Source organism: Delphinus delphis, chromosome 2 (assembly GCF_949987515.2).
Source record: "Delphinus delphis chromosome 2, mDelDel1.2, whole genome shotgun sequence".
Classification (NCBI taxonomy): Eukaryota; Metazoa; Chordata; class Mammalia; order Artiodactyla; family Delphinidae; genus Delphinus; species Delphinus delphis.
The window spans coordinates 129,099,111-129,168,134 of NC_082684.1; the positions used below are offsets into that span (position 1 = coordinate 129,099,111).

The 69,024-nt window shown below is 52.7% G+C and overlaps 3 protein-coding genes across 7 annotated transcripts in view; 1 reads left to right on the forward strand and 2 right to left on the reverse strand.

Moving 5' to 3' along the window:
- Positions 1–662: 662 nt before the first annotated feature.
- On the reverse strand, positions 663–18,673 carry CSK (C-terminal Src kinase). 3 transcript variants are annotated; one of them, XM_060005613.1, is made up of 13 exons: positions 17,946–18,673; positions 5,577–5,656; positions 5,119–5,466; positions 4,884–4,996; positions 4,316–4,535; positions 3,408–3,501; positions 3,148–3,213; positions 2,965–3,064; positions 2,785–2,875; positions 2,222–2,295; positions 1,938–2,133; positions 1,743–1,829; positions 663–1,516 (listed from the first exon to the last, which is right to left on the reverse strand). In XM_060005613.1, the coding sequence occupies exons 2-13, from the start codon at positions 5,589–5,591 to the stop codon at positions 1,334–1,336; spliced, it is 1,587 nt and encodes a 528-aa protein (XP_059861596.1). In that variant the 5' UTR covers positions 5,592–5,656; positions 17,946–18,673; the 3' UTR covers positions 663–1,333. The 3 variants fall into 3 exon arrangements, with proteins under 3 accessions (XP_059861596.1, XP_059861597.1, XP_059861598.1); XM_060005614.1 differs by having other exon boundaries at positions 5,119–5,280; positions 17,946–18,667; XM_060005615.1 differs by having other exon boundaries at positions 5,119–5,232; positions 17,946–18,664.
- A 27,594-nt stretch (positions 18,674–46,267) lies between these two features.
- Positions 46,268–53,614, reverse strand: CYP1A2 (cytochrome P450 family 1 subfamily A member 2). Of its 3 annotated transcripts, none has more exons than XM_060005617.1 (7): positions 53,506–53,580; positions 51,381–52,421; positions 50,678–50,798; positions 50,117–50,206; positions 49,717–49,840; positions 48,475–48,561; positions 46,280–47,293 (listed from the first exon to the last, which is right to left on the reverse strand). In XM_060005617.1, the coding sequence occupies exons 2-7, from the start codon at positions 52,209–52,211 to the stop codon at positions 46,996–46,998; spliced, it is 1,551 nt and encodes a 516-aa protein (XP_059861600.1). In that variant the 5' UTR covers positions 52,212–52,421; positions 53,506–53,580; the 3' UTR covers positions 46,280–46,995. The 3 variants fall into 3 exon arrangements, with proteins under 3 accessions (XP_059861601.1, XP_059861600.1, XP_059861599.1); XM_060005616.1 differs by having other exon boundaries at positions 46,281–47,293; positions 51,381–52,220; positions 53,506–53,614; XM_060005618.1 differs by lacking the exon at positions 48,475–48,561 and having other exon boundaries at positions 46,268–47,293; positions 51,381–52,220; positions 53,506–53,614.
- Positions 53,615–67,268: 13,654 nt separating this feature from the next.
- Positions 67,269–69,024, forward strand: part of LOC132420832 (cytochrome P450 1A1) — a 6,881-nt gene continuing 5,125 nt past the window's right edge. The window contains exon 1 of the mRNA XM_060005619.1: positions 67,269–67,375. The gene's annotated coding sequence lies outside the window, so the exon portion shown is untranslated. The remainder of the gene's footprint in view (positions 67,376–69,024) is intronic.

The window sequence follows — 69,024 nt, forward strand, 5'->3', positions numbered from 1 at the left end:
GAGGGGAGAAAATCCCATGGCTGGTCCGCGTTCTCAATCTGTGCCCCACAAGGTGCGGTGGGGAAGACCCCCCCACCTTTGCGTCCTCAGGCACGGGGCTGGGCACACACAGGGCTGGGGACAGGGTGGCAGTGCTACACCTTAGGCGGACTGTGAGAACCACCAGCGTATCAGAGTCTCCCCTTCCCCCTCCCACTCCAGGTCACCATCTCCTCTGAAGCACCAGACGTTTATCCTGCCTCCTACCAAGGGGAGCCCATCTCCAGCTGGTCAGGCCTGGCTTTCTCCCCGGTCCGTGGCTCCAGCCCTCCTCGTGCTGAGGGCCTGAACAACACGGCAGGAGAGGCGGCCGGGATGCCCAGGCATCACCCTGTGGACGGGACCCAAGCCCGGGGCGGCCTCAGGGCCAAACCTGCCTGGCAGCGGGACACTGGGAGAGGCGGGTAGTGAGAGCTCTCCCACGGCAGACACAGGACACTCGCTCGTGCAGCTGACATAAGGCGGCGGCTACATCTGCCCGCGGTGCTCCCCACCCCGCCCCACTCACAGGGCAAGCACAGCCTCACTCACAGAGACAGGGGGATGGACAAGATGGCACGGGGATGGGAGGCCGGGTGGGACAGGCAGGCCCGGCGGAGGAAGCGCCGAGACTGGGCGGCGGGGTCCTCATGGAGTGGTTTATTACGATTCCATCTCACAAGGCAGGTGGGTGGGCGGGCGGCAGCGGCACACGGACTCCAAGCCCCTGACAGACGTCTGCCTCGGGCGCATGCAAACAGTGCAACACGGTCAAGCGCAGACACGGGGCGACCGAGGCAACACGGACAAGGAACACGGGGTGGGGAACGAGGCTGGGGCGATGGGTCCCTAGAGAGGGGCCTGGTCTCCCCAACCCTTGTGGGCAGGACAGGAAAAATAAGATTCGTACTTCTTGTAAAATGCCCATTTGCTGGGTACTTTCTTTCTCCTTATCTTGAAAAATAATAAAAAATAAACACACGGAAAAAAATCTCAAAAAAGGAAAGGGATAAAACTCTAAGAAGGTGAGATATGGGAGGCCAGGGGGAGCCTGACCCCAGTAGGGCTCCTCAGCCTCCTCCCTTCTTGGCCCTTGGGCGGGGTTCCCAAAGCCCCACAGGTGGGTCCATGAGAGAAGGTGCCAGGCCTAGGCGGGGTCTCCGGGGGCCAGAAGGGGCGCAGGCGGCGACAGAGAAAAGAGGCCCACGGTCCTGCTGGGCTCAGTTCGGGTTTGGGCCCAGCGAGTGGGGCACCAGGTCCGCAATCTCTCTGGGTTCAGTCCCCACAGGCCCCCGACCTGGGCGGAGGCCGGCAGTCACAGGTGCAGCTCGTGGGTTTTGATGTGCTCCAGCTGCTCACGGAGCTGCAGGAAGGAGGGCCGCATGGCGGCGTCCAGGTGCCAGCAGTTCTTCATGACCTCGTAGACTGCAGGTGGGCAGCCATCGGGGGCGTCCATCTTGTAGCCCTTCTCCACCCGCGGGACAACGTCCTTCAGGGGCTGCGGGCAGGTGGGTGGTACGCATCGGTGTAAGGCCTGACCCCGAGGGGACCCCCACTCCCCCCTAGTTCCGCCTCAGCCCCGGCCAGGGGAGCGCCTGGAAGGTCCCGAGGGCAGGTCTGCAGCTTCTAGGCCTCAGGCCGGGGAGGTGGGGCTCAGCCGGTCCCCCTCCCTGTCACCCCCTCCCTTGCTCCAAGCCCCACCCAGCCCCAGCGCCCACACTCACAATTCTCGGATAAGGCACTCGCCCGAAAGAGTAGATTTCCCAGAGGAGGATCCCAAAACTCCACACGTCAGACTTGGTGGAGAATTTCTGCCAGTTGGATGGGAGAGGCAGTGTCAGGTCCTGGGAACTGGGGGGTGCGGGTGACCCGGGAACCCCACCCACCACAGCTCAGGCCCTGAGGAGAGGCACGCCCACCTTCTCTCTCAGGGCCTCGGGGGCTGTCCACTTGACTGGCAGCTTGCCCGTGTCCTGGGTGCTGGAAGCTTCCTTGGTGAGGCCGAAGTCGCTGACCTTGGCCACGTTGTCCTCGGACACCAGCACGTTGCGGGCTGCCAGGTCCCGGTGCACGAAGTTGTTGCCCTCCAGGTATTCCATGGCCTCGCAGACATCTCTAGGGGCGAGCCAGCCACATGTCCCCTCAGACAGGGATCCCATAGCAGCCACCCCCCACCCCCGCAATCAGGCATTGCTTCACTCACAGTGAGAACTTGAGGAGACAGTCTCCGCCCAGCACCGACCGACCCCGAGACCGCAGGTAGTCCACCAGACTCCCCTGGGGGCAGGACAGACAGACCAACAGGCCCTATAAGTCAGACTTGCCCTCTAGACCCTGGGAACAGTGGGCCTGGGGCTGGGTAAATGGCGACACTCAAGGGAGGTGTCAGGAGAGGGGAGGGGCAGGGGAGAGGTCAGGACGTCACTACTGAAGGAATATCAGAGTCTGGACACTGGACGCTGTGCTCAGCAATTATCATGCATTATCTCTTAATCTTCATGAATCTCTGAGGGAAACTTCGTTACTACCTCCATTCACAGATGAGGACCTGAGGCTTGGAGGGGTGACACAACTTTTCCAAGGTCGTAGTGAATAAATGATGAGCCAAGACAAAAGCCAAGCCCTGGTGACTTCAAAGACCAGTTGGAGAGAAGGGACTGAGGGAGCAGGGGCCCAAGGGTATGGTGGGGGGCTTGGGGCAGCTGGAAGGCTCGACCCCAGTGTTTAGCTCCAGGCTGGCAACTGGATCGCGGGGCAGGCACACACCTTGGCCATGTACTCGGTGACGATGTAGAGCCCACCTTTCTCCTCTACGATCACGCCCAGAAGCTGTACCAGGTTGCTATGCCGAAGTTGCCTGGGGCAGGACGGGGTGGTCAGAGCCTGCCAAGCCTCCCCATCACCTCTTGGCCCCGGGTGACCTCCCCACCCCCTGCCCCAACTCACGTCATGACCGAGGCTTCAGCCAGGAAGGCCTGGGCAGTGGCGTCGTTCTTAATGCACTTGACGGCGACTTTGTTCCCTCGGTAGTCACCTAGCATCACGTCTGGGGCAAGAGAGTTGGGGGTCGTTTCCTGGACTCCCCCCAGTCATCAGCCTCTCCTAGGGCTCCCACCCTCTCTGGCTCACCTCCAAACTCCCCCTTCCCAATGGTCTGCAGCAGCTTCAGGTCCTTCATGTTCAGCGCCCAGCCGCCTGTGGGGGGAGTGGGTGGTGAGTGAGGGGTGCTGAAGCCAGAGCGGGGGTCACAGCAGAAGCAGACTGGACTGTGACTTATGTGGGGTCCCCTGGACGTCTCCAGAGCCTCCAGGAGGGGGTAGTGCCAGGAAGCCCGGGTGGGAGGAGGCGGGTGGGCAAGTGAGGAGTGGGCGTGGGGGGATGGCACTCACTGCGGAAAAACTCATCCTGGGCCGCCACGGTGCCCTCCATGACCTTTGGCTTGATGAGGCGAGTACAGAGTCCATCTGCGTCTGAGGTGTAGTGCTGTAGAGGGCAGGGCAGGCGATCAGGGCCAGCCCCCTGTGTACCACCCGCGGCTCCCGTGCACTGCCCTGGTCTGACCACCAGATGGCAGCAGAGGCCGGTCCCACCCAGCCCAGAGATGCTTTGGGTCAGGAGGGCTCTCCATTTCTAGCAGGGGTTAGGGAGGCCCCAGACACATGGTCCATCTCCCATGCTACCCCACACCCAGGTGCTGGACGGATACCGGGTTGTTGTGATCACTCTGGGCCTCACCAGCATCCCAAAGCAGAGGACAAGCCCTGGCTCAGTCTAATACCAGCCTCTAGCCAGGTGTGCACAGGACCCTCCCCTGTCCAACCCAGGCCAACCCAGGCCAACAGGGGGAAGGTGCTGAGAGTGAGTACAGGAGGCATCTGGAGGCTGCCTGGGGTAGAGATGGCCTTGGGAGCTGCAGGGACATGTGGGCCGTCAAGGTGAAGCTCATGAGGACATGTTTACGTTCACACAGCTGGGCATACAGCTCTATGAGTGGCTGGAAGGAAGCTAGTTCTGGGATCAGAATACTCAGATTCTAGTCCTGGCGCCTCCAAGTCACAGCTGTGTGACCAGAGGCAGGTCTCTTAACCGCTCTGAACCTCTGTTTCCTGGCCTATGAACTGGGGTACCACCTCCCTGTGCAGGCATTGTGGGGTCAGAGCTCAACGCTGGCACACAGCATGGGCTCTATCGAGGCATGAGGAAACGTGGGCTTGCAGAGGCTGCAGGACGTGCCCAAGGTCATCCAGCTAGAGTGGTGGGACTGCAGCTGGAATCAGGGCCGGCGCGCTCTGCTCACCTCCACCAGCTGCATGAGGTTCTCGAAGTACACCTCCTCGTCGATGCTAAGCTTGCTGGCGTGGTATATGATGCGGTAGTGCTCCACCTTGCCGTCGCAGCTCACGCACAGAGTGTAGTCCCCGGGGTAGTTGGTGCTCTCCCGCACCAGGAACAGGCCTGTCTCTGGTGGGCACAGGAGCCGCTCTGCCTGCTCCCGCGTGATCTTGCCATGGAACCAGCTGCGGGGAGGCCAGGCCTGGGGTCATGGTGGCCCAAGGGCACTGCCAGGCTCCACTTCCCGAAGGCCCTCCCTCTGGCTGGCACCTCTCAACAGTTCAGGGCTCAGACAGGCTCTGGAGGCCCTCATCCTCTGCCTCCTGCCCTTCTTTCTTCAGCCCTCCTAGCTCCGTCCTCCCCTTTGAGGTCCGGCACCCATGCCCTTGCCCTCGTCTCGAGAGGCCCTCACGGACATCCCAGCCCCTCACTCTCACCTCCCTGCTCTCCGGACTCTCTTCTAGGGGTAACAGGGCTCCCCGTCCTCCTTCCTCCCAGACTGGGAATTCCCAACCGTACCCAGAGGTACTCACGGCATGAGGCTGAGCTTGGTGCCTGCCTTCACGCCCTCCCGCTTCTGGACATAGTTGGCTGGGATGATGCCCTCACGGCCCACCTTGTTCTTGGCTTTGTACCAGTTGGGGTCCTGGGGAGAGGGGAGCCCAGACACGCTCTCAGGCTCACCCTCCCATGCAGGGGAGACAAAACCCACCCTCCCGTGCAGGGGAGACAAAACCCAGTGGGTAGGGGTGTGAAGTCCCTGGTTACCTTGGTGACAGCTACAATGGTGAGCACGTCTCCTTTGCAGAAGGGAAGGTCCTGCTCAGCAGTGCCGTGAAAGTTGTACTTGGCAATACATTCTGTACCGGATGGCCAGGCAGCCTGCAGGGCAGGCGACACGTGGGCGGAGAAGCCTGGGGCCCCACCCACCTGCAAGCCCTCAAGGTCACAGCCTCTTGGCTGGCCTCCCTGAGCCTGGGTGAGGTGCCCTTCCCCTGGAGAGCTCTGGGTGTCTTCTAGCTGAGACTTCCCCACGGCCCCCAGACCTGTGCTCCCATCTTGAGGGCCGTGCATCTGACAGTGGGCCCTGGAATTCCATTTTGCTGAAAGCCAGGACTGGGGAAAAGGGGAATGAATCGACCTGAATCCTCATTCTCACTCTTCTGAGCACCCCCGTGGTGGTGGTGGGGATACTCCACTGCCCTAGACCCCTGCCCCTGCAGTACCTGAATTGCCGACATCTTCTCAGAAGATCTGGTATCCCCGTGTCACAGGAAGGCCAACCTGTCACTTGGTACCATGAGAGCTGTGGGGAGAGGGGAAGATTGAGGGAAGGCTGTGAGAGGAGATGGTTCCCTCCATCACTGAGACCCTACTCCTTCCCCATAGCAATACGAACAGATGCCAGAGGCTTCCGGAGCTGGGACCTGGGGCAAGGGCTGTCCTTTCCAGTCTCAGCAGGCTGAGGGCACGGGGCAGGGGAGGAGGCAGGGGATGAGGGCTGAGGACCACCAAGGACAGAGGGCCGTCAACCCTGAGCCCATTGTGGCCTTACAGCCCTTGGAATGACCAACAGAGGCTACAAAGCGTAGTGGGTAAGTAGTGTCTGCCCCACCAGCCCCCCATGGCTGGATATCAGCTAAGTGGTCTGTGGGGGACCACAGGGCAGCTGTGAACCTGGGGAAGGTGCTTGGGACCTTGGGAAAGTCCCTTGTCCTCTGTGGGCCTCTTAGTTCTGTCACCTATAAAAACTCACCCAGGCAGTATCTCTGAAGCCAAACGTATGCCAACCCCATGGCCTGGCAACCCTACTTCCCAGCACACACCCAAGAGAAAACAGGGCAGGCACTGCTGACACAGGCACAGGAGCACACGCAGTAGCACGGTCTGTAACGAACCTCACACTGGGAACTGCCCAGACGCCCGTGAGGAGTGAGATGGATAAACTGTGTACATTCACAGAGTACTGGCCAGCGGTAAACATGAATAAACTACAGCTACGAAACAACACTGATGCATCCAAACATGCTAACCAAGACGCCAGACAGAAAGCACACATGCCTTGTGATTCCATTCGTATAAACTCCACAGTCAGGGGATTTTCCAGTGCAGGATGGCGACTCCCCTTGGAGGAGGCAGCGACTGGAAGGGGGCAAGTTCAACTCTGTAGCGCTTCACTGAGCTGTACCCTTGTGGCTGGTATATATTCTGGTGTATGTGTTTACTTCAGTAAAACTGACTACCCCGAGATAGCTACCTCAGCCAACCCCACACCCCAAGAGCAGCTAGTCAACCCCGTCTTGCACACATACTCTTTGTGGCCCCAGCTCAGCACTCCCTCTATGACCAGCATCTTCCCAAACACAGCCCAGAGCCCCCGAGTACCTGTCCTAGGAAGCAGAGGGATGGGGCTACTGTTCTCTTCTGACAGATGAGGAAACTGAGGCTCAGACAGGGCCAGTGACTACTCCGTGCTCACAGTATGTTAGAAGAAAAACTCCTCCATGTGCCTTGTTCCCAGGCTCATTTGCAGGACACACAAGGCCTGGGGCCTGGTGGACACTCACAAACTTTACCACCTACCCCAGGCCAGGCGGTGGAAGAAGACATTTGAGTGCAAGTGCCTAGGGGTGTGAGGTGAGTGAGGACTGCAGAGCTTAGGTGGGCTTCCTGGAGGAGGGAGCGCTGGAGCTGAGCCCTGAAGGTTAGAGGGCTAAAAAAGGCAGGGGCACCCCAGGCTGGAAGCCCATGGTGAGGAGGGCGGGAAACAGACCCTGATGGTCTGAGCACCCCGTCAGTCTGCGGCAGGGGACCGTGTGTACTGGGTCCGCCTGGCACAAAACTTGCAGGGATGCGGGGGCTTCAAATGCTGACGTGAGGAAACAGGGTTTGCTTCTGAGGGCCATGGGGTCTGTGGGCCTCAGCAGGGGAGTGTGTGGTCTTGGAGACCAGAAGGAGCCGGGGAGAACAGAGGTGGGGAGAAGCACCACTGCGTCCAGGCCCCATTTCCAGGCTTCCCTTCCTCCCGGCATACATAGTGCTTCCTGTCCCAAGGCCAGCCCGTCAACCTCTGCCATCTGGGCAGGGAGCCTGGGGCACAAGAAGGATGAGCCTGGACACCCCTACACACACACATACATTGACACGACTGAGCCACCATGAGTATAGGAAGCACCTCCAGGCCCCCAAGAACCACATGTGGGAGCCGTGAGCTCCTCTTGCCCCCATTTTATAGAAATGGAAACTGAGGCTCATGAGGTTTGAACAACTTGCCCTACGTCGCACAGCTAGTTAGGGGCGATGGTCCGGAACTTGAACGGGGGTCCCTCTGTGGCTGGCTGGGTCCCCAATCTTCAAGACCTTCTGAATAGGGGCTCTGCCAGCTCTCCACATCCCCTTGCCTCCCCCTCCCTCGCAAGATTCACCACCACCAAGGGAGAGAGGGCGAGGAGGCTGAGGCACCATTAGTCACCCTCCCAGCTGTCAGTTTGCAAACACTCCCTCCCCTGCAGGCCTGCAGCTGCTGCTGCCGCCTCCCCACTGACTAGATGATAATAACAAAAATAATAATAGGCCCTGTTTGCTGAGCACTTATTCTGTGCTGCGCCCTGTCCTTGGCACATTATGGCTCATCAAATCCTCTAACAACTGAGAGGGAGAGGCTATTATTATCCCCATTTTACAGATGAGCCAGGCTGAGAGGCAAGTGGCCTTACCTGAGGCTACACCTCCAGTGAGCGTCCTGCCCCACGCAGATGTCATATGCCTGAGCCAGCAGGCCAGTTCGACCCCCACCCCTGGTGCCTCCTGCCTTATGTGCACGCACCATGCGGGGGCGGCCAGGAGGCTGGGACCACACTGGCCTCAAAAAGAGAGTGCAAGGGAAGAGGGAGAATCAAGCGGTGCTCAGAGGAAGGGGCAAGGCCAGGAGGGTCAGGGTGGCCTGCCTTGAGGGTCTGGGTTTTGACAGATATGGAAACGAGAGGGAGGAGCTAGCCTCTCCCCTTTGCTCTACTGGCTATGACTTCAGGACTCAGTTTCCCCATCTGTACAATGGGCTGGTGACAACCCTACAGCTCCCAGGGCTGTTCTGAAGCCTGCTTTCTTCCCACAGAAATCCTGCCAGCAGGAGCTGCAGACCCTCTCTGATGGCTCCTCCCTGGCGAAGTCATGAGGCCAGGAAGGTCCCGTCCTTAGGGCTCTGAGGGTCCAGCCGGGCTATCCCCTTCCAGGTCAGAGGCCAAGAGTCAGAGTGGCTGGGAGGGGCTACTGCGAACCTAGGCCTCTAGTCAGGCCTTGATCAGGCACAGAGGGGCCCTTCCAGGGTTATGTGAACCTTGTTTCAGGCCACTTTGTGGAAGAAGTGCAGGAACTTTGTCCAGGGAGTCAAGGGCTCTGAGTCCTGTTCCTGGCTCTGCCACCAACTTGTTGTGTGACCTTGGGAAAGTCCCTTGACCCTTCTGGGACTCACTGGCTCTCCAGCACCTGAACCAGATCCCTTTCTCACCCGCTGCTCCTAGGACCCTGGTACCCCACCCACCTTCCCACCTTGGCATTCCCTCTCCACTCCTTCCCCCTTCTCTACCCAAGGAACTTCCATTCAACCTTCAGGGGTTGCACGTGTGCCTAAGAAAATGTAGTAGGACAGTCCCTGCAGTACTGTTTGTTGTAGCAAGAGATTGGGAGAAACCTTTATGTCCGTTAATAAAGAACCAAGTAAATATATGACCAGATAGCCTGAAAAGGCAACAACACAACTCCAGCTGTTATGGGGCCAGGATGGATCTCTGGGTGCTGATACAGAAACCTCCCCACGATAGAGTAAGTAGAAATGGCAAAAAGCCAGCTCAAGTCACGAAGGAAACGTTGCTGGGGGAATAGGACAGTGACATGGCATCTCAGTACCACCCTCCAGATTAATCAGAGAGAGGAAAAAGCACCTCCACCACAGGGAGATGTGGCAGATACCTCGTTAACCGAGTGATCAAATTAAGCATCACCAATAATGAGAGGCGCACACTGAGTGCCTCCTGCACTAAGGAGGGCACAGCATCCTCTGTGCGATGGGCCCGCAGAGCTGCTTAACCTGACTCCAATCAGGAAGACGTAGGCAGACAGAGACCAAATAACCGGCCTGGACTCTTAGAGTCAATGTCATAAAAGACAAAACAAACAAAGAAAGGCTGGGGAATGTTCTGGATTAAACAAGACACAAAAGAAACATGAAACAACAACAAAATGGTAATTATGTGAGGTGAATGATGTGTTAAGTAACCTCATTGTGGTAATCGTTTCACAATATGCACATATATCAAATCATCACACTGTATACTTTAAACTTACACAACATTAAATCGCAATTATCTCAACAAAGCTGCAAAAGAAAAAAAGAAAAGAAAAGACACATGATAGCAAGATTCAATGAGTGATTCTGAATAAGATTCTGGATCAGAGGGAAAAAATAGCTATAAAGATCATTTGGGGACAACTGGGAAAATGAAAATGTTAGATAATGTTATGGAATTAATGTTAATTTTCTTAGGTGTGATCATGGTACTGTGATTATGTAAGAGATACACGATAAAGTACTCAGGAGAGAAAGGTACGATGCCTGCAACTAACACTCAAATAAATCAGCAAAAAAAAAATACGTATACACATATGTCCATGTATATAAAAGAAGAGGTAAAGCGAATGTGGCAAAATGTTAAGAACTGGTGAAACTGGGTAAAGTATACATGGGTATTCATTATACCATTATTTCAGCTTTTTGGTGGGTCTGAAATACTCAAAGACCAAAAAAAAAGCAGGGTGCAGGACATCACCCATGGTATATTACAAATTATTGTTTTTTTAAAGGACATACCATTCACCCCTAACCTTAGATATGAAAGATAGATATCTCTGAAAGATAGAAGAAACTGATAACAGAGGTTGTCTCTGGGAATGGGAAGGAGTAGTGAGTATCAAGTTCAAGGGAAACTTACTGTTCGTTGTATATTTGCTATTTTGTTCTTTTAACTTTTGTTTTTTTAACCACATGCATCTATTGCCTTCCCCCTAAAAATAAGATTAGTAAGAAAATCAATAACTTTTTGAAAACCACTTGTGCCAGGAGCCTTCCGGGGCTCCCCAGCTGTGGTGGCTGCTGGGGCCTCCAGAGCCTCTCACGCCCCATGCTCCAGCGAGAAGCTCACTGACCCTGTGGGAGCCCCTGCAGGAGGGGAGCCGGGCCCAGGGCGGCCGCTCAGCACGTGAGTGCTGAATGAATGAATGAACCAACAAACAACAGGGGGAAGCTAGGCTGGCTGCACCACACTGCGGTCCCATAACCGACAGGACTATACTTAACCCCTAAGGGACAGCAGCTGCCACCCCACCCCCACAGGGCTGGGGGACAGGGGGCTTTCACTCCGACTTCCTGCCCCAAACCCTGCTCCCAGGAGTTCTTGTGCTGGGGTCCTGGGAACAGGCTGGGCATTGTGCCCAAGCGCTGAGGTCAGTGACCACAGCCTCAGGCAGGCCTTTCTTGGGAGCCCAGGCTGGCAGGCAGGGGGGAAGCCCAGCAACTGCCCTTTGCCTGCCTTGGGGAAGCTGTAGACCCTCACAGCCTAGCACGTGCTGAGGGCCAGTGTAGGTTAAGGGGCTCCTGCCCTGCCCCCCTTACCAAAACTCCACTGCCTAATGGGGCGTGGGAGCCTTCAGTAACTGTTTACACCCAGCTAAAAATAGCCACTGAAAAGGGAAGTGCACAAGAGACCTGGGGGAACTCTGGGGGCCATGGCCCCCAGAGACTCTGGTCCTGCCACAGGACCCAGCTGGAGCCTCTGCGGGGCAGGGCAGCCCCCAGAGGCAACAAGCAGGTCCACCTTGCCCTCTTATTCTTTGAGCCACTGTTTCAAGAGGCTCCCTGTGAGCCCAGCTCCATGTGTGGCAGCCAGGATGGACAGGAGGGGGGAAGGGCCCCGGAGGTCCTGCCCTTGGGACCCCAAGAATGCTACTCAGCATCTCTGCTCTGTGCGCAGCCCTGCTCCACCCCTCCTGGCTACCAGCTGATCAGTCCCGGCCAGGTGTGCTTGGGGCCTCAGCAGAGACGGACAAAGGCCACTGGGGAAGGCTTCCAGGAAGAGGGGGCGGGGAGGGGAGGATCTCAGGTAGAAGCGACTGTGCTAGCTCCGGCCAGGATTAGGATTTCAAACCGTGGTACAGAGAGAGTTAATGAAGGCGGGAGGAGGCTCAGGGTGAGGCGGGTGAGGGTCAACAGAGGCTCTGAACCCAGGCAGCCTGGCACACAGCTCTGCGTTTCTGATTGGGCACGCCCCTCCGAAAGACACCTGAGGAGGGCGGGGCACCAACAGCAGCTGGGCTGGTTTGGCAGCAGTAAAATCAGCCCCACCTCTGGTTCTAGAAGCACAGGGCACCCAGGCTGACGGCACTGTGATGCCCCTGGTGACACACCAGGCCACGGGCTGGAGGCTGGTTCCCACTGAGCCAGATGGGTGGTCCCAGAGCCCTCAGCTGGGCAGCTGCAGAATTGGGCACAAGACCCTTGGAGAGGCCTGAACCTCCCCGGGGGTCAGAAGAGGGCTGGAAGGATGGACGGTCCCACTTTGTCTCCAGTGTGAGCTGCCCCACCCTCACCCCCAGGGTTCCCTCAGCATCCAGCACCCCTGCCCTAAGGGGAGGGGTGAGCTTAATGGCTGCAAAGTGTTAAAGACCAAATTACAGCAACTCACTGGCTTTTTTCCTGCCCCGCAATGGCTCAGTGGGGGCTGGAGCTAGAGGAGGCTAGTAAGGGGAGCCGCCTTCCCCAGGCGCTGCTGCAGCCTGAGGCTGACACTCCTGGCCCAGAAAGGTTTCTAATTACCGCTCAGGAGCCTAATTACCTACATGTACTGGGCAGTGGGGACTCCAGGCCTCTGTTCCGCCACCCACCTCAGCACAGGCTGTGGTCTTTGCATCTTCATTTGCCTACATTTACATACAGCCTCTCAGCACTGACCTCCAATGAACCCTTAAAAACCACCTCCAACGAACCCTTAAAAACCAGAGCGTCCTTGTCCCTCACCCCAAAGTCCCCTAGGCACGTTACAGGTGGGGAGATTGCGGCCCAGAGGCCGGTGAGCTGGCCACCAGATTCCTGGTCTCCCCATCTCAGAACTGGGACCCCGAGAACACATGGCTCAGAAGGTAAAGCTGAGGGGGCCCAACTCAAAGGACGTACAGTCTTGCTACCCAGTGTAGGGAGAAGGGTTACCAACACCCTCGCCCCACGGGATGGACTGTAAAAATGAAAGCACGAACAGTGAGAGCCTACTGACCCAATCCTGCCTTAGTTATTTAATCCTCCAAAAAACCCCATGAAGTTTTACTGCTGATCTGTTTGACAGAGGAGGAGCCAGGCTGAGGAGGATCACCCAGCTTCCAAGGGGTAGAGCAAGGATTTCAGCTCAGAGTTGTCTGAACCTGGTCGGGAGAAAACCCCTCCACCCTTCCCTTGGGCAGGACAGATGACACCCTGGACAGAGAGGTGCGAGTGGGCAGCTGAGGGGAGGTCCACCCAGAGATCAGCCCTCCTGCTCTGGGAAGGATGGGTTACATCTGTACCATGCCATGCCTCGCACAGCAACTGGAGAAGCCAGCAGCCCTAGAGTGGAGGAGCTCTAAGCAAGGACCTCTGCCCCTACCCTGTCTCTTTCTCAAACGCTTCTTGATTTTCATGGCCCTTCCTCTCCAGGAAGCCCTCCTGGCTGCTCCAGCCTACGCAGATCCCCTGCTTCTGAGCTCCCCGGAGCCCTGCCAGGAAGTTGGAACCACAGGCCTCTCCCTACTGACTGACTCCTCTCTGACTCTGGCCTCTTCTATTGGTTGGCAGGGGGGCCTCAGGGTTCCTTCTCTCCTCTCCTCTCCAGTCTCCCTGACAGCATGGGCCACAGACGTCCGGCCGGTTGGGGAGCAGCGGCTGGGCTGGGCAGGGCTGAGAAGCAGCAGCCTGGGTGTGCAGGCGTCAGATGACACCCAGGTTTTCACCCACCCACAAGGCTTCCAACTGTGCAGAGAGGAGGACCCGCGGGGAGGAGGAGGGCACCAGGCAGCCTCTCCTGCTTCTAGGGGCCTAGACCACGGAAGGGGAGGGGAGGCGGAGGGAAGCTGCGGTTGGAGGCCCAGTCCCACTGAGGCGTACAGAGCTGGTGTGTGATGAGAAGCTACCCTCATCACAGTACCTCAAAACCAGGAAGAGAAACTGAGCTGGCAGAAGGGCGAGCTGGGCTGCGTGGGGCCCTCAGGTCCCTGGGGGCCTGCCAAGGGGAGCTCTTTGGACAGTCGCTGGACAAACCACTTGTCCCTCCCAGGCCTCAGTTTCCCCACGGGAAAAATGGGATTCTCTCCCTGGTCCTGCCAGTCTGACCCTGATTGGTATGGGCTGCAACATGCCTGACACAAGAGACGCCCCCCAGTTAGTGGAGTACTCCTGGTCCCCCAACAGGCTCTGGCCTCTCCCGGGTAGCAGGGCTTGGCCCCCCGAAGTGAGCCTCGCCCTGCCTGCTTCTCCCCTCAGCCACGCAGGGAGCACACTAGCTCTTCCTCACCAGCTCTTTATTTTTAGGTCTGAATTTGACTTTAATCATTACTTAGCGGATTCTATTTCCAGCCCTTGGATGAAGGGACCCAGAGGAGAGGAGGAGGGGAGGCAGTGCTCCCTGCCTGGTGTGGAGGGTGGCCTGCCTCCTCCACCCATCCTGTCCCCAACCAAGGAGGGGGGGCACTGAGAAACTCCCAAAGTGCTCACCCCAGCCAGGCCAGCATCTTGGAGAGGACCGCACCCTGTGACCTCATCCCAGCCCGAGCTGTGGGACAGGAGGGCAGTTGTAATGCCCGCCTCCCCTGCGCCAAGACCAGGGACGAGGGGGACACTCCAAAGGCAAAAGTCTGGTGGCCGGAGTCCGAGGTCATGTGCCTGGGAGCCCTCTGCAATGAATGGGCCACCTTGGGGAGGACCCTCTACCTAGGTTAGTCCTGAGCCATACCAGGGTCAGCTGGGGCTATGGTCTCCTAGGCCCTGGGAGTGCCAAGCTGAGACTGCTTTCCTCCTACTGTCCATGGGCTGACCCTAGCAGGGCACTCCCAGTTCTCTGATCTCCACAGACGTGGAACAAGAGGAAGTAAGCGATGTCACAGCAGTACACGCTCAGATTACACCTGGGGAGCACCTGCTGAAGAGAAGGACACTAACACACAAGACTTCCCTAGTGATTTGTGGACCATCTATGTTCCCCTTCAACTCCCAGCTGGGAGGCTCTCGAATCTCTGCCTCTGACCCCAACTTTCTTCCCTTCCCCAGCCACTGGGCGGGAGGATGAGGCTGGCATGGCTGTCCCTGGCTTGGGGCTCCGGATGCCGGGGTTCCTTGCTAAGACTCAGTTTTCCCAGGGAAAGTAGGCCTCTATCTCCACTGGGGAAATGTGGGGCTGGCCTAGGAAGTAGCTGAAGCTGGGGGACAGGAGGCAGCCAGGCTCTCAGAGAAAAAGCCTTGTCCATTCAGCTCTGATGCTGAAAGAACAGAGGGAGAATGGGTAGGGCCAGGCCCCAGAAACCAACCAGTAGCCCACCTTCCACATGGTGATGGGGACGGGGGAAGGCAGAGAGGGGGGACAGGATACTGGCCAGAGCAGTCTCTGAACACAGGGTTTCTGAAGGGCTCCCTGGGCAGAGACCACCCTTGGCTGGGTGAGCCATCAGCCAGCCCTGGCCCGGGTGTCTTCTGCACACGCTGAAGCAGCCTGAAGTGGGCATTCCTTCAGCAAAGCCTACCCCTTCTCACAGAGTGCCTAGTGGATGCCAGGGGGTGTGCCAGGCACCTTCTAGTACCTTGGTTAGTTAGTTCCGTGTCCGCACACTCCCCTCTGACGTAGGTATCACCGTCCCTGTTGTGTATATAAAGGAACTCTGGCTCAAAGGATGACCTGTCCAAGGTCCCTCCTCCCTGGCCTAAATGGCACAGCTGGGCCTGGAATCACGTTGGTTGGGTGCCAAGCTGCCCACTCTCTCCAATACTCTCAGCTGCTTTGGGGGCCTGCAGTAACAACAATTACAACAGCAACAGACGGGAAACAACGATGCACAAGCTTGGTAAGAGGGTTGGGGTAAGGCTGCTGCGGCAGAGCTTTCGGGAATATTTTGTAGCTTTTTAGGAGCAAAGTTGCACAGATTGTGTAGCAACATGAGAAAATGCCCAGATATGGTATTAAATGAAAAAAGGTGTGATGGCACGCATACCCAAATGAAAACAGCGACAAAGGCAAAAAAGATCAGGAAAAGACTGGCTGGGAGCTCGAAGATACTAACAGTCACTGTGCCGGTGAAGAAACAGTGGGTGAATTTTCTGTGTTCTAAATTTTCTGTAGTGCTGTTTTGTTACTTTCTAAATTAAGAACCCTAATACTATTTACCTACATACGTAGTTTTCTGAGCTCAGATTTGCTTCCTGGGGACCCACCTGCCACCCAGCTCTGGTCCTGGTGTCTGGGACATCAAGGGATGGCCTTTCTGATTTGGGACAGCCCCTCAGACACATGAGGGTGCTTCCCTACCTTCTCGTTCCCAGACCAAACACCTTTGGGGACAATGAGGTTCAAAACCTCCCAAAGAACAAGCTCAGAACTGGACCCAAGCCGTCCTGCCAGATCAGGCTTGTTGGGGCGGCCACGTCACACTGTGAGCCCTGGGCCTCTGTCTCTGCCTGTACTCTGGTCTGCTCTGTGATGGCTCAACCCCTTGGGGCCTGGTGCCCTCTGCAGCAGTGCTGGGGACCCTCTTCTGGTCCTTCTCTGTCCCAGACCCAAGGCAGAGAGAAGAGCAGGGAGGAAGACACCAAGCTCGCCACATAAAAAGTGAAGCCCTGCACACGTGCTTGCCTGAAGCCAGACCCCTTTCTACAAGGGTCTTGGGACCCCGGCCTGCACCCAACAGTTCACAGGCGTCCAACCATGTCAGGCTTCAGCCCCAGGCCCTCAGGCTGGCAAGGAAGTTAGGGCTGGGTGAGGGGAGCCTCACAGGCCCAACACATCTGTATCCCCTCCACTGTGCATGTCAGGGCAACCGGAAACAACTCTAAATCAAGGGCAGAGGTCTGAGCGGGACGAAACTGCCAGCAGCCCCAAGGGGCCCCAGACACGGCTAAGTATCCCCCAGGGAGCCTCCCACACTTCCAGCAGCAAAAGGATCCTGCCACAGTCCCAGTCTCCTTCCTGCTGCCTTCACCCTGTTCCTGCTGGGGCCCCACCAAGAAAGACACTGGGAACACCAGGGTGTAGGGAGCTTGGAAGAGACACCCTGGGTGTCCCCACTCTGACAATGTTCCCATGCCAAGGCTGAAGGGTGCTCCTTGTGGAAACAGGGCTCTCGCCTTCCCCATCCAGATCCCATTCACCAGCTGGGCCAAAGGTGTATAGGAGGGAGAGGTCAGGAATGACCACCAGGCTGCTTCAGTTCAGCACCAGGGCTGCACCCCGTGGGTGCCCCACACACTCACCGCATCCCTCAGTGGGACCCAGCCTCAGGCACCAGGGGGAAATCCCACGGGCAGTGCCAATGCTGCCCGAGCCCAGACCCAGGCAGAGCCGGGGCCGGAAGCCCTCTCCCTTCTCTTTAGCCCTCTGTAGGGGAGCACGTGCTCACCCCACAAGGACCCATGGGCCAAGCTGGGGGCTTATGTCCCTGGTGGGTAAAGGCACCTGGCTGGTTTCTCTCTGCCCACAGCAGTCCAGCTCTGCAGACCCGGGGGGATGAAAGGACAGACAGCCTAACTCTGCCAGAGGCCTGGGATAGCAACTCCCCCTTTAAGCCTCAGTCCCCTGGTCTACAAAACAGGAGGGAAGATAAACCCCTAGTTAAGCTCCAAGAATCTAGTGGCTGGACACGCCCCTTCCTGACACCTGGCTGGGCCCTGAGGAGCCTGGGAAAAGGGGCTGACAAGGCTGCCAGGAGGTGGGGCATGGTCCTAATGCCCAGTGTCACCTCCACCAGGACAGAGGCCCAGCCCAGTTTCCCCACCCTAGGGTCAGAGGTCCCTTGGCTTAGGCCTGGTCTTCTGGGAGGCCGAGGGTGACAGGCTCAACCTCTGGCAGGCTCAAGGGAGGTGGCTGGGCCCTGGGCTTCCTGGAGACGGCAGGGCCTCCGCAGGGGAATGCGGGAGGGGTCAGAACCAGGCAGGCCAAGGAACCCGCAGGGAGGCCCTGGGCCGGGAATGGCAAACCGCCCATCCTCCTGGGCCCTGGCCCATGCCGACCCCCTCCCTCCAGGCTCCAGCCAGCCCCCACAAGAGGGGGAGGACAGACTCGGGGTGGCCAGAGACAAGTCTGTGGGGCTCGAAAGGTAGTACCTCCCTCGTGCGCTCCCCTCCCAGTCGGGCTGGGCTGACAGTGACTCCCGGGAGATTTCGAACCCGGGAAGGAGGGTGTAAGGGAGGTGGGGGATGGGTGTGGACGCCACGGCAGCTGCAACAGAAGCAACAGAAGCGGGACGAGCGACCTCCACCCACCTCCCGCCGGGAAGCACTCGGACGCCCACCTCCTCCAGGTCTGTCAGGCACTCACCTCTCTCGGGGCACTGCGGTCCGGGCCACCTCGCTGCGGGCAGCATCAGCGGCCTGCGGGGCAGTCCATGCGGCCAGGGGGGAGGGGAGGGGCGCAGGGGTCCCCGGGTGGTGCGGTACAAAGAGGTCTGGGTGCGAAAGGAGGGGGAGGAGGGACGGCCAGACAGAGGCAGGGGGACGGCCTCGCGGCCCGGGTCGGGGAGGGAAGAAAGGCGGGGGAAGGGGGGCGGGAGGGAGTCGGGGGGAGGAAACAATGTAGCCGGCGCGGCCCCGGTAGAGTTCCGCTTCCGAAAGCCGCTACAGAGGTTCGATTTTGGGACGTCGCGCCGGCTGCCCCGGACCCTGGATCGGGGCCGCAGGGGGTCCCCGCGTTCCACGTCCCGGAGGCTCCGGCGGCCACAGGCTGGCTGGGGCGGGAGGGACCGCTGTCCGGGGGATGGCCCCGACGGCGGCGCGGCCGGGCGATCGCCCCGCTCGGACCCCACCCCGGCAAGACCTCCGGGCAGGGTGCGGGGTGGGGCGAGAGCTAGAGGGCGACGGTGGTCTCAGTGGCGGCGGCCAAGCTCGGCTCGCCCTGGGCTCCGCTGGGAGGAAGCTCGCAGGCCTGGCGAGAGGAAGCGCGGCCCGGATCCTCCGCCCGCGGCAGCGCGCCTGCGCGAGGGAGCCGGCCCGGCGCGCCGCGGGGCGTGGGCCGGCGGGGCGGCGCCCCCTGCCGGGCTCCGGGGGCACTGCGGGGGGGTGTGTCCGCGCCCACGCCCTGCCCCCACCTGCCCACTGGCGCTGAAGGATCCTGAAGGCCCCTCACCGAGGGCCGACCAGCCCGCCTTGGAGCAACCTCCAAGCCTTCCTCGGGCGCAGCTCCCCCGATGTAGAAGCGATTGAGGCCAGGCCTGGTCCCCTCTCCTCGGATCTGTTTGTGGAGAGTGGGCCTCACTCACAGCAGCATTTATAGATTCACAAGCATTTCCTGGCGCTGAGAATGTGACAATTCAGGAGTCTACTAGTAGGACCACTTCGTTACCGTCAAGGAGTTCCCAGTACTGACAGGCCAACAGACAAGCGCCAAGAGATAACTGATAAAAGTGAAGAAGTGGTGTACAAGGTCCACAGGAAGCAGAAAAGAGGGAAGGCCTAATGAGACTTCACAGAGCTGGGACCTTAGGCAGAAGGAACAGCATGGACAAAGGTAGGGAGAGGTGAGAGCACTTGATGGCTCTGGGAACTGTAAATAGCTCAGTACGGCTGCAGTTTGCAGTGTGGGTCCAGGAAAGTAGTGGGAGATGGGCTCCCTGCAAGCCCCAGAGACAAGAGAGATCCAAAGGGCCTTATGGAACTTTCCTGGACTTTGTTTTCAGCTTGGCAGCAGTGAGGAAGTTGTCAGTAGCTATGTGATTTTGGGAAAGTTACTTAACCTCTCTGTGCTCTAGTTTACCAAATGGGGGAAGTTATAACACCAACTTCTTAAGGTTTTGTGGGGAGGAAATGAGTTAATACGCTTAAAGTGCTTAGCGTGCAGTGGGCGGCACGTGGTCAGCCCTTAGCTAAGTATCGCCTGTTATTATATATTACTGTTAACGAGGAGCAGGGCGTGATCTGCTCTGAGCTCAGGAGCAGACTGTGTGTGTGTGTGTGTGTGTGTGTGTGTGTGTGTGTGTGTGTGAGTGTGAGGGGGGAGCAGAGAGTTGGGGGCAGGGGCAATGATGGAGGAGAGACCGGAGACTCCAGTGTGGGTACAAGGAGGCAGACTACTCCCTAGGGACTGGGCCCTGAAGGAAGGGTCAGGATTGGTGGGGCAGAGGGGAGGGGCATTCTGTGGTGGGGAAAATGAGGTGTACAGGCAAAGTCTTGAAATTCAAAATAAGTGAGGGACTAGGGTCCTGGAGGAGAGTGAGTTGAGAAGGCAGTGTGGCTGTACATTGCAAAGAGCAGAAGTTGGGTGTGCCTCCCCAGACAAACTGCAGGATGGCCCTCTGACCCAATGCACCCCTTGGCCAGTTTCCAGAAAGGAGCCAGCCCTTCAAGGAGGGAAGTGGTAGTCACACCACAGCCCTTTGAGGAGACATCCAGTCTCAGAGATAGCTATGGTGTGACAGGAAAAAGCATGGATTTGGGGTTCAAAGTGTAAAGTTAAATTTCAGCTGGGCCACTTCCTAGTTGTGTGATCTTGGGCTAGTTACTTAACGTCCCTGAGCTCAGTTTCCTCTTCTGTAAGATCAAGCTTAAAATGCAACTGTCTCACAAGAGATGGTGCAGATGCAGCAAGATAATGGCCTAGGGGTGGGGGAGGTGGGGAGGGTGTTCAGCTTGGCTGGTTTCCCTTTCTTTCCTCTGAGGTCAAGATGGAATGATAAAGTGGGACCGGATGGGGCCACCTCTCAGCCTGAAGGAAAGCACTTCAGCAGCTCTGCGAAGGCTTCTCGAAGGGCCAAGTTGATATCTCCCCTCTCCTGACTGATCAGCTGGCAAAATGGGAAAGGGCTGTGGGGATATGTGGAAAATGCTCTAATCCTTGTCCCAGTTTTTCACCAATGCATTTTCCTTTACCCCCCAAACATGTTTGACATTATTCCCTGGGTTTGCTGTGGCCTAAGTGTGAACTTTGGAGTCAAATAGACTTGTATTTGCATCCTGGTTCCACCTCTTCACAGTAGAATGCAATAAATTTGTTAACTTCCCCAGGCACAGGGGACAAATCAATAAAGGGTCCTGCCCCACAGAGCTATCCTCCAGTGGAAGAGCCAATGAACTTCCAACCTCACCACCATTCATTCATTCATTCATTCCCTCACTCAAATACTTACTGAGCACCTACTAAGTGCCTGGCACTATCCTGGATGCAGGAGTTGAAAGGGCGAGAAAGACCATTGTGGATAACCATGTGGTTATCCCCTCATGGGATAAATAAATAAGCAGGGCAATCAGACACTGTGGCATGAGGGCAATGAATGCTTGATGGAGGAGAGCACGGGGAGGGGAAACAGACACAGAGGGCCCAGCAGCTTAAGGGACAGCCAGAAGGCCAAGGTGACAAGACCAGCAAGCGAGGGGGAGTAGTATGAGAGGAAGGGGCTGGATCTGGTGGGGTGTTATGGGGCGGGGGGTTTATTACGTGAGTTTGGATTTTATTACATGAGCGCTGGGGAGCCGCTGAAGGATTTTTAAGCAGGGGAGTGACACGATTGAGCAGAAGTCAAGAGACCAGTGAGGAGACTTTGCATATTATGGCCAGTGATGATGGGCATGGACCCCAGTGGACAAAAGGGAGCCACGTGGCAGCTCTGGGTGATGGGCTGTTCGGGGAGTGAGGCCCCAGGAGAAAGGGGGCCTGATCCTTAGGTACAGCTGGAACATGGGGAAATGCTGGTGCTTTTTGCTGAGGTAGGGAGGACCTGGGAGAGGCGCAGGCTGGGGGTAGTGCTCAGGAGCTGTACTTTGGACAAGCTAAGGTTAAGACACCTGTGAGACAGGGAGATGTCAAGATGGCGTTTGGAGCCACGTTTTACGGACAAGGCCACTGAGGCTTGAAGCACTCAGAACTTTCCCAGAGTCCCACTCCCAGAATTGGGGTTCCAATCTGAGGACCTCCAAAGCCTGGGGCACCAAACAGCCTCCCCTCTCAGCAGACCCTAGGAAAGGAACTCATCAGAGAAGGGTCTTCTGGTTCTAGGATAGGGGAGGAAATTTAAGAGGAGCCCCTCCCTGCCAGGTAGGCTCAAGTGCTAGCTTTCCCAGGCTGAGTTGTTGTCCCCACCTTGGGGGAATGGAGAAAAGAGGGGAGGCTTGAGACCCCTGGATGTGGGAACAGGGCTTAGGACTTCTGGCTGCCTTTGATGACACAATGCCACCGCAGTAGCTCGATGCAAAGTTGGGTTGGTAGCCAGAAATCCAGAGCTTAAGCACCTTTATGGGTGGACTGAGCTCTGATCCCAGGGTCCCCTGGGAAGGAAAGGACTTCCCGCCACGCTGCCTCCTCCTCTCCCCCAGCCTCTTTGCTCTGAAATGACAGTTTAGAGAAACTGGTGTGAAATAGTTTGAAACTCAGACGTCTGGGCAGTCCCTCGGGGCAGAAAACAGGAAGCCAAGATTAAAGGCAGATTTCCAGCAAAGTCCCCTTCTACTTCCTGCAGAGCAGGTGCTCAGGCTGAGCTGACTGTGGGCAGCTTCCCTCGCTGACAGCACCTCTGGGTGACTCTGCACAGGCCGGCTCTCCTGCCTTAGGAGCTGTTCTTCAACCTCGTCATCACCATCCGCACAGGAAGCTCCTGCCAGGCCCTTGGGGGAATGAGCCTCCTGCAGAAAGAGGCTGTGGAAGGTGGAAGGAGGCACCAACAGGAAACAGCACCTGGGGACACCTAGGAGGCAGTGAGGCCAGGCGGAGAGGGCATGGGCTTTGGGATCGTTCAGCCCTGGTGTGAATGCCACTTCTTGCTGTAGGGTCTCACTGACCTGTGGGAGTGGGTCGAGGGGTAGGAGCAATGCAAAGGGGGGCTTCAGGGAAGGTAGCCGGGGAGACTGGACCAGTGCTGGGGCCTGGGAGGCCTAGGGGAGGGCAGAAGCAGGAGAAAGCAAGTGGCCACAGTGGCCATCTCAACATCAGGGACCACTCGGCGGGGTGGCCAAGCTGATATCCACAGCTGCTAAAGTCTCAGGGAACCAGGGGCCAGCATGGGCCTCCCCCGTGACCGCTTTCCCTTCCTGACCCGCAGGAGAGCTGGCTTCCGTGGGCTCCGTCAAGGCAAGAAGCTACGCCTGCCTCATGCAGAGGCAAAGCCGTGACCTTCCAGATAAGCCCTGTGTTCTCCTCAAGGGGCCTGAGACCCCACCCACCCAAAGCTGTCCTTGGGAGGACACCTGCATCAGAGGCATCACGCGTTGGAAACCTCCCTTCTTGGATGGCTGAGTTTATCACGAGGACAAGGCATTGCCCTGGGAGACCCAGGTTCTAGGGACAGACTGGCCTCTGATTTGGGGCAAGTCCTCCCCATCCAGGCCTCAGTTTCCCCTCCTGTGTACCGAAGGGTTGCATCTGGTGATCTCCTGCAGCTCTGACTTCGTGTGCACAGGTGGAGGCCCTGGGCATGGGGAGGGTGGGCAGCTGCCAACGGACTCCAACTTCTGTCCCCCTGGGACCAGGGAGCTTCCATTTACTGAGCACCTACTATGTGCCCGATACTTTATCATTGTTATTGGTGATGATACTGATATTTACTGGACACTTACTATGCACAAACATTTTTAATGTCAGATTAAAGTCTCTTCTCTTTACTGCAACAGTTTGCTCTAAGGGGATTTCTAAGGAAGCTTGTTTGTTTGTTTCCACCATGATGGTGGCAGAAGTCTTGGTGCTGATGGTTTGGTGGCTTTTTGGCTTTTGTGGTTTTAGCGGTGGTGGTGACCCAACCGAGAGGCCATTGAGAGCTGGAGGACCTCACTCTTGTGGCTTGAGGCAGCCGGTACATAGGGCTTCCTCGACCACACCACAGGGGTTAATTGGCTGGTCTCCTGACCTTGAAGGTCATGGGTCTGGGCTTCGCAATTCAGAATCTCTCTGGAGCAGGCAGATGCAAAACCAAGTTCATGACATGAATTGGTCAAGAAACCTGGGATCCCTGCAAACTATCTGGTGCCTTCCTCCAGGAAGGCATATTTCCTCCAGAAATGTGGCACATATTTCTTTCCTCCTTGGTCCTTGGTCTTGCAATGTTCTGTCTGGTGGGGCACAGATGTTAAACAGCGTGATGAGAGTTACTAGGAGGGATGTGCAGGTGTGATGCAGGTGCACAGCAGAGGAGCCCTCCTCACCTGAGTGCTCAGACCCTGCAGGAGGAGAGATGCCTGGGATAGTAGGAGCAGAGGCCCTGGAGCTGGAAGGGGTTGAGCTTTGGGAGAAGCAGAAAGAGGCTAGGATGGGCTGAGGGGCAGGGCATGCGGGGCAGTCTTGGGAGCAGAGGTCAGTGACCAGAGCCTGCAGGGCCTCCTGTGTCCACCTCAGGGTAGAGGGACCCTGCTCTTTGAGGGTTTCACCAACGCCTCAGCTGTGTGTTTGCATTTTTAAAAAAATATTTATTTTTTGGCTGCGTTGGGTCTTCACTGCTGCACGCAGGGCTTCTCTAGTTGCGGCGAGCAGGGGCTACTCTTCATTGCGGTGTGCGGGCTTTGCGTTGCAGTGGCTTCTCTTGTTGTGGAGCACAGGATCAAGGTGCACAGGCATCAGTAGTTGTGGCGCACAGGCTCAGTAGTTGCGGCTTGCGGGCTCTAGAGCACAGGCTCAGTAGTTGTGGCGCACGGGTTTAGTTGCTCTGTGCATGTGGGATCTTCCCGGACCAGGGATCAAACCTGTGTCCCCTGCGTTGGCAGGCAGATTCTTAACCACCGTAACACCAGGGAAGTCCCTGTGTTTGCTTTTCTTTTTTTTTGTGGTACGCGGGCCTCTCACTGTTGTGGCCTCTCCTGTTGCGCTCCGGACGCGCAGGCCCAGCGGCCATGGCTCATGGGCCTAGCCGTCCCGCCGCGGCATGTGGGATCTTCCTGGACCAGGGCACGAACCCGTGTCCCCTGCATCGGCAGGCGGACTCTCAACCACTGTGCCACCAGGGAAGCCCTGTGTTTGCATTTTTAAAAGATCACTTCTTCCTGTTGATGGAGAATTGACTGGCTTTTTGTCCTCCAGGAAGCTGCAATGGCCTTTCCCAAATCCCCAGGCTAGATCACTGCCCTCTGCAGTGCCCCTCAGTGGGCCCTCTTCTCAGCTTTGTAGCATTGACTACCTGCTTTGTGCAAGTTTCCTGGTCTGCCACTGGAGGCCGAACCATGGTGTTCAGATGTTGGTTGAATGACTGAGTGATGTGAATTTTAATAAATAATAATAATAATAATAGTTAACACCGATATAGGCTTTACCATATGCCAGACACTGTCCTAAGCACTTTACATGTCTTAAGTGTCATTTAATCCTTGTAATATATTTCCAAGGTATGTATCATTATTCTCTCCATTTTGCAGAAAAGGAACTGAAGGGGATTCCATGAGGGAACTCAGCCACCAGACCCTGCGTAGGAGAGGAAGGATTCAGGATGCCATTGTATCATTCTCACCCAATTTATTTTAACAGCTTCTGGGTTAGAGTCCTGGCCTCACTCCTGCCCAACTGTGTGACCTTAAGTAAAGGTCATATAACTTTCTGAGCCTCAGTTTCCTGATCTCTAAAATGAGAGGCTCACCTCACTTGTGATGCTAAACAGAGAAGAAGAAAAGCTAATCACTTAGCACAGCGCTTTGGCCCCAGGCACACTTGCACTCACTGGCAGTGAGATGAATATTTTTTTCTCTGACTCCTGAAACAGGCTGTGTAGTACTGGCTCTCCCCTGCTGTCCTCTAAGTCCAGCTTCCTGAGGCTTTTGTCTGTTCCTGAGCCTACAGTTTCACAATGGCTTGTGAACAGTAACCCTCCTCCATCCATTCCCCAAATATTGAGGGCATGTGTACTACTTCCCAGGCACCAGAGCCCCTGGGGTTAGGCAGAGCCAGAGCTTCCTTGGTTCTTGGTACCCGGAGTCCTGGGCTCGGAAAGCTTCTGAAAGTTTGATGCTTCCCTCTCAAGGCTGCCTGGAGACCTTCTCCTGCCGCGTGTCATCTTTGAGCTGGACCAGCCTCCACCCAGAAGTCCCCGGGCTCAACTGCACAGATTGGAAACCCAGTTGGTGTTGTTCTGCCTTTCTCATGGGAACTGTTTGGGGGAAAGCCGAAAAGGGGTTCTGGGTTCTTCACGGTACAAAAGTTGGAAACTTGGCCTAGGATGGGGGTGGGCAAGGAGAAGCAGCAGGAGGTTTGCCTGGCTTGGGCTGCAAAGGGAGAACAGCTGGGTGCTGCTACTGCCTCAGGCCAAGCTTTTGCAAATCACATGCAAATCCTCTTGCCCAGGTGTTGTACCTGTGAATAAACTTGTGTGTCTGTGTCTGAGATCAGGGCAGCTTTTGGAAGAGTGGGGTGAAACTGCGCAGGGAGGAGATCCTCCGTGAGCTGAGGAGCTTTTAGAAGCTGCCTGAGACAGGGATGGGCACCTGGAGGGACATGTCCCTTCCCTTTGATTTTTAAGGCCCTCAGAGTTTAGTTCTGAAGAGCGGGTGCCTGGGTGGAGAGGAGAGGGATTGTCTCTCCATGGGGCAAACAGTAAATGTGTATTGAGTGAATAAGTGAGCAACCGAATTCTCCTTGGGGTCTCTGGCTGCCATTCTTGCCATAGGTCTCAGGGCTCCCGTCCCAAGGAAAAGGGCCTTGCCTGCCTCCCTGTTGTCCTTCCCCCCAGCCCATCTTCTTAGACCCCTGCTCTTAACCACTGGGTCTCCAGGAGCGCTCTCCTGACATAGAGGTCCAGGTCACATCTCTCTCCAGCCAAAGCCAGTTCTGGTTGTAGAGGTGGCCCTCTTATCTCCAAAGACCCGCCCCCCCCCCATCCCTGGGGCCAAGCAACTCCAGTTTCAGGTACACCTAGTGCAGCCAGCCTTCCCCCCTCCCACTGGCCCTCAACCGTGTGGCCAGTCAGCAGTGAGGGTGGCAGCCTCAGAGGAAAGGCGGGCCTGCCTGAGTCTGGGAGACTGGGTCCTAGGTGCCTGCTGTTGATATGAGTGAAGGATGAAGGTTGGGGTGATAGGACCAAAACTTGGGAGGAGCTGGTTGCTTCCCCGAGCTCGTGGTGCAAGGGAACATGAAGCTTCAAGTCAGCGAGGGTGAGGGTGTGTCACGGAGGAAAGCAGTGCCACGAACTCTAGGGACCCTTGATTATTTTCAGTTGCAGCTGGGAGCAGCATCCTGTTCAAACCGCACTGGAGGCCTGATGTTGGCTGTCTTCTTTGAGTGCCTATCTTTTCTGTTGTTTTGGTGAACAGCACATTTATTTTTTGCTTGTTAGCCAGAGGTCGGTTTCTGTTGTTTGTGACTCAGAACCCCACCCCGTGTCCCCGACCCCACCCCCACTGTGGCGGCTGGAGGATGAGGTACGGTCCTGCGTGGGAAGTGCCAGACTCATAGCAGCGATCAGACAAAGGCCATTGTCTTCCCCTTGCAGTCTCCGCTGTGACTTGCCTTTTGCTGTCTCTTAGAATTTGGTCTCATTTAACGATGAGGCTTGTGGTCTCATCGGGTCTGAGGGGGAACAGCGCCTCCTGGTGGCCAGAGTGCAGATCCCAAGGGGAAGGGAACGTGATGGGGCTGGAGGCAAGGCAGTCTCAAGGTCCTGGCCAGCAGTCCCAGGGCCTCACCTGTAGAGCCGGTGTCTGCTCTGAAAAAGTTGGCTTCTAGAAGCCTGGGCAGGACCCTGTCCAGGGCTCAACGAGGGCCAGAGCCAGAGCTGACCCTCACCAACTGAGAGTGCCACAGGGCGGGTTCTGAGCAGGGCTGGCCAGGGTAGATGAGGACAGAGAACCCAGGGCAGCTAGAAGGGGAGAAGATAAGACCACTTCTGGAAAGTATGGGTGGATTGGTCATCCCTTTACAGAGGGGCAGAATCCAGCTGTTCCAGAAACCACTCCCAGTGGCTGTTGTCTGCCTCTGGAAGGGCTTTTCCACATGGGATGCTGGTGGGGGACAGCCAGATCTGCCCTGGCTGCCAGAATTCCCCAGGGTCCCCCATCTTGGACTGTTCTCTGATTCCAAGGCCATTACCACACTGGTCCCAGGTGCCTGACTGGCCTGAGCATTGCTGATTCTCCTGGTATTCTTCCGAATAACAAGGCAAGGTCGAGAAGGAAGGCATGCTTTGTTGAGCACCTATTGTGTGCTGGGTGTTTGTACATTGGATTTCATTTGATCACTGTCCATCAAGGAAAACAGTAGCATCTAGATCTTATCTGTATGGCCAGGGAGGCCCACAGAAGGTGATTTGCAGAACCATCTCGAAGCCTGGGCTCTCTCTCCTGCCCCATCAGGTTGGTCTCAGACGGCAGTTCCAGAGTCCCCAGGCCATAGGTTTGCTTGGCAGTGAAAGGGCAGTGAGCTGTGGGGAGGATGTTTACATCCCGCCTGCCAGTCCTCCCTCGAGGTATAGAGGAGCTGCTGGTGCAGGGCAGGAGGGTCTGGTTGGAATGGCCCTGGGCCTCAAGGTGGGGGCACTGGTGGAGGCAGAGCTGGAAGGGAGGGGCATGAGGGGGCAGGCTGGGATCAAACTTCTGGCTTCAGAGTCCACCCTGAACCTTCTCAGCAGGTCTGACTTGGGCCCAGACGTCATGCGTTGGGGCGGGGTAGTCTGCACGAGATGCAGGAGCCACCAGCAAGGCTGAGGTCAAGTCCAACTCTGCAAATGACTAGCCATGACATCCTGGTTGGGTGACCTCCCGCTCTGCACCCCATCCCCATCTGCCCAGCAGACACGAGTGCACTGCCCTTACAGTGCTGGGAGGACTAAGTGGGGCAAAGTGCCGGGAGGGACCTGGCAGAGAGCAAGTGCTCAGGGGACTCTGGCTGATTCTCAAGCAGAATTAAGGGGGCAGTCAGCCTCCAGATATCTTCAAGATTCCAGGGCTAAATTCCTGACTCCAAGACCCCTGAGAAGGGCTTCCCTGGTGGCGCAGTGGTTGAGAGTCCGCCTGCCAATGCAGGGGACACGGGTTCGAGCCCTGGTCCGGGAGGATTCCACATGGCAGGGAGCGGCTAGGCCCCCGTGCGCCACAACTACTGAGCCTGCGCGCCACGACTGCTGAAGCCTGCGCGCCTGGAGCCCGTGCTCCGCTGCAAGAGAAGCCACTGCAATGAGAAGCCCGAGCACCACAACGAAGAGTAGCCCCAGCTCGCTGCAACTAGAGAAAGCCCGCATGCAGCAACGCAGACCCAACGCAGCCAAAAAAACCACAAAAAGACCCCTGAGAAGAGGTAGGTGAATGTGTAGGTCCTTGTAGCACTGGCCACGCCCATCTCTGTGCTGATCAGTGCACCCGAGGCCCTTGTTTGCTTACCTGAGCAGTGTGAGTCCTAGGAGATCAGGGGTGGGTCTACATTGTCAGTGTTCTTGGTGCCCCAGAACAGAAAAGATAATGGGACACACTTGGGCGAGTTCCCTGTCTCTGGAAGTAAGAGAATGGAAGTGAACGCCTATCAGGAAGCTGGACAGGGAATTTCTACTTTAGGTGTGTCTCTGAAGACCAGGCCAGGGAATGATGGGGAAGGGTTGGGAGGAGAGTCCTCTGGCCATTCTTAGTGGCTTCTCCGCAATTTCTGGGAAGGAAGGACTTGAGAGTTGTCTTGAAGCTGCATTTGCGAAATAAACTCACTTTTCCTTAGATTGTCTATTTATTTGGCATGGGGTTCCCGGGCTGCAGGTGATGGGTCAGTGGCTTCGGGAAGCATGTGCTTCTCTGAGTGGTCACGAGGGGGCAGCCCAGACTGCATTAGAGCTGCTCCAGCTCCAAGAAGGAGGAAGGAGGATGGGGGCAGATCCTGATCTGAGGTCTGGGGGCAGGAAGAGGGGCACAGAATTGAACAGCTGCAGGGGCAGGGCACTCTAGGGACAGATTCCCCCTCCTCTGGGGCAAGGAGAATGTAAGCATATGGCTGCTGGGAGGAGGGAGGAGGGGGCCTAGAGCACAGGAGGAGAGGAGCCCCGAGGGCAGTGCTGACCCCAGGTGGGAGGCATGGCCGGTGGCGAGCTGTGGGCTGTAGCCCTTCCTGGAGTACCTCTCATCATCCCCTGGGAGGGCAGACTGTGGTGCAGGCTTTCCAGTATCCTGGGCTTGCACATCCCTCTAGTGAAACAGACCTTGCAGGGAAAGGAGGCTAAAGGGGGGCTCTGGTGTGGGAGGGAGCAGGCCTGTGTGTAATGAGTACGCTCATTTCAGAGCTCCTGGCCTCCTCCCAGGTCAGCTGCTCCCCTGGGCTCTGCACGGGCTTAGCACAGGCACAGCTGTGGGTAAGCAAAGGACTTCCACCTGCCCTCAGAGTGGGGCCTGGGGCCCTCTCTGGGTGAGAAGATAGGGTGAGGGAGTAGCCTAGGGAGAAGGCAGCCCCTTGTCACACTCACTCATCATCCGGTGCATCCCTGGGGGTGCAGGGCAGAGAAGGCCAGGACTCCCTCGGGCTGCAAGTTGGGGGTACAGGGCAGGGGCCAGAGAGTTCAGCTACATCCCAGGATGACAAAGAGGATATCCTGCCCGTTCCCATCTACTGCCTGCCTGCCCAGCTGTGTGGGAGCCCGGCAGGAGGAGGACAGGATCTTGCAGTCCTGAGGAGGGCAGCTTCTGGGAGGGGGCCCGCCTGGGAAGAATGAAGGCTAGGGTTTTAGCCTTGCCTACATCAGCTTGCTAGGTTCCTATCTAGATCTCAGTTTCCCCATCTATGCCATGAGGCTCACTTATTCATTTATTCATTGCATGTTTATCTAGTGTTGAGCTAAGGGCAGGGGCTTTGCCATCCCACACTCCTGGGTCTGAGTCTTTGCCACTTACTTGCTGGACAACTTATGTGATGATCTGGGCCTCAGTTTCCTCATCTGTAAAAAGGGGTGAATAATAGTGTATGCCCCATAGGATTTTTGATTAAATTATTATTACACAACGAGGAAAATGGGAACTGGATGCTGTTCTTGGGAAACGCTCAGTGTAAACACTGAGAATACTCACACATAAGCTTGCAGATACACAAGGACACACATACTTGCGTACCCTGAGGTTTGTACACAAAAGAAGCAGCATTCTAAAAGAGGCACCTTTCGAGACTTCCCTGGTGGTCCAGTGGCTAAGACTCCATGCTCCCAATGCAGGGGGCCCGGGTTTGATCTCTGGTCAGGGAACTAGATCCCACATGCTGCAACTAAGAGTTTGCATGCTGCAGCTAAAGATCCTGCATGCCGCAACTAAAAAAGATCCCATGTGCTGCAACTAAGACCCAGCGTAGCCAAATAAACAAATAAATATTTTAAAAAAACTTTTTAAAAAGAGTCACATTTCAAAGTCTCAGGCAAAGTAGAGGGCGTATCTGACTTGAGGCCTGAGATGACCATGGTAGGTTAGGAGCTCAGCTGTCCGGGGTGTGGTTGGTGCTCAATGGTGTGTGTGTGTACACACTTGCACATGCACGAAGCCTCTGATTTCCCCCTCCCTCAGGCCCTGAGATGGTGGAAAGAGCCAGGGGAATGGCCAACTTTTCCCCTCTTTACCTCCTGCTCCTGGTCTCTGTGATCCTGCAAAAAAGTCCCCAAATGAACTGAGAATAGCTCTGAGTTCATGGACTCAAAAGATACAGGTGTTGGTCCTGCCTCGTCAACTTTCCTGGGGAAGCCGTCTTCCCTGTCTGAGGCTCTGTCTCTCCTTCTCTTAAATGGAGTTATTTCACTTGTGAGGCTGTGCTTCCCTGAGAAGGGTGATGATTTGCCCTGGGCACACAGTAAGCCCCTTCCTGCCTCAGGACCTTTGCACATATTGCTCCCTCTGCCCAGAACTCTTTTTTCCTCTTCCCTTCCTATTTAATTCTTCCTCCTGGGAGAAGCCTGCCTTGATCCAACCATCTAAAGCCATCATCCTTGTCTCTTTATTACACTTTTGCTTCTTCTTCAGAAATCTCATTACAATTTGTAATTGGGTATTTACTTGTATGTTTACCTTTTTTAGTCTGTTTCTTCACTAGGCTTTAAGCTCTATGGGAGCAGAAATAACCATATGCTGATCTTGTTCACAGCTATGTCTCCACCAGCCAGCACAGAACCTAGTACGTAGTAGATATTCAATCAATATGATGTAAATTCCTTTTTTTTTTTCTGGCGATACGCGGGCCTCTCACTGTTGTGGCCTCTCCCGTTGCGGAGCACAGGCTCCAGATGCGCAGGCTCAGCGGCCATGGCTCACGGGCCCAGCCGCTCCACGGCATGTAGGATCTTCCCAGACCGGGGCACGAACCCGTGTCCCCTGCATCGGCAGGTGGACTCTCAACCACTGCGCCACCAGGGAAGCCCGTAAATTCCTTTTTTGGCATAGGAAATCTATACACATGATACAAAATTCAAAAGTTACAAAAGGATGAAATCTCTCTCAAACATGTGTCCTCTGGACATCCGTTACTTTCTTTAGAGAAGAGACTTACTTTTTCTTATACATCCTTGCAGGATCTTCTCTGCATGTATTAGTATAGTGTGTTTAAAAACATAAATGGTAACAAAACTAGATAATTTGTTCTGGAGAATCTTCCATATCATACATATTATTTTGTATGGATCTATCATAATTTACTTAGTCATTTCCAGATTATTGGAAATGATGGAATGCTGCAGCAAAGATCCTTGAACATATTATTGTCATTTGTGTAAGCTTAACTGAAGGATCAATTTCTAGAAGTGGAATTGCTGGGTCAAAGAGTATGTACTTTGAAAATTTTGATGAATACTGTCAGATTCATTTTTTAGAGGTTTACTTTTTTTTTTTTTTTGCGGTACGTGGGCCTCTCACTGTTGTGGCCTCTCCCGTTGCAGAGCACAGGCTCTGGACGCGCAGGCTCAGCGGCCATGGCTCATGGGCCTAGCTGCTCTGCGGCATGTGGGATCTTCCCGGACCGGGGCACGAACCCGTGTCCCCTGCATCGGCAGGCGGACTCTCAACCACTGCGCCACCAGGGAAGCCCTAGAAGTTTACTTTTTAACTTAAATGCACCTTCACCAAAATGAATATGAGTGCCTGTTTTCAACACCCTTCCCAGCACAGTGTGTTAGCAGACATTTCATCTTTGCCGATCTGATTGGTGAAAAATTGTATATCGTTTATATTTCTTTTATTGTAAGCGAGGTCAAGCATCTCTCTCTTTTGTTTTGTTTTTTATTAAGGTATAGTTGATGTACAATATTGTATAAGTATCTCTTTATAGTTTAAAATTTATTTGTATTTTCCTCTTCTGTTAATCATGTTTTTTGTCCGTTTTTTATTGGATTGCTGTTTTTTGGTTGGACCTCTTTGCATATTAAGGACATTATTCTTTTATCTGTGTATCACACAGCGTTCCAGCAGGAAACAGATGGAATTCTCAATTCAGGTTAATTTGGGGAAGGGTTAATAAGGGTTTATTATAAGGCTATATAGGCAGGGAGTAGTGGGGGCTCTTGGGGTAGTTCAGTTGCCTGAAGGATGCCACTAGAGGGAGCCGTTACTAGACCCCACCCAGGGAAAGAGCTGCACGCGGAGGGATGCCTGAGAGGTCACCTTTCCCATCTCCCATTAGAGATTCGGTTCCAGGAAACCAACTAGAAACCAGGGGGCAAGGGTGCCTGTGGCTGAGGCCCCTGCAGGCCAGCTTCACAAGACAGAGAGCAGGGTAGACAAAGGTAGAGAGGGGATCTGGAGGGGCAAAATGGAAGAGATCAGCACACATTTGTTGTATGTCTTTTGACTTTACGATTCTTTTAAATGTAGAAATGATTTACTTTTATGTAGTAGGATCGATCTTTTCAATTATTTTCAACATGATTTATTCAGTAACATATCTTTGCCCCATTGATTTGAAATGTTACCTTTTAGTAAAAGCTTATATGAATGAATGAATGAATCGGTAGCATTTCTGGGCACAAAAACTCACTGCTGTATCATTTGTTACACAGCACTAGACCCCATTGTTACCCGTGGGCCCTGCCTGGGGTTCATGTCCAAAGCCCTGCCATACCCCTAGTATCCTCTGAACTGCCAAAGTGGACATGGTGTGGGTCCATAAGAAGATGGAGGGCTTCCCTGGTGGAGCAGTGGTTAAGAATCCGCCTGCTAATGCAGGGGACACGTGTTCGAGCTCCGGTCTGGGAAGATCCCACACGCCGCGGAGCAGCAGAGCCCGTGAGCCACAACTACTGAGCCTGCGCTCTAGAGCCCGTGAGCCACAACTACTGAAGCCCGCGCGCCTAGAGCCTGTGCGCCGCAACAAGAGAAGCCACTGTGACGAGAAGCCCGCGCACGACATCGAAGAGTAGCTCCCACTCGCCGCAACTAGAGAAAGCCTGCGTGCAGCAATGAAGACCCAAAGCAGCCATAAAAAAAAAAAAAAAAAGATAAATAAAAGTTAAAAAAAAAGGAAGGTGGCGTTCCTGGGGTGGCCCAGCCAAGCGTACCAGTGGGCTGGTGGGGAGTGGGGTGGGGGTGGGCATTCATGTCAAGGCTAGTCCTGGGGAGTGGATAAGCCCGCAGATGTGGGGCACCCTCTCTCTGTGCGTGCGTGCACATGGGCAAGCATGAGCCTGGCGTGGTCAGGTGTATACCTGTGCGTGAGCCTGCCAGGTGTGCGTTCAGGTGGGTCAGCATGCCAGCCAGGTATGTGCGTGCTTGCAGCCAGGCGTGTGTTTGCAGGTGTGCCTGCTGTCTCCTGTGCCCTCAGGGCCACGGGAGCTGCTTGCTCGCGTGCCTGAGAGTCCTTCTTGCCGTGGGAATTGAGGAATCTCTCAGGCCCCAGGTTAGCACGTCCTCCAAGGTGGGGGTGGAGTTGGGGAGGCGGCCGGTGGGGTAACCAGTCAGGTTTGCGGAGCGTGTTTCTGCTCCTCCCTCTCGCTAACGATGGTCACGCCTGAGAGCCTGGAGACCTGGACCTGGTGACGCCATCTGCCTGGACAGGGTGAGCTGAGACCCTGCCCAGAGCTTTGGGGGGTTGTGGTGTTGAAAAGGAGTAGCGGAGAGAGATGCAGATCAGACAGAGCTGTGCGCTGGGCAGCCAGGCCAGGAGGGCCGAGCTACGGGGATGGTCCCACCCAGTCCACTCCCCACACAGGCTGCCATGTGGGGAAACTGAGGCCCAGACAGGGTGCATCTTGTCCAGAGCCTCTGCTCAGCAGCCCACCAGGGGTGAACCCTCCGAGACATCCTGCTGGGTGTGGACAGGCACAGTGGAAGACCCCCTCCCCCCACATCAGAGGGTTCCCCGTCTGAGGGTGGAGGCGCTGGACCCACCTGGAGTGAGGGTGATTGTGCATGAGAGAGGAAGTTGGGGGTGTAGGTGAAGATGCTGCTATATAAGTGAAACCCTGAGTGCCGGAAGGACTTCTGGGGGGAGGACATCCTTGGTCCCGCAGCAGTGTGCCCTGTGCCCTCTGGGGGCATTTCTGGGGCTCTGACCTCATCCCTATCTGCAATGTAGGAGTTTTGGCTGAGCCCTGAGATGGATTCTTCCCTTTCTCTCATCTTTCCTGGCTCAGCCCCTGGGCCCTGACCATCCCTGGGCTGGCTTCTTGCACTGTTATTTACTCAGTTGGTCAACACTCATCAATTGGGACTGCTCTAGCCCGGCCACTCTGGGGCCACAGAGATGAATGAGAACAGGGCCCTGGACTCTTGCAGGAGGACCCAGCCCAGCCCCTGGGGAGGGGGTCAGGGATGCCTCTGAAAGGAGGTGGGGGAGGCCAGTCTAGGTTCAAGGACAGAATGTACCAAGAATGAGAGTCCTAGAGTGCACAGGCCCTCCCCTTGAGCAGCATGGGGGGTCTCCAGTCTTCCCTGGGGCAGTCATCAGGGGGGTGGTGGCCTGTCCCACAGGGAGGTGAGTTTCCTTCCGGCAGCTCCTTCTCACGCAATGGGCCGGAAGGGGTTGGGGGCCCATTGTTCCCTGTCACGCCAGCACCCCCAGCCCTCCCCAGCTGCTGGGTGGGGGGAGCAGTGGAAGGAAGTAGGCTGAGCCCAGGCCCTGGCAAGACCCCAGTGAGAGGGTGTGGGGTCCTGGGAATGCTGGCTCACACACGGACCTGGTATATGCACAGCTGCACATGCCATGCCCATGTCGCGGGTTCAGTCCTGCCCCCAGACCACCTTTCCCAGCATTCCTGGTGTGCGTGCATGTGTGTGTGTGTGTGTGTGTAGCATTGATTTAATACCTGACGCTTTACACACTCCATCTCATTAGGCCCTCCCCAACCCTGTGGGGTAGGATTATCATCCCCAGTTGCAAGCTGAGAAAATCTAGACTCAGGAAGGTTATGCAACTGGCCCAGCATTAGTGGGCGAGCTGGGATTTAGCCCTCTCTTTGTGAGCCAGCCTCCTACCTTATCCCCTTTCCCTTTCCCAGGCCCTGCTGGGGATTAGACTCTTATCATTAATTACTGGCCCAGGATAGCATAGAGGGTGCACAGGTGAGGGGGTGGTTTGGGGAAGCATATCAAGTATCACCATGTCGTCCTTCTAATACTAGAAACATCTGCTGGCACGCAGGGCTGGCAGGGAGAGCGCAGGTGGCCTCAGTGGAGACCAGAGGCTGCCTCCCTCATCAGTGCAGGTTGAGGGCTGTTGGGTAGGCTCCCTATCCAAAAATGCCCCCTCCCCTGCACAACCTGAGAGCCGCTGCTACAGTTGCACAACTTTGAATTACGGCCCCAATTCCAGGGGCATCCTGCGAACCTGATGTTATGTCGTGGTACAGGCATAACCAGAGTGTGGGATCTTGGGGGGCAAATTTTGAGAAGAGGGGATCATTAAGGGATGGGGAACTTGGCTCAGGGTGTGATGACCTCTGGTGGCAGCCCCCTCTCAGGGACAGGAGCCAATGACAGGGATAAGGTGGAGGGCTGACTCATGGATTGCATCTTTGAACCATATAAACTTTGGACTAAGAAAATCCAGCCTCTGGTTTCCCCCACCCAGATGGTGCACTCACCACCCTTCTTTCAGAAGTCTGCTCCCTCCTCAGAGTCCTTTGTCACTTGGAAAATCCTTCCTTGGGGAGCAAGTTGCCTTTGGACTAAGACTTATCTGGGCAGATCTGGGGGGTGTCCCCAGTGACTGGGTTCATTTGCATAGGGACCAAGGGGATCCTGGGAGGAGGTCACCTTCACCCTGAGGAAAAAAGGAGCCAGGCAGGACCACCTACCCCAGTGTCACAGTCCCTATCGGAAAAAGGATGAGCTGGGCCAAAATAAGAATAGTGATTTTTTTTTGGTAATTTGTCAAGAAACCTAAACTTTTGGAGTCTCAGGGAGGACTGAGAATGAGGGCAAGATTGCTTTGTACTGAAGGTATGGGGAGGGGTGGGCAGGGCAGGAGAAAATAACAAATGGAGTTTTTTGTGCGGCTCTGTAAGCTTTCTCCTGTGCCACTGTCTTTCCTGGGCCTGGTGTGCAGGGTCCACCTGCCAAGGTGGCATGTGTGCTGTGACTACTTGGACCAGACACAGATGTTGCTCCAAGGGGACTCAACACTGACTGACACATGGCCTGGTTCAATCAAACTCCTTTCTCAAGAACCTGAACTGAGTTAAGTAAAGCAAAGAGCTGGTTAGTGGTGGATGCTTGAGATAAAAGGAGTTGAGAGACTGAACTGAACAAGCTGGGAGACTTAGGGAAATCAATTAATTTTCCGTGTGAGGCTGACATGGGATTCTCAGCCCAGGGCTTTTCCCACCATTTCATGGGATTCCCAACCCAGGGCTTTTCCCATCATTTCATCTTAACCAAATTACCCCTTCCCAGTGCACTGCGCCCCACAGTTTGCCAGATTCTCACGGGATTTCGCCCACAGCCTTAAGTGAGGCTGGTAGACCAGGGGTCATTGCCAGTGGCCTGATCTTCAGGTTTATGGTGCTGGAGAAGACCTCAGAGGTGGCTGAAGATGGGGGATCTGAGGCCCAGAGAGAGGGAGGGACTTGCCCAAGGTCACCCACAGGTAAAACCTGAGCTTAGGATTCCTAATCCTCCAGCCCAGTGTTCTTTCCAACTCTGCACACGGTTCAATGGTCGTGTTGCCTTTCTGAGCTGCCCTGTTCTATCCGAACAGTCCTGGCTATGTGGGTGAGGCAGGAGAAGAGACCCTGCACAGGGTATAAGAGACACAGCCCTGAGTCCCTCCCCAACCACTTCCCAGCTCAGGCTTCTAGTCTTGTGTTCCTTATCTCAAAAGGGGCTATAGTGGTGTCTGCCTCCTGAGGTTGTCGTGAGAACAGCCTGGGATGGTGTGTGTCCAGGACCTGTCCAGGGAGGGGCAGGACAGAACCGTTGCAGTCTACCTCCAGCCTGCTGTGGGGGGCAAAGTCTCCATGTCCAGTTTCCCCTCCTTTGGCTCTGACCAGAGGGGAGCCCTAAGCCAGCCCAGTGAGTTAAAGATTGGCCAGGTGTGCGTGAGAAGGCTCAGGCCAGTTCCTGACCACAGGGAGCCAGACAGGGCAGTGACCCTGAGTGACCCCTGGGCCTGAAATTCCCCAGGGAGCTGGGCCTCAGTTGAGTCTTGGACTGACGAAGTATGGCAATGTCTGTTTGTTGCTTGTTGGGGTCTTTACGTGTGCCACTAGGGTGCTTCGATGGAATTTTCCACTAGTTAGGGGCTCTGAAGGATAGGACCGTGTCCCCGACAGACTGGAGCTCCCAGGACAAGGGTTTGTCTCCTTCCTCAGACAGGGCCGTGTTTCCTGAGATTCTGGGGGATGAGCTGCATCCCTCTCATCAGACTGGGACTTTTAGAGCAGGTTCGTTTCCCCCTCAGACTGGAGCCCCCAGGTAGGCCTGTGTCTCCCCGCTCCGCTTGTGACGTGCAGGACAGGGCCACGTCGGGCTCACCCTCAGGTTCCCAGGAGAGGACTATCTTCCCCCTCAGACTGGAGTTCCCTAGGGCAGAGCTGAGCCTCCTTTGTCTGACAGGTGAGCTGAGTTTCCTCAAGGGGTTCCTTGAGGAGTTTGCTTTGGGTTTGAGGACGGACAAGTGGAGCTCAGGTGAGGTGCTTCCTCCCTCCAGGACTTTAGCACAGAATCCGGCTGATTTCATTCTTAAATTTATTATTTTCTTCAAAGTCACAAACAGCCGTGATTATTTCCAGAATGTTGAGGCAATTCTGCCACTGGATGAACATTTTGAAAATGAGGTCTGGCTCATTTTCATCTCATTTCAGAAAATCATGATTTGTAGGACAGATAAGGCCGAGTCTTGATTAGTAATAGAGAAGGCAAAAACAAACTGACAGGGCTTCCCTGGTGGCACAGTGGTTAAGAATCTGCCTGCTAATACAGGGGACACGGGTTCTAGCCCTTGTCCCAGAAGATCCCACATGCCACAGGGCAACTAAGCCCGTGCATCGCATCTACTGAGCCTGCGCTCTAGAGCCCACGAGCCACAACTACTGAGCCCACATGCCACAACTACTGAAGCCCGCGTGCCTAGAGCCCATGCTCTGCAACAAGAGAAGTCACCACAATGAGAAATCCACACACAACAACAAAGAGTAGCCCTGGCTCGCCGCAACTAAAAAAAGCCTGCGTGCAGCAATGAAGACCCAACGCAGCCAAAAATAAAAAAAGAAACAAATAATAAAGTTCCCTTAAAAAAAACAAAAACGGGGCTTCCCTGGTGACGCAGTGGTTGAGAGACCGCCTGCCGATGCAGGGGACACGGGTTCGTGCCCAGGTCCGGGAGGATCCCACATGCCGTGGAGTGGCTGGGCCCGTGAGCCGTGGCCGCTGAGCCTGCGTGTCTGGAGCCTGTGCTCCACAACGGGAGAGGCCACAACAGTGAGAGGCCCGCGTATCGAAAAAAAAAAAAAAAGGCAATAGGAAAATAGGATTCACTTTGCAGAGATCCGCTCTACTGCCCATGTGGCTGGATGAGGCGATTCCAGAAAACAGGGCATCAGGATAGATGTTCAGGCACCGCCATTCTTTCTGTGTCATTCTCTTCTATCTCCTTCTAGAACCCTCCCTGAGAATTCCTCCATCATTTTCCTTCCTTTATCCCCAACCCCCAGGGTGGGTACTTTGGAGTCACACTATACCCAGTTGATCCCTCCAGGCATAAAGGTATGTCCTTGGAAAGAGCCTTGGGCTGGAGGGACAATAAGGAAGCAGTGGTCAGTTCAGGTGTGTGTGGGAAGGGACAAAGCCCACATCTCAGCGTCCTCAAGCTCTGTTTTTCTGTATCCATTTTTTTTCAGTGGTGAAGGGCCTTGCTCATGCATATAAAACATAATGAACAGGTCTTCCATTTTGTGAAGACCAAAGCAAACTTATTATGCACTTAGAATCGAGGGCTCTTATGAGATAAACTAATTCAACTCTTTGCCTCCATTTTTCAGGGGGAAACACTGGAGGTGAAATTAGGGAGCTTCGGAGCAGAAAAGGGGCCTCTGGCACTATGGAAGTGAGCACAGTGACTGCTCCAACCCCCAGGGCTATGGGAAGAGAGGGTAAGGCCTGGGCCTTTTTTCCCTAATGTTTTGCCAATATTTTATTGGATTACTTGCCTTTTGTGTTTTTAATTGATAGACTTTAGTTCTGGAGCAGTTGTAGGTTATACAAAAATGAGCAGAAGGTACCGAGAGCGCGCATGTACCTGCTCTCCCTGCTCCCAGTTTTCCCTGTTATTAACATCTTGCATTAGTAGGTAATTATTTTACAATTGATGAACCAGTATTGATAAACTTTTATTAACTAGAGTCCATAGTTTACATTAGGGTTCACGCTTCGTGTTGTACATTCTTTTTTTTTTTTTTTGCGGTACACGGGCCTCTCACTGTTGTGGCCTCTCCCGTTGCAGAGCACAGGCTCCGGACGCGCAGGCTCAGTGGCCATGGCTCGCGGGCCTAGCCGCTCCGCGGCATGTGGGATCTTCCCGGACCGGTGCATGAACCCACGTCCCCTGCATCGGCAGGCGGACTCTCAACCACCGCGCCACCAGGGAAGCCCACGTTGTACATTCTTTGGGTTTTGACAAATGTATAATGCTGTGTACCCACCATTACAGTATCATACAGAATTGTTTCACTGCCCTAAAAACCCTCTGTGCTCCACGTGTTCATCTCCCCCTTCTCCCACCCACCCCCTCACCCCTGAAATCCTGGCAACCACTGATGGTCTCCATAGTTTTGCCTTTTCCAGGATGTCATATAACTGGATTCATAAAATAGGTAACCTTTTCAGATTGGCTTCTTTCACTTAGCAATATGCATTTAAAGTTCCTCCATGTCTTTTCGTGGTTTTGATGCTTGTTTTTTATTGTACACAATGTTTTATTGCGTTACTTGCCTTTAAAAATTGTGGTAAGGTTGCAAGGACTTAGAGTCTGTCATACAGAGTGAAGTAAGTCAGAAAGAGAAAGACATATACCGTATGCTAACACATGTATATGGTATCTAAGAAAAAAAAAATGTCATGAAGAACCTAGGGGTAAGACAGGAATAAAGACACAGACCTCCTAGAGAATGGACTTAAGGATATGGGGAGGGGGAAGGGTAAGCTGTGACAAAGTGAGAGAGTGGCATGGACATATATACACTACCAAACGTAAAATAGATAGCTAGTGGGAAGCAGCCGCATAGCCCAGGGAGATCAGCTCGGTGTTTTGTGACCACCTAGAGGGGTGGGATAGGGAGGGTGGGAGGGAGGGAGACGCAAGAGGGAATAGATATGGGAACATATGTATATGTATAACTGATTCACTTTGTTTTAAAGCAGAAACTAACACGCCATTGTAGAGCAATTATACTCCAATAAAGATGTACCAAAAAAAGAAAATTGTAGTAAGGGACTTCCCTGGCAGTCCAGTGGTTAAGACTCCATGCTGCCAATGAAGGGGGCGCAGGTTCGATTCCTGGTCAGGGAACTAAGATCCCATATGCTGTGTGGTGGGGCCAAAAGATAAAAAAAAAATTTGTGGTAAAATATACATAAAATTTACCATTTTAACCACTTTTAAGTGTGTAATTCAGTGGCATTAAGTATATTCACAATACTGTGCCACTATCACTACTATTCATTTCTAGAACTTTTTCATTGTCCCAAACAGAAACCCTGCACTCATTAAACAATAACTCTCTATTCTTCCCTCCCCACCTCACCTGCCTCAGTCCTGGTAACCTCTATAATACTTTCTTTCTCTGTAAATTTGCCTAATCTAGATACCTCATGTAAGTGGAATCATACGGTATTTGTCCTTTTGTACCTGGCTTATTTCACTTGGTATAATGTTTTCAAAGTTTACCCGTGTTGTAGAATGCATCAGAATGCCATTCCTTTTTATGGCTGAATAATATTCCATTGTATGTCTAGGCTACATTTTATGTATCCATATATCTGTTGTTGGACACTGGTTGTTTCCACCTTTTGATTATTGAGAATAATGCTGCTATGAACATTCCTGTGCCAGTTTTTGTTTGAACACCTGTTTTCAATTCTTTTGGGTAGACACCTAGGAGTGAACTTGTTGAGTTATATGTAATTATATGCTACACTTTTTTTTTTTTTTTTTTTGTGGTACGCCGGCCTCTCACTGTTGTAGCCTCTCCCATTGCGGAGCACAGCCTCCGGACGCGCAGGCTCAGCGGCCATGGCTCACGGGCCCAGCCGCTCCACGGCATGTGGGATCTTCCCGGACCGGGGCACGAACCCGTGCCCCTGCATCGGCAGGCGAACTCTCAACCACTGCGCCACCAGGCAAGCCCCTATATGCTTAACTTTTTGAGGAACTACCAAAGCATTTTCCACAGGGACTGTACCATTTTATATTCCCACTTGTAATGCACAAGGGTCACAACTTTTCCATGTCCTCACCAACACATTAATGTCCATTTTTTAAATTGAGATATAATTAACGTATAACATTATATTAGTGTCAGGTGTAAAACATAATAATTCAATACTTGTATATATTGCAAAATGATCACCACAATAAATCTAGTTAACATCAGCCACCACGCAGTTACAATTTTTTTCTTGTGATGAGAATTTTTAAGATTTACTCTCTTAACAAGTTTCAAATATTCAGTATAATATTGTTAACACTAGTCACCATGCTGTATATTACATTCCCATTACTTATTTATTTTATATCTGGAAGTTTGTACTTTTTAACACCCTTGACCCATTTTGCACCCCCTGCCCTCACCCAGAACCTCTGGCAACCACCAATTTGTTCTCTATACCCATGAGCTTGGTCTTTTTGTTTGTTCGGGGGTGTTGGGGGTTTTTGTTTGTTTGTTTTTGGATTTCACATATAAGTGAGTTGATATGGTATTTGGCTTTCTCCGCCTGACTTATTTCACTTAGCAGAATGCCCTCAAGATTCATTCATGTTGTAAATTGCAAGACTTCCTTTTTTATGGCTGAATTATAAATATATATAATCATAATATATATATCCCGTATTTTCTTTATTCATTCATCCGTTGATGGACCGTTGGATGGATGGATAATAGCCGTTCTGACAGATGTGAGGTGATATCTCATTGTGGCTTTGATTTGTATTTCCCTGATGATTGGTGGTATTGAGCACCTTTCATTTATCTGTTGGCTATCTGTATGTCTTCTTTGGAAAAATGTCTATTCAGTTTTTCTGCCCATTTTTAAATTGGACTATTTGGGGGTTTTGCTACTGCATTGTGTGAGTTTTTATATATTTTGGATATTAACCAAAATATCAGATATATGATTTGCAAATATTTCCTCCTATTCTGTCAGTTGCCTTTTTATTTTGTTGATGGTTTCCTTTACTATGCAAAAGGTTTTTAGTTTGATGTAGTCCTGTTTGTTTATCTTTGCTTTTGCTGCCTTTGCCTTTGGTATCAAACCCAAAAAATCATCACCAAGATCGATGTCAAGAAGCTTACCACTTGTGTTTCCTTTTAGGAGTTTTATGGTTTCAGGCCTTATGGACAAATCTTTGATCCATTTTGAATTAATTTTTGTGTATTGTGTGAGATAGTGGTCCAGTTTCATTCGTTTGCATGTGGCTGTCCAGCATTCCCAACACCAGTTGTTGAAGAGGCTATCCTTTCCCCATTGGATATTTGTGGCTCCTTTGTAATAAATTGATTGACCATATATGCATGGATTTATTTCTGGGCTCTCTATTCTGTTCCATTGATCCATGTGTCTGTTTTTATGCCAATACCATACTCTTTTGATTACTATATCTTTGTAATACAGTTTGAAATCAGGGATCATGATGCCTCCAGCTGTATTCTTCCTTCTCAAGATTGCTTTGGTCATTCAGGATGTTTTTTATGCTTCCATGCAAATTTTAGGATTGTTTGTTCTATAGCTGTGAAAAATGCCATTGGAATTTTGATAGGGATTGTCTTGAATCTGTAGATTGCTTTTGACAGTATGGACATTTTACAATATTAATTCTTCCAATCCATGAGCACAGAATATCTTTCCATTTATTTGTCTTCTTCAATTTCTTTCACCAGTGTCATATAGTTTTCAGTGTATGGGTCTTTTACCTCCTTAGTTAAATTTATTTGTAGATATTTTATTCTTTTTGAAGCAATGAGATTGTTTTCTTAATTTCTCTTTCCAATAGTTTGTTATCAATGTATAGAAATACAACAGATATTTATATATTGATTTTGTATCCTGAAATTTTACTGAATTTGTTTATAATTTCTAACAATTTTTTTTTTTTTTTTTTGCAGTACGCGGGCCTCTCACTGTTGTGGCCTCTCCCGTTGCGGAGCACAGGCTCCGGACGCGCAGGCCCAGCGGCCATGGCTCACGGGCCCAGCTGCTCCACGGCATGTGGGATCTTCCTGGACCGGGGCACGAACCCGTGTCCCCTGCATTGGCAGGTGGACTCTCAACCACTGCGTCACCAGGGAAGCCCTCTAACAAATTTTTTAGTGGAGTCTAGGGTTTTCTATATATATCATGTCATCTGCAAATAGGACAGTTTTACTTCTTCCTTTCCAATTTGGATGCTTTTTTATTTCTTTTTCTTGCCTAAATGCTCTAGCTAGGACTTCCAATACTATGTTGAATAAAAGTGGTGATAGTGGGCATCCTTGTCTTGTTCCTGATCTTAGAAGAAAGCTTTTAGCTTTCACCACTGAGTATGATGTTAACTGTGAGCTTATCATATATGGTCTTTATTATGTTGAGGTACATCCCCTCTATATCCACTTTGTTGGGAGGGTTTTTGTTTTTATCATAAATGGATGTTGAATTTTGTCAAATGCTTTTTCTGCATCTATTGAGGTGATCATATGATCACAGTCTAGCGGGTTTTTTTGTTTTTCGTTTTTGGCTACACCACGCAGCTTGCGGGATCTTAGTTCCCCAATCAGGGATAGAACGTGGGCCCCCTACAGTGGAAGCGCGGAGTCCTAACCACTGGACCGCCAGGGAATTCCCAAATAGCTCTCTAGTTTTTTATTTTTATTTATTTATTTATTTATCGTTGCGGTTCGTGGACTTCTCACTGCGGTAGCTTCTCTTGTTGCGGAGAACCGGATCTAGGCGCGCGGGCTTCAGTAGTTGTGGCGCTCGGGCTTAGTTGTTCCGCGGCACGTGGGATCTTCTTGGACCAGGGCTCGAGCCCATGTCTCCTGCATTGGCAGGCAGATTCTTAACCTCTGCGCCACCAGGGAAGTCCCTAGTTTTTAATTTTTATTGTAGCCATTCTAGTAGGTGTGAAATGGTACCTCATCTTGTTTTTGATTTGCATGTCCCTAATAACTAATAATGTTGAGTGTTTTTTCATGTACTTGTCCATTTGCATATCTTCTTTAGAGAACTGTTTATCCAAGTCTTTTGCCCATTTCTGTTTGTCTTTTTTCCTTTTGGTTTTGTTAAGATATGATTGACATACAGCATGATATAAGTTTAATGTGTACAGCATAATGATTTGACTTACAAACATCATGAAATGATTATCACAGTAAGTTTAGTGAACATCTATCATCTTGTATAGATACAAAAAAATTAAAGAAATAGAAAAAAGTTTTCTTGTGATGAGAACTTTTAGGATTTACTCTCTTAACAACTTTCATATATAATGTAGAGCAGTGTTAATTATATTAATCACATTGTACATTACATTCTTAGTACTTATTTATTTATCTTATAACTGGAAATTTGTGGCTTTTGACCACCTTCGTTCAAATTCCCCTGCCCTCCCCCTATCTCTGGTAACCACAAATCTAATCTCTTTTTCTATGAGTTTGTTTGTTTGTTTTTTTGAAGTATAACTGACCTACAAAACTATGTTAGTTCCTGATGCCCAACATAGTGATTCGATATTTCTATACATTACAAAACGATCACCACTTTTTTGCCCATTTTAAAAATTGGGTTGTTTGTTTTTTTTGTTGTTGATTTGTAGGAGTTCCTTATATATTTTGGATATTAATCCTTTACAGATATGTGAATTGCAAATATTTTCTCCCATTCTGTGGCTTATCTTTTCACTCTTTTTTTTTTTTTTTTTTTGCGGTTCGCGGGCCTCTCACTGTTGTGGCCTCTCCCGTTGCGGAGCACAGGCTCCGGACGCACAGGCTTAGCAGCCATGGCTCACGGGCCCAGCCACAACAAGGCATGTGGGATCTTCCCGGACCGGGGCACGAACCCGTGTCCCCTGCATTGGCAGGTGGACTGTCAACCACTGTGCCACCAGGGAAGCCCTCTTTTCACTCTTTTGATAGTCCCCTTTTGATGGGACCTGCGCTTTTTGCAGGTAACCCAAGCATTTCTGGGGGGCTTATCTTCCCCTAGCTATGGATGAACAAATCAGAACACTGTGAGAGGTCAGATGTTCTCTACCTTTTGAGGATAGGGCATGAGGGATCCCCCTTCACCCATCTGCGTTTGGCCTACAAGGCTGGGTCCCTTCCTCTCTGTTCCCTTCAAGTGTTCCAAGTCGTGAATCATACAGGAAAGAAGTAAGAATAGTGAACTGAGCCTAGTCTCAGGACTCAAGAAAACAGGGCTTACTGACACATACTACAACACGGATGAACTTTGAAAACATCATGCTAAGTGAAGAAGCCAGTCACAAAAGGCCATTTATTGTATAATTGCATTTATATGAAATGCCCAGAGTAGGCAAATCTGTACACACAGAAAGTAGATTAGTAGTTTTCTAGTGCTAGCGGGGTAGGGAAGGTGGGTTAGGGGGAGATGGGGAGTGACTGCTGAGGGGTATGGGTTTCTTTACTGGGTGATGAGAAGGTTCTAAGATTGATTGTGGTGTGACAGCACAACTCTGTGATATACTAAAAGCCATTGGATCGTATACTTTAAGGAGGTGAATTATATGGTCTATGAATTATATCTCTATAAAGCTGTTAGTTAAAAAAAAAAGAAAAGAAAAGAAACAAAGTTTCCTCAGTGACCTCCACCCTTCCCTCTGCCTCAGAATGCTGGTAACTTCTTCACTTGATGGGAAAGCGCAGCCGTGCCTGGATATGCTCGCAGGGGGCAGGCTTCATGGTCAGCCCGTAGGTAGGGGTTAGGTCCACTTTCACACCTGGTGGCACACTGAACTCCAGCTGCTGAAGCAAGATGGCCAGGAAGAGGAAGATCTCCCACTTGGCCAGGACCTCCCCTATGCACCGGCGCTTGCCCATGCCGAAGAGCATCATTTTCTCACTCAAGGTCTTGCTGATGGTGGTGTCATGGGCAGTGAGGAATCTCTCCGGCCGGAACTCAGATGGGTCCCCCCACAGCTTCCTGCGAGATGAACAGAGGAAGTGGTATCTCTGGGCTGGGGAGGCCCTTTGGGAAAGGCCTGGGTGGGGGACATCTGTGTTAGAATAGATCTAGCGTAATGAAAGGAGAGTGGGGAAAGGGGCCAAACTGTATTTTGATGTTTATTTCTTTTACATAGCTCTCTCTAAAATCACCAGCCTTGAAAATAGTGCTTTGTAATATTATTTATTTATTTATTATTATTATTTTTGCTGTACGCGGGCCTCTCACTATTGTGGCCTCTCCCATTGCGGAGCACAGGCTCCGGACGCGCAGGCTCAGCGGCCATGGCTCACGGGCCCAGCCGCTCCACGGCATGTGGGATCTTCCCGGACCGGGACACGAACCCGTGTCCCCTACATCGGCAGGCGGACTCTCAACCACTGCGCCACCAGGGAAGCCCGGCCAGTTTTTTATTAATGGATATATATTTGTGTGTGTGTGTGTGTGTGTGTGTGTGTGTGTGTGGTAAGCGGACCTCTCACTGTTGTGGCCTCTCCCGTTGCGGAGCACAGGCTCCGGACGCGCAGGCTCAGCGGCCATGGCTCACGGGCCCAGCCGCTCCACGGCATGTGGGATCTTCCCGGACCGGGACACGAGCCCGTGTCCCCTGCATCAGCAGGCGGACTCTCAACCACTGCGCCACCAGGGAAGCCCTAATATTAATTTTTTATTTTAAAGAAATAATACTTTAACTAAAAGGAATTAAAAGAAGGAACACATGTCCATCTCTATCCTACTCAATATACAAGGGGAATCAACCGTCCATCCTGGTTTATGCTTATTGTTTTGGAGTAATTATTTACAGCATCCTTTTTCACACACAGAAGTGCCCTAGTTTGGATGGTAAATTATATGATCCTCCTACCTGTAAAGTGAGATTTTCCAAAGAGGTCCCTAAGCCATTCACATCAGAATCGCCTGAGATACTCCACCTTACCTACCGAAGAGGAATCTCGGGGGACTGGGCACCGAAATCTAAAACCAACTTCCTGGTCAATGCACTAAAGTTTGAGAAACATGGACCTAAATTTTGTCCCTTAGAGCAGGCTGCAGAGCCATCGAGGCACCATTCCCTTATTGTATAACCAGTTCCTAGGGGGACAAACAGCCTTCCTGACTGCTGAACTTCACACATTTTTCAGTGGGGGATATGTACTCACGGGTCATGATTGACCTGCCACTGGTTTATGAAGACACAGCGTTCCTTGGGGATGTAGAAGCCGTTCAGTGTTGTGTCCCTTATTGTGCTAAGGAGGGAAGAGGGCTCTGTCAGGCTCACGGGCTGGAAAACTGGGATGTGTCTCTGGGAGGTTGTTTTTTTTCTTTTTAACAATTAAAAAAAAGTTGACTATAGTTAATTTACAATGTTGTGTTAGTTTCAGAGGTACAGCAAAGTGATTCAGCCATATATATACCTATATATTCTTTTTCAGGTTTTTTCCATTATAGGTTATTACAAGATATCGAATATAGTTCCCTTTACTATACAGTAGGTTTTTGTTGTTTATCTATTTTATATATAGTAGTTGTGTATATATTAATCCCAAACTCCTGATTTATATCCCCCCCCCCCCCACAGAGGTTCTTGCTCCTTCACCCCACTCCAATAGCCTGTCCACCATGGTTTCTATACCGTACACTAGGAGGGAATAGCAGGGGCAAGGAAGGGTTGAAATTATTCTTCCCCTTTCTCAGATCCTATTCTTCAACAAAGTTTACTAAACTTTTCTCTGTACTCAGCTGTGCCCTTGGCCATTCTCTGGAGCCGAGAAACAGGCAGTCTGGGCCAGTCCTGGGGAGTCTCCAGCTTGGCTGAGGCATCAGGCCTCTTCCTCTGGGCATAACTAGACCAAAATATGGGCTGAAGTAAGTGTTCATTAACTCTCTTGACATTGTTAAAATCCCAGGACCTCATCAAGGACCAATGGTTGTAAGTCCTACAAAATATCAGAATGAAGTTATGCCAGCTGGATGAATCAAGAAAGGCTTCTAGGGGAGGGGAAGTTTGTGTCAGGATAAGGTAGGATAGGATTCTGGTAGCCAGAGAAGACTGAAGACCTTCCAAGCAGAAGGTCCAACATAAGAAAAATTGGAGGCTGGCTGGTTCATGCTTGTAAGGGATGGTGAGGCCAGCCTGGCGGGGTTGAGAGTACCTGTAGGGAGGGAATGTGAGCAGAGGTGAATGAGAGCTGAGGTCAGAAGTGTGGTTTTTCTCCTGAGAGCTGGGTACTTTGATCATGTTTGGACTGGATGGGGGCAGAGTAGAGGCCAAGGTCTGTGAGGAATCTGGTGTCATGGCCAGGAAGCAGATGCTTAGGTCTGACCAGGGCCAGGGCTGAGAAGCTGGGGAGAAAACATGGCAATGATTTCAGAGGTGGGAGGGCAGAATAGGCAGGCCTCACCTGTGGGGGATGGTGAAGGGGACGAAGGAGGAGTGTCGGAAGGTCTCCAGGATGAAGGCCTCCAAATAAGGCAGCTGGGATCTGTCAGAGAGCCGGGGCCGCCGCTCCCTGCCAATCACTGTGTCTGCAGAACACAGAGGACGGACAAGGCTTAGGGGTTGTCCTGACTGCTCCATGGCATCTGCATCCCCAATCACACCAGGTGTCACTCTATGTGGTACTATGTCTGTTTACAGGTCTGAGACCCACTGACCCCCCCAGTATCCTCTAGGCAAGGGTGGGCACCATTGTATGCCCAGGGCTTGTACTTAGTAGGTACATAACAGCTATATGTAGATTGAACAGATGACCTGGGACCCCAAGGCTTCTCTCCACCAGAGGGTTAGGGGACACTACATACCCAGCTCCTCCTGGATCTTCCTCTGTATCTCAGGATTTGTCACAAGGTACAGAAGGCTCCAGGAGATGGCTGTTGTGATCGGATCAAGCCCTGGGCAGCATGGGGCAAGGTGAGGAAGAAAGGAAGACAGGAACAAGAAGGCAGCATTTACCAAGCACCCACCATGTATGTAGCAAATATTGTCTTTCTCTGCCTCCTTTTCCCCCAAAGCCCCTCACCCTGAATTTTCTAAGGGCAGAGGTGGAGTCACCTCAGCACAAACTTGAGTCACTGCTTTCATGATTAGTTGCTGGAATTACAAGGGCCTAGACTTACAGCCCAGAGAAGCCTTTATTGTTTAGTTGGGGAAACTGAGGCCCAGAGGAGGAGAGGGACTTGGCTGAGTTTTCACTGGGAGTTGGTGGTACAGCCTGGGCTCAAACCTTGAGCCTGGGCCTGGTCTCTGTGTCCTGCACCATCTGACATGTAGTTGGTGAGTTATCTGATGGACCCCGGGGCTGGGCAAGGCTGTGTGTGAACGGCAGGCACTGAGGGATGGAGGGGCAGGGGTCTGGCTCCTACCGGCTCCAAAGATGTCGTTGACAAGGTTGACAGTCTTCTTCTGGAGCATGAGGCCCCCACTAGCTCTGGAGTTATCCTCGTAGTGCTTGAACAGGGCACCTACGATGTCCTGGACTCTGTTCTGAGGGGGCACAAGCTTAGGAGCACCCCAGCATTTCTGGGGTGGAAGTCTGGACCTTGCCCCATCCCATCTGGCACTGCCAGCTGGCCTCTGGGCAGTGGGTTGAGCTCACGACAGGAGCTGGTAGCAGCCCAAGGTAGGACTTAAAGTATCATTTCATGCCCCATTGACTCTTCCCCCCAATAACCCCAGGGGTCCAATTTCAGAGAAGGAGGTTGGGGTGAGTACAGGGAAGTAAGGTGACACCCGAGCTGGGAATTAGTCTCTGTCTGGGTTCAGTTTCCAGCAGAACAAAAGCCTTCTCATGATAACAGCACCCCACATTACAGGGCTCTGCCAGGGCCCCATTCATGACCTTATCTCTCTGGGGCTTTGAGCAGCCCTGAGAGGGAGGCTATAGGCATGAAGAAACTGAGGCCAGAGAGGGAGAGGGCTTGGCTCCAGGTCACACAGGTGATCTGAGATGTCCCAGAGCCTTCCTAGGCCTTGGCTGCACACCAGGTGTGTGGGTACCTTGGAGCTGGGTAAGAGGGGCCACACAGACTCTTGGGTGCCCTCACACTTCCCGTACCCTGGGCTTACCTTGTCAAAGTCCTGATAGCACTCCTGGACCATTTTCTGCAGGAACTGCAGGAACCTCTGGTTGAAGCTCTTGTACTTTTGCAGAGCAGGGTTGGGCAGGTATTTAAGGATGGGGAAGAAGTCCACGGGGCTCCCGGAGGAGGCAGTCTCCACGAAATCATGGGTGTTCGTCACAAGGCTGACCATCTCCTCACTGCTCTGGGGGAAGTGCTGCCCGAAGCATATGACACCAATGACCTTGGCCACGGACACCACCACGTGGTCATAGGGGTCAAAGCGCCCAGGTCCTGCCATCAGCTCCTGGAACTTGCTGATGAGGGCCTCAGCCTCCTTGCGCACATGCATCTCCAGGTAGCAGGAGGATGAGGAAGCCGGATCTGAGGCAACGGAGAAGGATTTGAGAGCATTCTGGGCCAGGCGTCGCTGGGCAGCCCACACTGGTCCAGAGTCTGGGTTGAAGGTCATACTCTGGCCATCAGCGACTAAGGTGAAGCTGTAGAGGTCAGGCCGGCCCTTGAAATCATCACCCTGCCGCACCAGGGCCTGCCGGATGGTGTCCAGGCCGCTGAGCACCAGCACGGGTGTGCAGCCAATGCGGATCTGCAGCACGTCTCCATAGCGCTGGCTCAGCCGCGACAGGGCCAAGTGTGGGCTCTTCCCCAAGGTCAGCACGTGCCCGATCAGGGGCCAGCTCCAGGGCCCTGGTGGACTCTTCAGGCCTTTAGGGACCCAAGGCTGCCAGGCCCTGACCACCCAGAATACCAGGCAGAAGGTGGCAGAGGCCAGGAGAAGCTCTGTGGCTGAGAAAGGAGTGGCCTGGGACAATGCCATTTGTACCAACTACAGGGGAAGAGAACGGAGGAGCCAAACTGAGGGACGAGATAGAGCCACTCATTCATTCATTTACTCAGTCAATAAGCACTTGTACATGTTCTGTGCTTGGCTGCCAGCTGGACACCAGAAAGACTAAGTTGCATTCACTAAATTACATGGATTCTTCATCCCAGGAGCTCACGCATGGTGTATCACAGAATCTGAGCGCTGGAAAAGAGCCCTGAGATTCCCAACTTGAGCGTCTGAAATCCCAGCCCTGGCCAACCCCTCTGCCCATCACCTGTTACCAATTCTGAGGCTGAAGTGATCACTTCAAAACGGAGCACTCTTGTGGACCCCAGTGCAGGGTGTATCCTGGGCATTGTACCGCGGGGACCCTTCCTGCTGATACCTCCTCATACCCTCGGAACAGGGAGCTGCTCCCCGCTAGCAACACTGATGGGATCAAGGTCCCAGGGCTGACGCAAATGGCTTCTGATGCCCCCTTCCCCAGGGCATTCTTTATCAAGACCAACCAGGACACCTCCTCCAAGGACAAGTCCCCATTCTCTCAGTCTTTTTTTTTTTTGGCTGTGCGGCACAGCATGTGGGAATCTTAGTTCCCAAACCAGTGATCAAACCTGTGCCCCCTGCAGTGGAGGCGTGGAGTCCTAACCACTGGACCACCAGGGAAGTCCAAACCCCCGCCCCATCCTCTCACAGTCTGGAAGGCTGAGGTTGGGCTGCACCCAGGGCCAGGGCTGCCCTCATGCCAGGTGGGGTGCCCTACCCACCTCTTCAATCCAGTCACACTAAGGGTCCTTAGAGGTGGCCCAGTCCAAGCTTCTCATTTAAAAATGGGGAAACCAAAGTCTGGAGCTGGGCAGCAAGAACTAGAACTCAGGACTTCCCTGGTGGCACAGTGGTTAAGAATCCACCTGCCATTTCAGGGGACACGGGTTTGAGCCCTGGTCCAGAAAGATCTCACATGCCGCAGAGCAACTAAGCCCATGCGCCACAACTACTGAGCCTGCGCTCTAGAGCTCGTGAGCCATAACTACTGAGCCCACATGCAACTACTGAAGCCCGAGTGCCTAGAGCCTGTGCTCCGCAACAAGAGAAGGCCCCGCTCGCCGCAACTAGAGAAAGCCCACGTGCAGCAATGAAGACCCAATGCAACCAAAAAAAAAAAAACCATAACTCAGACCTCCTACACCTAACCCAGTGTTCCCCCCATCCCTCCATCTCCACGGGTTCCCAGGATTTTTGATGGGGAATCCCAAGCGCTAAGACATGAGCCCAAGAAAGGTACCTGTAGAGGCAGGTGCTTGAGATCAGCAGGATTGTGGAAGCTGATACAGAGCTTCTGGCTCCGGGTGAGTGGCCTTTCATAACTACCACCCCAATCAGGTTGGCCTTGCTGTCCTGGTCACCTGATATCAAAGTCACCAAAAAAAGTTGAAAGGATCAGCTCTTGGCCTTGGGCCATGATCCCTCAGCTCCACCTACCTCCCAGGGCCCAGGGGCAGCTCTTCTGGGGATAGGTACTATGTCCCTGGGGAGGAATGTCCAACTCCTTTCAGGGTCCAGAGTCTGGAGGTAATGCTTATTTCTCTCAAGGGCAAGGCAGGGTGCTGGGAGTGAAAGTTCTCTGGGCTAGTCCAACCTACTTTCCCATTGCACCCACGAGGAGGGACCCTGCCTGGGGGCACTCAGTCCAGGCTGATCAGCGGGGGAGACTCACTGCTCCTCTCCAGAAAGGTGCCCTGTAATACCCCTCCAACAACCTGTGAAACCAGATAAGAAATAGGTACGTTCTGACCGCCTCTGAATTTCAGCCCTGGTCCTTAATCTGGAAACAAGACATGATGAGGATCCTATATTGTAAAGAGAGGCCCCCTCAGCCTCCTCCCTCTTGGTGAGAGATGGTAAAAGTGAATGAAGAAAATTCATGTTGTGGGGGCATAGCAACCGGCTTGGAATCTTCAAAGTGGTCAATGTCATTAAGAAAGAAAGAAAGAAAAAAAAGACAAGGGCCTTTCCTAGAGCAAAGAGACTAAAGAGACCACCAAATGCCAAAAATGTGTGAACACTGGGGCTTCCCTGGTGGTGCAGTGATTGAGAGTCTGCCTGCTGATGCAGGGGACACGGGTTCGTGCCCCAGTCCGGGAAGATCCCACGTGCCGCGGAGCGGCTAGGCCCGTGAGCCATGGCCGCTGAGCCTGCGCGTCGGGAGCCTGTGCTCCGCAACGGGAGAGGCCACAGCAGTGAGAGGCCCGCGTACCGCCAAAAAAAAAAAAAAAAAAAAAAAAAATGTGTGAACGTTGATTGGGCCCTGGATTTAAAAAACTTTTTTTAAAGCTAAAAAAGACATTTTTGGGACAACTGAAGCTACATAAACAAGGACTCGAGATTAGATGATATTATGGGATTAATGTTAATTTTTTTCGATATGAGCCTAGCATCATGATTATGTAGGAGAATATTTCAGGAAATATTCTTAGGAAATTAATGTTCTTAGGAGATGAATGCTGTAGTGCTTAGGGGATGAAATATCATGATTTCTGCAACTTACTTTTAAATGGTTCTGTTTAAAAAAATGTACATCTATCTGCGTATCTCTATAGAGAGGAGAGAGAGAGAGTAGATATGACAGATGTCAGCTATCTAAGAACCTACGTGAAGGTACGTGGGTGTCCGTTGTATGAAAGGGAGCTTTGAAGTGGAGGGCTGGCTGTTGTTTGGTAAGGAGTCCCATGGTGCTTCTCTCCTCCCTCATCTCACAAAGCCAAGTGAAGGAGCTCCAGGAGACCCAAACCTTAAGAGTGGGATAGCTGCAGGAAGGGAACTCCTCAGCTGTGAGTCCAGATGGGTTGGACCATGGTGAGGGAGACTGTGGCATTCGTGTATTTATCACAAACTTTACAACGCCCTATGCTTATGGGCCGGCGTTGTTATAAGAGCTTTATATCTGTTAACAAAAAAACATTCTCAGTAATCCTATGGGATGGAAATTAATACTATTCTCATATTACAATATGAGGGGTAACGGAGGCACAAAAAGTTATGTAATTTGTTGTAGGTCACATAGCAATGTGTTAGAGTTGGGCTCAAACCTTCAGAAGATTGTGCTCCAGACCACTATGTGCACCTGCTTGACATGTGTCCCTGGATCTGGGGGAAATGTGTGGACATATGGAGGCAGAGCAGAGTAGCCTGTCATGGCAGGGGCAGCAGAAGGCAGCCTGCACAGCCCAAGTTGGGTGCCTTACTAGGATGTGAGTCTCCGAAGGGCCAGTGGACATGCTGAAGGGAACTGGACTTGAACTGCATGGATAAGACCTGGCTACAGAGGGGTGAGAAACCCCGCAATGACGGGCTATAGGGGGTACCCTGCGGGAACTAGCTGAGGGGTGTGCAAGAGGGCAGCCAGAGCCCAGCAGCTATGTTAGGAACTGTGTGATGTGGAGGACACAATGGGGCTCAAAGGTACTCGATGAAAAGCTGGCAGTGGAATGTCTGCTACATACAAGGGCATTCGGAGCTAAGAGGCAAGATAAACAGCACCAGCCAAATAAAAAGAGATTGGTTCCTGGAACTCTTCCCTGGTGGCACAGTGGTTAAGAATCCACCTGCCAATGCAGGGGACATGGGTTCGAGCCCTGGTCCGAGAAGATCCCACATGCCGTGGAGCAACTAAGCCCGCGTGCCACAACTACTGAGCCTGCGCTCTACAGCCCGCGAGCCAGCTACTGAAGCCCATGTGCCACAACTACTGAAGCCCGTGTGCCTAGAGGCCGTGCTCTGCAACAAGTGAAGCCACCGCAATGAGTAGCCCGCACACCATAACGAAAAGTAGCCCCTGCTCGCTGCAACTAGAGAAAGCCCGCGCGCAGCAACGAAGACTCAAAACGCAGCCAAAAATAAATAAATAAATTTCTAAAATACTTAAAAAAACAAACAAACAAAAAACAAAGGGCAAGGCTGGGGAATCTGACAAATCTGTCTGAAGACTGTGGCTGAGAGGAAAGGAAAGATGTTTTCTCTCTGTACCTTCACTGGGTTCAGCTCACTCTATAAAAAAGGTCAAGGTTTGGGCTTCCCTGGTGGCGCAAGTGGTTGAGAGTCCGCCTGCCGATGCAGGGGACATGGGTTCGTGCCCCGGTCTGGGAAGATCCCACATGCCGCAGAGCAGCTAGGCCCGTGAGCCATGGCCGCTGAGCCTGTGCGTCCGGAGCCTGTGCTCCGCAACGGGAGAGGCCACAACAGTGAGAGGCCCGCATACCACCAAAAAAAAAAAAAAAAAAAAAAAAAAAAAAAGGTCAAGGTTTGAAGTTAGAGTAGGTTTTGTAGAAAACTGACTATTTCTCTCTGTCTCTCTTCCCTCCTGTCTTTTCCTTTCTCTCTCCCTCTCTGTCTCTCTCTCTCTCTAATTATCTAAAGTCATACTTTATTCAGATTTTCTTAGTTTTTGCCTAACGTCCTTTGTCCTTTCTTGTTCCAGGGTCCCAACAAGGAGGACACCACATTACATTGAGTCACCATATCTCTTTAGGTTCCCCTTGGTTGAGACATTTCTCAGACTCTTTTTTCAGGAGAACTGGTCAGGTATTTTGTAGAATGTCCCACTATTGTGATTTGCCTGATGTGTTTCTCATGGTAAGACTGGGGTTATGGGTTATTGGTAGGAAGACCACAGGAGTAAAGTGCTATTTTCATCATATCATATCAAGGGTACATACTATCAACTTGACAGGAAGGTTGATGTTGATGTTGGTCAGCTGACTGCAGTAGTGTTTTTCAGGTTTCTCCATGGGAACATTACTCTTTTCCCCTTTCTGTACTGTGCTCTTTGGAAGGGAGTCAGGTACACAGCCCACACCAACAAATGGAGAGTTCTTCTCCCCTCCTTGAGGACAGTCTCTGTGTAAATTATTTGGACTTCTGCATAAGAGATGATTTATCTTTTTATTTTAAATATTTTCTTAAAACTTTTTATTAAATTACAAGATACATATAGAAAAGTGCAGATAATCTGTACAGCTCAATGAATTTTTTACAGATTTAACAAAAGTCTTGTAATCAGTCCTCAGATCAAAAGACAGAATGTTACCGGCACCCTAGAAACCCCTCGCGCTCCCCTAAGGATAACAATGACCCCAACTTCTAATAGCATAAATTAGTTTTGTTCGTTTTTGTTTTTCATGTAAATTAAATCATGCTGTGTACTTTTTTTGGCATGGAACTTTAAAAATTTAATAGATTTCATTTTTATAGCAGTTTTAGGTTTACAGAAAAATGGAATGAAAGTACAGAGAGCTCCCATATGCCTCCTCCCCCAATCAGTTTCCCCTGTTATTAACATCTTGCATTAGTGTGATACATTTATTACAATTGGTGAATGAATATTAATACAATATTATCAACTAAAGTCCATAGTTTACATTAAGATGAACTCTTTGTGTTATGCAGTTCTATGAATTTTCTTTCACTTTTAAAAATTGTGGTAAAATATAAAACATAAAATTTACTGTTTCAAACTTTTTTTTTTTTTTTTTTTTTTGCGGTACGCGGGCCTCTCACTGTTGTGGCCTCTCCCGTTGCGGAGCACAGGCTCCGGACGCACAGGCTCAGCAGCCAGGGCTCACGGGCCCAGCCGCTCCACGGCATGTGGGATCTTCCCGGACCGGGGCACGAACCCGTGTCCCCTGCATCAGCAGGTGGACTCTCAACCACTGCGCCACCAGGGAAGCCCCCATTGGATTGTTTTTAATCTTTAGATTTCAGCCATCCTTGAGTGTCTGTTGACTACTTCCCTTTTTAAAACCCCTCAATGTTCCCCATAGATTTCAAGATAAAAACTGAACTCCTTTGCTTGGCACCCAAAGGCTTCCGCGGCAGCTCTTGCTTAACCTCCCTGGCCTTGTTGCCACCACATCCCACTTGCCCCGCCTCCATTGTCTTTCTCCATATATTGATCCCTTTACTGGAAACCTGCACCCCATCCTGTGTTCCCTGGCCAGCTCCTGCTCATCATTTTATACGCTGCTCAGCTGTCACCATGCTGGCTGGGTCTGAGCCCCTCCTCTGAGATCCCACAGGCCCCAAACTGCCCTCCTCGACAGCCCCCATCATGCTGTTTCCCCCATGGACTGTGAGATCCTTGAAGGTCAAGGCAACCTCTGCTTTTCTTCAGATTTCTAGTCTCTAGCACGGGGACTGACACACAGCATGTATTTAGAAAAAGATTTGTTGAATCAATTAGCGTTCACAAGTGAGAGTGCTAGCCTGTGTTAAGAGTTTCGTGAAGACTGCTTTCAGCATTTTCCTGCATTGGTTTTATAGAAATGACAAGTAATAATCCTTACAGTTGAAATTTATTGAGTACCCACTCTGCCCCAAGATCTGTGCTGTATGTTTAACACTGGCCGTCTCTGTGAGCTTCATAGCAGCACTATGAGATGGGTACTATTATTGGCCTCATTTTACAGTTGATGAAATGAAAGCCTAAAGTTGTTAAGTAATTTTCCCCAGAGCCAGAATACGGGGAAAAAGCAGTTCAGTGGGCACGGGGCAGGGGAGAGGGCAAATCAGGAAGCTATCATGAGAGAAGGCACATTGAGAGTTGACTATCCGGGGGGAGCCCAGGGAGAGGCAGGGTGGGGCTACGGTTAGGGTGAGGGTCACTCAACAAGTTTATCTAGTGCACATTCACCAGCCTGGCCAGTGGTCAGAACACAGTAAATGGCAGCCTTTTCCCTGCTTCTGTGGGGCAAGTCCTCCTCTGTGCCCCTCATCATTCCATTCTCACCTCTCTTGTGGATCTAGCCACAAAGAGCTGTAGTTTGGGGCTGAATCATCATCTAAACTAAACCCTAAATCAGACTGTGGGTCCCTCGAAGACAGAGGCTGAGTCCCATTCATCTCTGTGCCCAGACCTGGCAGAGAGGAAGGACCATGGTGGACACAGGTGCTGTGGGAAGCACAGGCAAATAATTAAAGCTGGGGCGGGTGTGTGTCTCACAATCTATTATATAAGGACCGGGAGATTCAGTCCTGGACATCCAGTCACCCGCTACTGCATGTGTCCACCCAGAGGGCCCCTGCCCCTGCCTCCTCAACATGTCCAAATGGATGATGTCACCTCCCTGCCCAAACACCTTCCCTCTGGGTCGTCACCCTAGCTAGAAACCTGGGAATCCACAAAGACTCCTTCTCTTATTCACCTCCCACCAAACTCTCAAGATTCTACCACCTAAATACCTCTTGAGTCTGACCGATTTCTCCATCACTGTGGTGCTGCCTGGAGAAGATTCTCAGCTCTGCTTCCCACCTGGACTTTTGCAGGAACCTCCTATCTGGTATCACTGTCTCTAGGGCAGTGTTGCCCAGTAGAACTTCCTGTGATGATGGAAATATTCTAAGTCTGTGCTATCCAATAAGGTAGCCACCAGTCACATGTGGGTACCGAGCATTTGAAAAGGCTGGTACAACAGAAATACTGAATTTTTAATTCTATTTAATTTTAAATGTAAGTACCTGCATGTGGCTAGTGGCTACTGTATTGAATGGCACAGTTCTAGGCTCCCTCCCTCCCATCCCTCCAATCTGGGCTCCACAGTGCCGCCCAGCTGAACTTCCTGAAATTGCAAATCTGAGCAATCCATATCCCTTTGTAAAATCCCTTAGTACTAATTTCTTAAGACATTCAAAAACCAAACCAAACTCCTTAGCTCAGCATGTGAGCTAGTTCCTACTCCCTTCTCTCACTTTGTTTCCCATGACTCCCTCCCTCTCATGCATCTTTCCCACCAGTCAGAAGGAACTCTTAGAATTCTTCTAGTTTTCTGCCTCTGTGCATTCAGACGTGTTGTTCCCTCTGCTTGGAACACCCTACCCTCCTCTCAATCACCTCTTCCCCATCCAACAAACACTCTCATGGAAATGCATTGCTTCCAGGTTAGAGATGCTTACTTATATTGCAGTACTATGATGCATATATGACAAAGCATTCTCATCTCTCCATTAAAACAAAGCCTCCAAAACTCTGCTCCAGGTCCACCTCCTCTGGGGTGTGTCCTGACCCCCTACTCTGGTTTAGATCCTCCTCCTTTGGGCGTAGCTCTCCCGTGGCACAAACACCACGGTGGCATATTGCTTTGGTTTCCTTTGCCCTCTCTAGACCGCGAACAACTTGAGGCAAACTATGTTCTTATTTACTCAGTTTTTAGTACAGTACCTGTCACATAGTGGACGTTCAGCCATATTCTTTGAGCATAAATTATGTTGCCAGCCACTGTTCTCAGAGGAGACTTAGAGCAGTGAATAAGGCAGACCTTGCCTTTGTGGAGGAGACGGACAACAAGCAAGCAAACAGATGAATGAAATCATTGCAGACCCAGGTTGTGCTGAAAATCCTCTTTGTCCTCCACATCCACTCCCCCCCTTCTCCACCCCACTCTAGGCACTGAGAGGCTGACCTCAGTAGACTGTGTCAGTGGGCTCCCCATCCTCTGGTGACTTGTTGGGTTCAGTCAATGGGAGACATGGGCATGAGATGGGAGGGTGGGAGGAGAGTGAGTCTGGGGTATTTTTTCTCCAGACCCTCCCTGCAAAGTCACCATGCTAGGCCACAGCTCCTGCCAGGCAGCTCTCCTCTCCTTACAGTTCTCTCTCTCTGGGTTCCAGAAACAGATCCTTCCTCTTGCCCCTTCAGGCTCAAGACAGTAAGGGCTCCTCTCTGTTACTAGTCATATGGTACCACACTATCCTGTGTTAGTTTCTCTATAACCTGTCAACACCTTTGTAAATAGTCCCCTTATTAAACTCTTCTCAATGATTCAGTTTTGAATGGATTCTGTTCTTGCAAGGACCATGAATAATAAAGTGGTTCTTTGCAAATTTCTGCTCCACCATCCTTGGAATATCAGCCTTTCCCCAAGGTCACAATATGGCTGCTACAGTTCCGGCCATCACATCCGGACATGACAAGGGCCAGAGGGACAAGAGTGCATCTCTTGTCATACATCCCTTTTTTTAAAAATTAATTAATTAATTAATTATTAGGCTGTGTTGGGTCTTCGTTGCTGCGCGTGGGCTTTCTCTAGTTGCGGTGAGCAGGGGCTACTCTTCGTTGTGTTGCGCGGGCTTCTCATTGCGGCGGCTTCTCTTGTTGCAGAGCACGGGCTCTAGGTGCACGGGCTTCAGTAGCTGTGGCACGTGGGCTCAGTAGTTGTGGCTCGTAGGCTCTAGAGCGCAGGCTCAGTAGTTGTGGCACACGGGCTTAGTTGCTCCACGGCATGTGGGATCTTCCTGGACCAGGGTTCTAATCCGTGTCTCCTGCATTGTCAGGTGGATTCTTAACCACTGCATTATCAGGGAAGTCCCAGATCAGAGTGTTAGGCTCTCTCCCTGTAGAGTCTTTGCATGCTAGCAGCAACTCTCTACTGAAGGCCACAGCTCCTCTCTATAGCCTCTCCACAGCCACCTCCTCCGGGTTCTGTTCCGCTCTTTCCCCTCATCACTTCTGGCCTTGCTGCTGCTAGCCCTGGACTGCTGCATTGTCCCTATTGATTTCCCTAAACGCTGAACCTTTGTGAATGGTCCCTTTATTAAATTCTCCTCAATGACTTAGTTTGAGGGGGCTCTCTGATTCCTGCAGGGGCTGACCCTGACAGATACAGGGAGGGACTTGCCTGGTGTGTCTTAGGAACCTCAGGCTACTCTTGTGCCTGGAGAGGAGTGAGCCGGGGAAGCAGGAGTAACAGGTGAGGAGGTCAGAGGGATAATGGGAGCCACATCTGGAAGGGCCCTGCAGGCCATTGTAAGGACTGTTTCCTCTGAGATTCTTCAAAAACTTCCTTCTGAAAACTTCAACTTGGGGAAGGGATGGGGTCTCTTCCTCAGCTAGGAGCTGGGAGTGCAAATGGGGCACCTTCCTTCCCAGGGCATCCCAGCCAGCAGGGTGTGAACTCTGCTTCCAGAGCAGTGAGATGGCACAGACTCATCTGATGATCTCTGCCTCGAGTGTGGGTTCTCTCCAGGCACTTCCCAGCCAACAACTCCTCACCTCCACCATGGGGTGTTCTGAAGATAAAACTAGCCGCTCACAGTGGTGCTGATGGCACAGAGGCAAACCAGTGGGAAGCTATTAGATAGGAGTAACTCCTTAGGATTCTGTCCAACCTGCCCAGGCCTTTTTGGATCTGTCTCAAGTTCTGAGGTTTAAGCACTCAGCGAACGCTCTTGGGTAAGCCTCTCTGGCCTGCAGGTTTTGGTTATAATTCTTCCAGTTGCAAATCCCCAAATCCACTCCTACTAGAAGAGAAAGATGAGGAGGAGGAGAAGGAGGAGAAAGAAGAAGAGAAAGAGGAAACAGTAAAGAAGAAGGAAAAAGAGAAGGAAAGAGGGCTTTTTTTTTTTTTGCGGTACGCGGGACTCTCACTGCTGTGGCCTCTCCCGTTGCGGAGCACAGGCTCCGGACGCGCAGGCTCAGCGGCCATAGCTCACGGGCCCAGCTGCTCCGCGGCATGTGGGATCCTCCCGGACCGGGGCACGAACCCGCGTCCCCTGCATCGGCAGGCAGACTCTCAACCACTGCGCCACCAGGAAGCCCCCAGAGGGTACTTTTAATAGACAAGACAACAGGCTTAGTCCAAGACTATCCTAGGAAAGTATTGTCACCCTATCTATAGCAGCCAAGAGCCGTCACCCTATCTATAGCAGCCAAGAGCCAGAGAGCCAGGGGCTGTCCCATCTGAGCCTTGGATCCTGCAAACCAAATCTCTCTGGCTCTCTGGGCACAGGTAGGAGAGGAGAAGGCGCTCAGGGCTCAGATCTCAGGTGGGGTGGAGGGTGGCTTGGTGGGGTGAGGGCACATTGGAAGACAAGTCCCAGTTCTCCACATCCACTCAAACTCTACTCTTCTCAAACTGCCTCACCTCCACCTCCCACTTGTTCAAGTTATGGCCCCTCCTTATGCCAGGTGTGCCCTTCCTGTACTCCTCATACACCAGGACCCTTCTCTAGTCCTCTGCTCTCCCCCAGGGGTCTCAGCCTTCTCACAGCTCCTGTAGCATTTCCAGATTTAGCATAGGCTCTGTTCAGCCTGCTTCCTGCTTCCACCTTGGGGTAGGGGTTTTATTCTGGGTCTTGTCTCCTCATCCCCTTGCCATGTAGCCCTCAGCAGTGCTGACTGAAGACTCTAAGCTGGGTCACTCTGCTGGGCCAAAACCCTCAGCTGTCTCTCTCCCTCCAGCCCAGAGCCCTCTCCTTTCTGCACTGCCCACTCCTTCCTCTGTGTTCCTGGTATCGATCGCTAGGGAATCCTAGCCAAAGGGCTTCTCACGCAAAGGCATACAAACTTTGACCCAGGATTGGCTGTTCAGCTCTGGGTCAAGGTCCTCTAACCTCCTGCCTGTCTCCCTCTTTCTCTGCCCCATGCTCCTGAGGGTCCCCTCCTATCTTGAGAGCTGTTCCCCAAGTCAGGGCTTGGTGATGAGAAGTGCAAGGCCTCCCATAACCCCAGTACCCCAGACTCCTGTCCAGGAAGATGGGCGATGGGGGGCCCTGACCTAGAGGCTGAGCCTGTCTACCTTTGGCGCCCTGGGGCTTTGCTGGTAGTCTGGGACAATAAATCATGGTGGGAAGAGCCCTGGCCTGGAAGCAAGGGGCTAGAGTTCCGGGCTCTGCTTTGATTTGTCATTTGTCCTCAGGCCTTCTTCTTTCTGGCATCGGTCTCTCCAGCTGAGAAGTGGGAGAGGAATTGGCTTAATTAGCTAATGAATTTCTTTGGGATTAAGAGCCCCTTGGAGAATGTGAGAAAAGAAGCGTATCTTCTACCAAGAGAAGTGGTTTTCTGTGTCCTGGTCAGGAACCCCAGCAGATGGTCTTCCAGTCATGACGAGCAGGCTGCCATGATTCTCTAGAGCTAGGGCATTGGTGGGGACTCTGAGTGCAAAGGGAGAGATTGGGCTGCAGAGCAGGTGATGGATTTGGGAGTACCTTGCTTCCCACTTCCTTGCCATGGCTTCTACACAAGTTTTTTCCACTCTCTGTGGCTCTAGCCCCAGTTGGGATTAAAGGACAGACCTCTCTTGGGTACCATGGAGTTTCTCAGGCTGAGCCAGAGATACAAAGGTGAAATGAATGGGAGGATGCTGGACAGAATGGAAGCTCAGCAATACCTCCCTTGCCTCCTGCTTGTTCTGTTACCTAAACTCCACCATTATAGCATCAGTACTTTGGGCTCAACACCCTGGTCATGTGCCCCATTCGTAATACAGCTGGGTTTAACTCCTTTACCAAGTCCTTTATCTTGCAAGGACCTGGCTTATTAGATCAATTTCCCACAGGCTGGTTTTCTGTGTTAGAGCATGGGGGATGGGGTGACAGGTTGGGTTGGGGTACTAGCAAGAGTCAAATGTCCTGAGAATTACCATGGAATAGTGCTGGAAACAGACCAGGAGAAATCTAACTTGCTGTGGAAAGGATCCAGGAAGCCTTCTCAGAGGAAGTGATGTTTTAACTGAGACTTTAAGTAGGGGAGATTAGAAGTAGAGGTGGGCATTCCTGGTAGGTTCTGCTAAAGATTCTGGTTTCTATTCAGATGGGAGCTACTGAAGGGGCAAGGTGGTGTTGGAATGAGATTTTGCATCTTTGAAAAGACCACTTTGGATGCCACAGGGTGGAGAAGGAATTGGAGAGAGTGAAAGGCAGATGGTACCCAGGCTTCAAGGCTGTTAGTACTCTAGGGAGCAATGATGGGGGCCTGGATGAGGTTGTGGCAGGGGGGCTGGACAGATACCAAAGTGGAGAAATATGTCCTTTACCCCTTCAGTCTGTTCTCAGCACAGTAGCCAGTGATCTTCCTTGACTCAGACACCACAATATCTCTATCTCACACAAAGAAAGTCCCATGTGTCTCAGGAGGTGTTCCCTGCACCTGGGGCAGGGCTCCCGTGCCCCCACCCCCACCCCATCCCAGCATCCCACTCCCTGGGGGCACTAAATTCCAGGAGAACTCCCCAGTCACAAGACACTGCATATTTCCAGTGCCCCTGGTACTGCTCCCTCTCCCAAGGACCGCTGTGCAGGGCTTTTGAACTTGCTGTTCCTCCTGCCAGGTGCGCTCTTCTTCCAGATACCCGCCTTGATTCTTGATTCACCCTCCTGCCTGGGCTGGGTGTCATTTTCTCAGTGAGGCCTTCCCCAACCAGCCTTTTTTGAATTGCAGTCTGACTCCACATGATTCCTACTCCTCCTCTGCCTTATTTTTCTCTATAGCACTTTTCACCCTCTGAGACTCTCTGCGTTTTCTGTCTCCACCTCCCACCCCCCTTGCCTCACAATGTAAGCTACAGGAAAGCAGGAGGTTGTCAGTTTTGTTCACCTCTATATCAATCACCAGCGTCCAGAACTGTGTCTGGCACACAGTAGGCATTTGGTAAATATTTATTTGTGCAGTGCACGAGGTGGCATCCAACTGCTGTGGAAGGTGATGGGGCAGGATGAGGCTCCGTTTTCTGGTCTGGGCCAGTGGATGGCAGTGCTATTCGTAGGGTTGGGGAGCGCGGCGGCGAGGGCGGGTGATGTGGTTAGTTGGGGACACGTTGAGCTAAACACGCAAATACGCCTGGACACCCTACATCGGGAAGCCTCGGCAGGGACGAGGACAGTGTCGGAGGCAGCCGGTCAGGCGACCCGGGCTGTGCTGGGGCTGCATGTCCCGCCACAGGCGTGGACCAAAAATAAGGACACAGTCAGGAGCCCGCTTGCTTGCAAAAGCCCAGCTATGCACGCAAACCTAGGCCCTTTGCACGCCCCCCCCCCCGCCCGCCCCATCCAATCACGCACCTACGAGGGTTCGGCGGCTCCTCTCCCTCCACCTCTACCCCCACGCTCCACTAGAGACTGGCCCTTTAAGAGCCCCGCTCCCGACTCCTCCCCCCACCCCACACACCCCTACCCTCCGCCCGCGCTCGCGTGACTGTGCTGGGACCGAGCCGGGCCCGGGAGTTGGGCGGCTGGGTGGCTGCGCGGGCCTCCGGGTCCTTCTCACGCAACTTCTGGGCACCGCGCCCCTAGCCAGGTGGGGCCGGGATGGACCGCGTGACCTCTGCCCCCTGGAGGGATGTGCCAGACTCATGCACGCTAGCCTGGGGAGGCATGTGCGCCGGGCGCCCCCCTCTTTAGTCCCTGGGCCCCCTCTCTTGCCCGCCCAAGGGCCTCCCTCTAACTCTTTTCTCGGCCACCAGGAGATCCACTCGCTGCCCGATTTCTCTGCCATGCCAAAGCGCTAGCAACCCTGGGAACTTCGAGGGCCCGTGGGTCCTGACTGGAAGTACCCTTGGTTTGCAGCATTCCAAAGTGGCCCTAGAGGCGCCTCAACGTATCCCCGCTAGTGCGCGCTCGGCGATACTGCACTTTCTCCATCCCTTCCCGCCCCTCCGTCAGGGAACGCTGACTTCTGCTAGTCGTCCGGGCTCTGGGGTTGGGGGGGTGGAGGGCTCTGGGGGAAGGGGCCAGCCCATCGGCGCCTCTGGTCTTCCGGCCCCGGTGACCTCGGGGCTGGGGTCGTCGTGCTTCTCACGCGAGCATGGACTCAATAACCCGGGTTAGGATGTCATCACCAGCAGCTCCGCCCCTCCCTGCCTGCCTGGCTCCCATCCGCTAGTAGTGAGGAGGAAGCAATTGCACCCCCAAATTTCAGTGGGTGCAAAAATGAGGGAGAGGGGTCCCCGTGCCCGGGGATAGAGCACCCCCATACCCTCTTTCGGGCTATCATGGGACTACTTCCCCCAAACCTTCTCAGCTGGGCTCTGCCCTATCCATGGGGTACCTCGGAACTGGGGGTCCCAGGTACACCCCTTTAAGTGCCGGCACTTGGTTGAGGCATCCCATAGTGTGTTCTTACCTATCCCCTTGCGTCCTGTCTCCCCACTCCTCTCTCCATCCTAGAGCGACCATTCGCCAGCCGCACCCCCCCCCACCCCCGCCCCATCCCAGCGCTCCAGGAGGCGTGGCCACACGCGAAGGCCGCCTATAAAGGTGGCAGTGCCTTCACGCTCACCCTGAAGGTCACAGTTCCTTGGAGCCTTCCCAGATCTTCTTCGGGGGTTCCCTGACTCCAGGGACCACTCTTCCCAGCTCAGCTCTGCACCCCCGCCCCCCCGCAGACGCAGGTGAGTGCTGGGGGCTTCTGGGTTGTCCCTTCCCTCCCCCCAAAGGAAAATTTTGATTCATCAAGGTCTTTCTGGTGTAGCACCTCAAAAAAAGGAGGCTAAGAGTGTCCTTAGTGAGGAGGCAGTCTAACTTCCTCACTAAGTGGGGAAACTGAAGCCTGAGGAAGGGCAGGACTTGCCCGAGGTCCCACGACTAGTATCAGAACTCTAGATGCAGATGCTCCCCTCTCAGGGCTCCAGGACCCAGGCTCCAGCTCCATCTCCCACTGACTCCATGAATGCCTTGGGGCTTCCCCATGAGGGTCACCTGGGAGGCTGGCATAAGGACACAGGTGAGCCAGTGCAGCCCTCACACAGGCTGTGTGAGGGGGGCTTCTCCTGGGTGGTCAGGGTAGATGGAGGGGGCAGGTTGGGTTCTTACTAGCTGTACCCTGACTTATCTAAAAGCTACCCCTGGCTGGAGACACCCTCCCAAGGCATAGCTTGTCAGTGCTGAGGTGTGCTGGCCCGACATGGGAGGCTGGTCTGAGTGGAAGTCCTGGGCACTGCCGAGAGGCCTACCCTGTTCCATTGACTGACTGTCTTCTCTGTCCTCTGCTGGGGGCAGTCAATGTGAGAGACTGCCCGCTGCAGAGAGCTTGACCCTGAAAACTCAGCAGTCACACCTCTCTTGGCCTCCTACCATCTTTTTTGTTTCCAAAATTAACAGCCACAATAGTTTATTTACCATTGAACTCTTTATAAGATATTTACAAGACAACCAATTTTACACATCAGAAATGGTATAAAAGTATGAATTACAACAGAGACAACAATATGAAATGGGCATAAAACAAAGCTGAAGTGGACAGAAAAGCAATTTCTCTTTTTAATTTATTAACACTAGCTTAAACCTTGTTAAGGAAAGAAACAAAGAACTGTGTTTTAGGAGAATTGCTGGGCCTTCAGTTGAAGATTGAATTTCACAGTGTTGTATCCCACGTAGGGAAAAAATAAGACTAATTTTCCCCCCACACTTTAACACACTGTAATTTTGCTCTTGGAACTTTGCTAATCTACTCTCTAACCTCCTTCTCAACAAAACTTCAACATATCCAAATCAAAGGAGAATTGATCAGACGATTGGCCTCCTACCATCTTATGAAGGCTAGAGGTCTTTGGGGCACCCACTGTGCAGAAGGGAAAACCATGGCACACCAAGGCCTAGCAGTATCCCCAGTTCACTCAAGGAACTGGGACTAATGTGTGCTTTGGGATTCAGCTCCTCCAGGAAGCCTCCCTAGACAGATGGCTATAGTAGTTGAGGTAGGAACCATATAACCTCCCCATCTTGGCTGGCTCTTCTGTGGGGAAACCTCACTAGTCAGACTGTGAGTTTCCCCAGGTCAGATCTGGGTTTTCTCTTCTCTGAGATCAGCTGGGCACCCTGAATCGGAGATCATGTCGCACTCCCTCTCTCAGGTGATGTGACTGGAGGTGAGAAGGGTAAAATGAACCGACTAATCCAAGGCCACATCATAGAGCCTGGAACACTGGGTGTCCTGACCACCGGTCCAGGGCACCAGTAAGATGTCCCAGTCCGAGCCCCATGCCTCGAAGAGAGTAGTCCATGAATTTGCACACCCTTTCTAGACCGAACCTAGAGAGAA

What these genes read in the sequence shown, in the direction of transcription:
- CYP1A2 (XM_060005617.1), bottom strand. Translation starts at nt 52,211, where the DNA reads ATGGCATTGTCCCAGGCCACTCCTTTCTCAGCCACAGAGCTTCTCCTG. An exon ending in GCTATCAGGACTTTGACAAG is followed by an intron (nt 50,799 to 51,380) that starts GTAAGCCCAGGG and finishes GTGCCCCCTCAG; the next exon opens with AACAGAGTCCAGGACATCGT. An exon ending in TGGCAGGTCAATCATGACCC is followed by an intron (nt 47,294 to 48,474) that starts GTGAGTACATAT and finishes TTCATCTCGCAG; the next exon opens with GAAGCTGTGGGGGGACCCAT.
- CSK (XM_060005613.1), bottom strand. An exon ending in CCATTGTAGCTGTCACCAAG is followed by an intron (nt 4,997 to 5,118) that starts GTAACCAGGGAC and finishes CCCTCTCCCCAG; the next exon opens with GACCCCAACTGGTACAAAGC. An exon ending in TGGGAAGGGGGAGTTTGGAG is followed by an intron (nt 3,065 to 3,147) that starts GTGAGCCAGAGA and finishes CTCTTGCCCCAG; the next exon opens with ACGTGATGCTAGGTGACTAC.